This window comes from Rosa chinensis, chromosome 5 (genome assembly GCF_002994745.2).
Source record: "Rosa chinensis cultivar Old Blush chromosome 5, RchiOBHm-V2, whole genome shotgun sequence".
In the NCBI taxonomy this organism is placed as follows: domain Eukaryota; kingdom Viridiplantae; phylum Streptophyta; class Magnoliopsida; order Rosales; family Rosaceae; genus Rosa; species Rosa chinensis.
Genome location: NC_037092.1, coordinates 57,660,021 through 57,732,109, shown reverse-complemented (window position 1 = coordinate 57,732,109; position 72,089 = coordinate 57,660,021). Strand labels below are relative to the sequence as shown.

At 38.5% G+C, this 72,089-nt stretch overlaps 3 protein-coding genes and 2 long non-coding RNA genes across 17 annotated transcripts in view; 3 read left to right on the top strand and 2 right to left on the bottom strand.

Moving 5' to 3' along the window:
• The window catches only part of LOC112163730, a 6,354-nt gene extending 5,923 nt beyond the window's left edge, over nucleotides 1-431 (bottom strand). Inside the window, exon 1 of the mRNA XM_024300005.2 lies at nucleotides 152-431. Coding sequence (XP_024155773.1) covers nucleotides 152-431 — 280 coding nt within the window. The remainder of the gene's footprint in view (nucleotides 1-151) is intronic.
• Nucleotides 432-9,115: 8,684 nt separating this feature from the next.
• LOC121049045 lies at nucleotides 9,116-11,050 on the top strand. The gene is made up of 2 exons (XR_005799210.1): nucleotides 9,116-9,607; nucleotides 10,169-11,050. It is a non-coding gene; the product is annotated as an uncharacterized LOC121049045 (long non-coding RNA).
• Nucleotides 11,051-24,700: 13,650 nt separating this feature from the next.
• Nucleotides 24,701-25,303, top strand: LOC112163729. Its single transcript, XM_024300004.1, has one exon. The coding sequence runs from the start codon at nucleotides 24,701-24,703 to the stop codon at nucleotides 25,301-25,303; it is 603 nt and encodes a 200-aa protein (XP_024155772.1).
• Nucleotides 25,304-43,203: 17,900 nt separating this feature from the next.
• On the top strand, nucleotides 43,204-50,823 carry LOC112164605. Of its 12 annotated transcripts, none has more exons than XR_005799949.1 (13): nucleotides 43,206-43,549; nucleotides 45,820-45,903; nucleotides 46,206-46,282; nucleotides 47,015-47,089; nucleotides 47,594-47,715; nucleotides 47,876-47,974; nucleotides 48,841-48,924; nucleotides 49,083-49,200; nucleotides 49,545-49,704; nucleotides 49,855-49,933; nucleotides 50,039-50,198; nucleotides 50,327-50,403; nucleotides 50,644-50,823. It is a non-coding gene; the product is annotated as an uncharacterized LOC112164605 (long non-coding RNA). The 12 variants fall into 12 exon arrangements; XR_005799948.1 differs by adding an exon at nucleotides 45,582-45,673 and having other exon boundaries at nucleotides 50,039-50,403; XR_005799950.1 differs by lacking the exon at nucleotides 50,644-50,823 and adding an exon at nucleotides 50,490-50,502.
• A 73-nt stretch (nucleotides 50,824-50,896) lies between these two features.
• LOC112164603 (wall-associated receptor kinase 2) lies at nucleotides 50,897-53,984 on the bottom strand. Of its 2 annotated transcripts, XM_040506593.1 has the most exons (4): nucleotides 53,814-53,984; nucleotides 53,019-53,663; nucleotides 52,746-52,913; nucleotides 50,897-52,409 (listed from the first exon to the last, which is right to left on the bottom strand). In XM_040506593.1, exons 1-4 carry the CDS (start codon nucleotides 53,929-53,931, stop codon nucleotides 51,187-51,189), a joined length of 2,154 nt encoding a protein of 717 aa, XP_040362527.1. In that variant the 5' UTR covers nucleotides 53,932-53,984; the 3' UTR covers nucleotides 50,897-51,186. The 2 variants fall into 2 exon arrangements, with proteins under 2 accessions (XP_040362527.1, XP_024156623.1); XM_024300855.2 differs by having other exon boundaries at nucleotides 53,019-53,984.
• Between the last annotated feature and the right edge of the window lie 18,105 nt (nucleotides 53,985-72,089).

Below are 72,089 nucleotides of genomic sequence, written 5' to 3'. Positions count from 1 at the left end.
AGCCACACCAAGCCCAGGACAGCCCACCATCGGACTAAGGTTAAGAGGGCCTAAACCTTAATCCCAACCGAATACGACTTAGGCATAGTCAGCTTAGCTACCACCATCGCATCTTCTAGACCGACAGGCTACTACCTCGTTCAGACCCTACCTGTAGTCAACCCACCATCTCCAACAATGATCCAGCAAATCGCCCCCTCGACGACCACAACCCCAAAACCACGAGAGTTTGATACAAGGAAGTACCATCTCTGGCATAGACCCTGTTTGAACCAAAAATGGTTTGGCCCAGCACCACGCCTCTCACCGACGTCGACTGCCACACGATCGGATCTGATCCACCCACTAGCCCACTCTCCAGATTGGATGCAAACACCGGCCACGCAACCGGTCACCTCCTTTAGCCACGAACCCTCTTTCTGTGCCTCCATCATTTTCAACTGGAACCCAAGCAAGAGCAAACCTCTCAACCCCAAACTCTGATTGTGAAACCAACCACCTACACCAACATCTCGTCCGACAGCACTCAACTCACCCCGATGAGGCTAGAGGCCTGCGCCCACGCCACCAAATAGCCGAATGAGAATCAGAAAAACAGAGACAGTTTTCTAGGGTTTACGTTCCCCTTCGCTCGATTTTATTCTCGGTATGTTATAATTTATAGATACTTAGAATTGTTGGTTGCATAATTTATATTTATGAAAAGGTAATTATATTTTAAATTGTACCTTTGTTATGAGATTTATTATTTATGAAAATGTCTAGTAATAATGTTTTTGTTATTTATGAAACTATTTAGTATCACTCAGTAAATAAAATATTGTAGTCAGTAGATAATTTAACGAATGTAGAAAGTTAGAAACAATCAAAGATCTTAATCTTATTTAGTGCCTACCTATATTCCATACATTCAAAGGCAGTGGGCAAGCTTAGAGTGGATGAAATCTTGGTTCATTTTTTAATCATTTTGACTACATCGGTGTTCAGTGTACATTAGTACAAGATCTATTTAAAATATAAAAGTTCATTTCTAAATTGTCAATATGTGTTCTTTAATTAGTTTCAATAGGTAACTACAATATGAATACAAGTGTAAGATAATAATTTTAAACATAATGAGAACACTTTAATATAAATAATTTGTTTATAAATTTTAGTTTGTTTTTTGTAGTTGTCTAGTTTTCTACATAATGGCAAGTTCTTACCCTTATTTGGGGAGAAAAAAAGATCCAACTTGGAATTATGCGTTTCCATATCAAGGCCAAACAAAAGGTACAGTATGCAAGTTTTGTAATACGGTCATAAAGAGTGGTGGTATCACTCGATTTAAGTTTCACTTGACTGGATTAGATCCTGCCAAGAATACATGAGTTTGTGATAAGGTACCACCAGAAGTTCAAAATTAGTAAAAGAATGGATGAGGAGAAAATCTACTGCAAAACATCAAAAGGAATCAATAATATGTGATACTTGAGAAGAATTACGATTGGGGTTATCACAACAATTGAACTCCAAAGATGAAGATGAAGGTTTTGTAGGTCAGCAGGATGTAGATCCCCATGATTATAAAGCTACTATGAGAGCATCAAGACAATCAGAATGGAAAATGGAGTAAGGTATAAGTAGAGGTGTTTCAGGGCCTGGCGGGACAAGTCGAAGTCAACCAAAATTTGATAGATCACAAAGTGTGCGACAAGAGCATGGAGACCAACCTCAAGCTTCATTCCCACAGTCACTCTATAAATCCAATGCTGCAAAACAAAAGAGCATCATCGACTCCATGTCAATGGAAAATGTCAAGGAGAAGCTTGGTCGATTATGTGGGAAGTTTTTCATATATGCCAATGTCCCTGCGTACAAAGCAAGATCTCATGAGTACAAAAACATGATAACTAGAGCACAAGAGTGTCCAAATGTTCCTCCGCCAAGTTTGTTTCAGATAATGAACAAATATTTGGCCATGGAACATAAGGAAATCACTGAATATATAAATAGCCAAAGAAAAATGTAGAAAACATATGGCTGCACCATAATGGCTGATGGGTGGTCTGGTCCAACAAGAATGCAAGTTATTAACTTCATGGTTTACTGTAAGGGTAAGACTGTATTTTTGAAGTCTATCAATGCATCAAGTGATATAAGGGAGCACAAATACATTGCCAAGCTATTTAAAGTTGTCATTAATGAAGTGGGGAGGGAGAATGTGGTTCAAATATGTACCGATAATGGCTCAGCATTTGTGAAGGCTGGTAAAACATTATCGAAACGTTATAACTTCTATTGGACTCCATGTGCTGCACACTGCATCGACTTAATGCTTGAAGATATTGGTAAAAAGACAAAGATAAGTCATATAATTTCTATTGCTAGACTCGTGACTGTATATATCTACAATCATGGATGGGTGCTTGCTCTTATGAGAAAAATATGTGAAGGTGATTTGATTCGACCAGGACCAACATGGTTTGCCAGTAATTACGTTTCTCTTCAAAGCCTTTTTCAAAAGAATGCTGGACTTAAACAAATGTTTACTTGTGATGACTGGTTTTCTAGTAAATATAGTCGAAGCAAGGAGGGAGGATGTATAGAGCTAGGAATTCATTCTTGAAAACATGTTTTGGGACAATGTGCAAGTAGTGATTTCTATTTATGAGCCATTATACTGTGTTCTTTGAATAGTTGACACAGAGGTTAACTCGACAATGCTAATAATGTTGTATGATTTATTTAAGAAGGTGAGAACAAATCTGGAAGAAATTAGGAATATAGTTTGGGTCAGAAAAATCATGGACGATAGATGGTTTAAGCTATTGTATCATCAATTACATGCAGTAGCTCATTATTTGAATCCAATGTTCTAGCATGGTGAAGGAATTGGTGATGATCCAGAGCTACTAGATGCCCTTCACTTAGTTTTTACAAAGTTAGACCCAAACTCCGTAAGCATCACACAATTCGGAAATGAGGTAAATTTTCTATAGCTGATTAATTGTTATTTTCATTTATGAACATTTATAATTCTTTCTCATGCAAATTATAAGCTTTAGAGACTCATTATACGGATTTGGAAGACCAGCTGCCATTGTTGCGAGGAAATCAATGACTACATATGAGTGGTGGAACATGTATGGGGGTGATGCAGCTACACGTCGTAAATTGGCAATGAAGATCCTACCTCAAACCACATCATCTTTTTCTTGTGAGCAAAATTGAAGCACATTTGCTTTTATCCATATGAAGCAAAGAAATCGTCTGGCACATAACAAACTTGAGCAAATTGTGTATTGTTATTACAACATGAAGTTACAATTGCGGGATGCAAAAGCCGCAACAGATAGAGTTGCGGAGACCAGTTATTTGGACCTATTCAATATAGCTGCAGATATAGGTGGAAAGGAAACTGTTGATCCAATATACCATTGGGTTCGACCTTTACATTTAGATGATGCAGCAAGAAATCCATATCCAAATATAGCAACTCATGCTTGTTGAATGAGAATTGATGTGGATACTATAATGAAGAAAGAAGTAAGAGATCATTCTGATGAAGGTGATGGAAGTGGTTATAAATTATCAAGAGGCGCACTAGTAAAAAATCAATTGATAATGATGATGATGATGATGAAGGTGATGGAAGTGGTTATAAATTATCAAGAGGCGCACTAGTAAAAAATCAATTGATAATGATGATGATGATGATGATGGTGATGGCGATGGTAGTAATACTGGTGGTGGTAGCAACCATCGCGACAATGGTGGTAGTAGACGTGATAACTCGTATGACAATTGTAGTTATGACTACACTAATCGTGATGTGAATTATGAAAATGACAGGGGAAGTGGCAAATCATGGTACTACAAACAATATAGTAGTGATGATCATACTACTTATCCTAGCGCAAATCGTGAATACAATTATGGGGCTAGGGATACACAAGGAATACACGATAACCATTTATCTCTAAATAAGTTTGAATCACTTTCTTCAAGTCTTGGCTCAATGGACATAGGAATTCAATATAATGATAACCCTAACTCATTCCATTCTCATTATCCTCATCATGAAATGAGTTCAACCTCAGAAAGTTCTTACGGAATTGGATCAAGCTCATAAGGTGGAAGCACATATGGCCTTTTTGATCATTGTTCATCCCAAATGTCGTCTGCTTCATACAATGAAATACCATATTGGATAATTCCACAATATCCGATATTTGGATTGCATATGGGAAGAGATCAACACACATGCAATACACATGTGACGAAGTACCAAAACCATTTCCAAAATTCATGTACTTAGGAGCAGTATTGTATGATACTAAATGGAAGCAGTTCAACCTTATGGGTCGACCCATATCGTAGTACCTCTTATTATTAATACTTTATATTGCTTTTGTTGTACTTGTTCATTTTCATTCATGGGGTTTTGGTATTACATCCCCCATTGTATTTTTCTAATTATTAGTGAAAAAGACGTGATGGCCAAGCCTCCCACTGGGTTCCAGCCATTAAAAAAAAAAAAAGTAAATCATATTCACATTATCAATATATATTTATAATTATCGTAGATACCTCTACTAGCAAGCTAGTTTTGCTATCTCACTAAGCATAAGTAACACCCTCTTTGTGGGCCCACAAGCCATGGTGGGACCCAACCATGATATGTATCCAGTAACCCAACGTTCAAGCTACACCGTGATAGTCGGAAGCGGCCAAGACCTCGTCAAGAAGCCACCTTCCCGGCCTTGCCAAGTTGCCTCCATAATAGGCCTTTCTACACTAGAATAGTGGGTGTGCATCCCACATTGAAGAACATGTAAATGAGAGGGGTTCCCTTACCTATAAAAGGAACTCTCCTCCCACTTAGAAATTCATTTCCATATGATCTCATTACATCTCATGTAATTCCCTTGGGCTGCAAGGCCCAACACACATAGTTAAGCTTTCAAGTGGACGTAGTCTCCCGCTAAGGCGGGAGACGAACCACTATACTTTTTGTGTCTTCTCTCTCTCACTCTCTCATTCTTTATGTTAATTAGACCTCTCGGTCACATACATTAACAATTACATATAGATAAAAACACTAGTTTAGCAACCTACTACAGTACTAGTTAATTACTCATCCATATTAAATATCACAATTCTATTATTTATGTATAATTTTGGAGAGGCACATTGTAAATAGGTTTATTATAGGTTAGTTTAGTCTATATAAAAGTTTAATTAATTAAAAAAAATCATTTTATTAATGCAATTAATGTGACTTTTTTTTTTTAACCAAAATTTTCTCCTAAATTTCCTTAAATTTGAAGTACTGAAATCGAAACTAAAACCGAAATTTGAAACCTGGTGACGTTAAATATATGGCCATCAAACCAGAGCCGCACCACTTGCTTGATTAACTTGTAGGGGGATATGTTCTTCAGATTAGCTTCACAATCCACATTCCTCCTTCACTCATATTTTTCCTTCACGATGCAGGACCAGCTCCAACTTAGTTAGTTAATTTATTTGTTTTCTTGTGCTCTGATGTCTTTGTTTGAAATCTGGGTTTTTGCTTTGTTTTTCTTTTCTTGGTTTGTTGTTCTTCAGTCTGATAGAGCAGGTTTATTTATTTATTTCTTTGGGTGTTTTGCTGTTGAATAAGTCTAGCTGAACCACCATTTTGGGTACTGCTTGCATCCCACGTACCATCCACGGCAACTGATGTGGCACAGGCACGTCATTCAATGAAATTCTATGATAGGTTGGTCATTCTGCTACATCAGCCGTCATGTAAAGTGAGATGTAGGTGATACCCAAAAAGTGGTTCACTTACCATTACTCTTTCATGTTCTTCAGTTTGTATGTTTCTTTTCTATTTCAATGAAAGTTCAATATTTGTCAAAAAATAAAACCTCAGAGCCGCACCACCTGAATTTTTAGTGACAAAACCAAATTTGAGTGATGTTTCAGAGGCTAGCTGCTTTATCTTGTCCTTGGACGAAACCATCAAAATCTAGCTCAACTGAAGAAGGCTAGGAATATTTACGATGTTTTCATTTAGTGCAATCAAAAGTGGCTCTAGAGTTCTACACAACTGTAGTAGCGCTGATCCAAAAGTTAGAACCAACGTACTAAGGCAACAACAAGAAACTTTTTAGCATAATGAGGCTTAACTTGGGGAAAAATCCATCTTTTCTACTTTCTTGTATTTGCCAAAAAATACAACTTTTCTAGTTTCTTGTTTTTACCAACAAAGTAACCATACTTCAAAGTTATCAAGAAATTTCTAAGTAGAGTAGGCAATTCTTTTAGTGAAAATTAGTCGGACCAAACCGAGCAATGCCTGGTGGGGGTGGTGTTTGTTTTCCTGAGGCCTAAGTTAGTGATGAGATATGAGTTTGGTAGAATAATGGTAGTTGGTTATTAAATCATCAACATAAAGGAAGAAAGAAGGTTGCCTTTATATGAGAATGTTTAGTTGTTCTCTTTTTTTTGGAGTGATGAATTGTATTTTTGAAGTGCATAGTTATTATCTTACTTATCTTAAATCATTTTGGTGATTGGAGACCCTGATCTCTTGTGAGTTTAATTAATTTTCTTTTAATTCAGCGTCTTAAAATACAAAAATAAATCGTATAAAGCCAAATTCAGACGTTGAAGACATGATCTTTGGGTACCCAAAAAGCACCCAAGCTGTGAGTCGAGCAAACTAGGATTAGAATGTTGTTCTTCCTATTAGAAATAGTAAAAAAAAAATTTAAGTAAATGGTATTGAAATTCAAAATGACTAACACATTAGGTCAATTCCAACCATAGTTTCAAGTGTCCAAATGAGACTGTTGTGGTTAAAACCACCGATCCAAACACAACAAATGAGGGTCTCATAATAAAAACTAGTGCTAAAAGAGGTCTCAAATGCCTAGTCCTCCAAAATGTCTCGAATTGAAACCCGGGTCACACATGAGTTTCGATTTAAGAAATTAAACAGATTATCTTGAATCTGACGGTTCAAGAAATTTATAATATTAAATTCAACAGCTGATATTAAAGTGTACAATCTTCTTACTAAACAAAAAAGTTGAAAAAATATATATAAAAAAAATTCAGAAATTTGTTAAAAATAAATTATATATAATAATATAATTAAATTTGTCAAAAAACTAATAATAAGAGAACTTGAGCTAGATAAGATAAAATTTGTAGCATGTCAGATTGATAGAAGAAGAAGAAGAGGGCATTGTGTTTGTTTGCATTATTTGGAATGGTAGAGTTGTTAGGTAATTATTCTCTAAGCAAATTCACGTTTGGTTCGATCACAAAGGCAAGAACTAAGAATGTTCATATACATGATTTACAATTGGTTTTTGTCCATTTACCCCATTTTTAGGGATTTTTTTCCCACTAACCCCATTAAGTTTTTTAATTCCCTCTTACCCAATACACTCTAAGGGAGTCTTCCCTAATAACCCATTATATTTTTTTTTTGGTTTTTAATTTTTTTTTAATACCATTTTACCCCTCACCCCTTTGTTACTTAGAGAGAGAGAGAGAGAGAGAGAGAGAATGGAAGAGAGAGAAACCATAAGAGATTTCGCCGGAGCCCGTCACCGGCCGCCGGATTTCGGTCGCCGGCCGCCGCTCAATATGCATCTATTGCCTCCCAATAGAGGGGCAATAGGGGTCTATTGCCTCCTAATAGGCATCTATTGCCCCCCCCCCAATAAAACTTTCGATAACCGGAATATGACCTAATCTTCCTAAAATTAAACAAATAAAACTTTGATTTGAGAAAAAAAAAACGAAGAAATTATATCAATTTTAAAACGTCTATTGCCCCCCAATAAAACTTTTTTATTTCATCTTTTTTCTTTCCTTCTCGGCCTTCTGCCCCCATTTTAGCAAAAAGAAAGAAAAAACAAGACCAAATAGATGATGGAATTCTTTTCAAATCTGTGCATGTTTAAAACAAGACCAAATTGTACAACACCATTTTTTCCCCCTTTTTCTTTCATTCTTGGAGAAACAGTTTACTGGAAAAAAAAATTTGATTTAGCCACCCAGAAAATACTCTGGGTACCAAACCGGAGCAAACCTCCGCCAAAAAAAAAGGGGAGCAAACCACCACAGGTGCAGCTGAGGGATCCAAGCTCGACCTCAATTGTTGTAATTCATCTTCTCGTAAAATAGCAAAAGCACCAATTCCAAAGCAGCAGCACCTTAGGATTCGAAAGACGACTTGGAGACTCAGCTTCTCGCCGGTGCTTCGAAGCTTTGACTCCTCATCGCTTACCAGCAGCGATCGGTTCTCGTCGCCTACCAGCTCTGACCTCGTCGCCTACCAGTTTCGATTCCTCTTGGCCTACCAGCTCTGACTCCGAGATCGCTTGCCAGCGGCGACCGGTCCTCGTCGCCTACCAGGTCCGACTCCTTGTCTCCTACCAGCTCTAACTCCTAGATCGCCTACCACCGGCGACTGGTCATCTTATGCCTCGTTTCGCCATCGGCCATCTAGACCAGAGACCAGAGCTAGAGAGAGAGAGTCGATCGAAGAATGGAGGATGAGAGATAGAGACTGCAGCAGATCAAGGAGAGAGGAGAGAGATAAAGAGAGGGCCACATGTAATTAATTAATTAAGTCAAGGGCAAAACTGTCATTTTACTTTAAATAGGGTAAGTGAGAATAAAAATTTGTTGCTGGGGTAAGTGGGATAATTTTTGCTTATTTTGGTGCTTTGGGTCAATGACCCTTCACAATTTTAGTTTTTAAGAAAAAAGAAAAAAAAAAAAAAGCAAATTGACAGCACGTAAATAATTAAGTGACATGTTAACATCATAAATCGATGAAACTGCTAGAGCCAGATACATGATTCTGGCCTTTATTTTACAATAGAAATAGATCAATATACTGAGAAAAGATCCGTAATTAATTACCTCTTACAAACAACTCCACGACCGTCCATCCCACTAGCACAATTCATAGTACTATCATACTTGGACTTTTCACTAAAATCACCGCTGAACCTAGTTTGATCAGTGAGCATCCGGTGGCCCAATGCCCACATTTGAATCGGTATGTTTGGTTACAAATATTACCCCCAAATTACATGTCTTGTTCAACAAAAGCATGGTTCATCTGTTTAATTTTGGTCAGACGGAAAGAATGGGTAAATCGCAGTAAAACCAAAATTTCTTCCAAAACTAATTAGTTTGTTTATTGCATTCGAAACCCACCCAATACCGATCCATAGCACGCAGTCTTGACACTGTCGATCACTTTACCAAAATATAACACCTAGCTCGCTCTCTCAAAACGAGATTGAAGACTGAATCTTCTCAGAGACATCATCCATGTTTGGCCTCTGTAACCTCGCTCACCATGGCTCCAGGGTGGACTGCTCTACGAACCACCATTTGTTGCTGCGATCATGGTTGGAGGACTGAAGATAGATTCTTTTAAGGATGAAAATGATGCGAGCATTTTCAAGGAAGAATAATGATCTGAGAATTTTCAGAGGTTTAATTTGGGACACCAACTGGATTCGATCTACGAAAACCCTCTGCTTTTCATAACTCACAGTTGCTAGAGTTAGCCGGATGCGCAACACGAGCCTCCAAATTTCTGGTAAATAAGCTATTTCATCCTCTATCGCTCTATAAGAAAGATGTCCTCGTATCTAAGATTTTACTGTAAGTTCCAATTTTTCGTTTATCAAACCTAATTAATTAAATTCTGCTTGTAATTTATCAATAAACCCTTGATTTAGGTGGATTAGTAGATATGAAACCAATTGGTCTTTGAAATCAGGTTAAACTTGTTATTCATAGGTGCTGATTGAAGTAAGTAAAAAAAAGACATTTTTTATGGTTTGATTTGACTTGGTTGTGCATTTGGGCACTAAATCAAGTGAGTCTGGTAGGCAGTGGGATCTATTCAGTAAAGGGGCAGGGAAGAGAAAGCCATGCTTGACAAATGTGAAGCATTTCTAGTTTCAGCAGCAGCTATGCATGTATAATAATGTGGCCAAATATTTGAACAAACTTTCAAAATACTATACTTTCTTTAGTAACTCACTCTTTGATTAGATTTCGAATTCTAGCTTGTATATTCATTAATCGTAAGTTCGTAACTATGAATGACTAATGGGATCAATAGTAACATGTTTGTTTCCATGGGGTGGAGCAGGGCTGATCCTATTTTCTTAGCAGTCATGGATTTGATCAAGGTTTTTGTGATATAGACCAAAATCAAGTGCATCCAAGGAGACCGTGATATTTTGAAGTCCACTAGGGATGGAAGTTTGGGCACACCCCAAAGCCGTCACAAGGTCATAGTAAACCCGGCTGCTTAGAAGTTACTTTCTTCATCTGGGTCTGGGAACATAAGTAGACCTTCATAAGTTGCTGCACTATTACAGCCAACGAGAAAGAACTTGTTTTTTGCCAAGATGGTATAAGAAGGCGGCAGCTCCAGTGTGCTTGTGCTGTTGGCTATCTTTACACTCTTGTTGTCGTAACAATCTCGGGCTACGGCTTGCATGACTTGCAACTCAGCCTAGAAAAGGAAAAGTTAGCTCTGACTATGGGAAAAGTATAGGTACTATTTGCAAAGTTTGTTGACATGGGTGTAGTAGATCCATCACAAGTGATGTTGAATTCTGGACGCAGGTAGCAGCCATCGCCTATCCCAAATGGATATGGGATTGTTATATCAGCACACTTTTCTGCACAACCAAGTAAGGCTTGAGCCGCTGCTCTTGTTGTTACAGCTGCCAATAATATCGCCAAAGAGAGGGTTCATCATTTGCATCCTCCAGTGTAAAAAGGCCATGACAAGTACTTTAACTAGTATTCGATTCCTTTTACACCTGAAGCCAATAATGGTAACAGATGGAATAATAGTTTACAAATTGTACTGCTTAATAAAGTTCCTTTTTTTTTTTTTTTGAAATAACAGGGTTTGGAACTTAGTCAAGCTGGGAGGCTTATCCCACACCTATATTATTATTTAGGATTAAATTCAGTTTAGTCCCTCAAATTTTAGGCCAAACATCAATTTGGTCCCTCATCTTGTTTTTTTAATCAAACTCATCCTTGATCTCTCAAATTGCATCAACCTCGTCCAAAATTTGAATCTGGTGCCAAATGTGACGTCATCCACTGAGTTATCGTCGACAAGGAGGTCACACATTTCTGATTTTGAACCCACAAGAAGGGCAAAATGGACATTTCATATTTAATCTAATTTTTTTTCTCTAATTTTCTTTCTCTTCTCTCTCTTGCTCTCTCTCTCACTCTCTTCACTCTATCCACTTCCGATGAAACCAGATTCGCGCAACCCAAAACCCACCCCGAAATGCTGAGAATCATCCGTTCCCAACGTTACAGCGTGTACATCTGCACCGTGATCTCCTCCCTCCTCCTCTCCGTCTCTCTCCTCTACACCCGCCTCTCCCATTCCCAATCCCACTACTTCAGCTACTGCCACCAAATCCCCATCTCCCAAAACGACGACATTTCTTTCTCCAACCCCCTCATCTCCGATGACTCCACCACCGCAGCCACCACCATCCCCGCTGATTTTTCTTCGATCATGTCAGCGGGGTTAAGATGTTCAAGTCCAACTTGGGGGAGTTCTTCTATCATCACAACCCACTAATCCAATACCTAACCAAAATGCAATGCAGACTTGAAGAAACCCACAACACAGAACCAAGCAATCAACAACTTACATTCAACAACCAACAAATTACATAAAAAAAAAAAAGACAGAAATGAACCTCCTCCTTATGTGAACCAAGCTCCGAGTTTAGCATAAGAAGAAAGCTTGACGTCAAGATCTCCCTCGATCTTGTAGGCCTCTCTCCTCAGCTCCTCCCACCCCGATTCTTGTAGCTCCAGATTCGAATCTATCATTTGGATCTCTCTCCAGTTTGGATCCCGGATCGACCCGTTTTGCCTTGTCTGGATACTTTCCACCTCTTCCAATCCCTCATATCTCTTTCCTTAGTCGCCGCCACCTCCCTCACCTTAGCCCCGCCATCCCTCACCGTTGAGATCGAGAAGGTGACACTTTTTGACTTTGACCTAACCATGCCAATCCAGGTCATCTAGTTCCTCTTCCTCATGGTGGCCCTCAACAAGATGTACTACTCGTCGTTGGGTAAATTCATGGACGAGCGCAACGCCGACATCAAGGAGAAGCTAGGAGTATCACTGTTGCTCCGATTTTGAGAGGGTGGTGGGTAGTGGGAGCTTGTGAGCAGAGATTCATGGTGGCTGGGAATATGTGTGTGTGTGTGTGTGTGTGTGAGAGAGAGAGAGAGAGAGAGAGAGAGAGAGAAGTTTCAGATGTGACTGAGAGAGAGCAAGAGAGAGAAGAGAAAGAAAATAGAAATTAGATTAAATATGAAATGTCAATTTTGCCCTTCTCATGGATTCAAAATCAGAAATGTGGGACCTCCTTGTCGATGACAGCTCAGCGGATGATGTCACATTTGGCACCAGATTCAAATTTGGAAGAGGTTGATGCAATTTGTGAGCTTAGGGATGAGTTGGATTAAAAAAAAAAAGATGAGGGACCAAATTGATGTTTGCCCTAAAGTTTGAGGGACTAAATTGAATTTAATCCTATTATTTATTATAAGTTGTTGCATCGGGGGAGGGGGGGGGACGTAATACCTGAACCCTAAGCGATTACATAAGCATTACAATTGTCCTCGTAGAGAACATCCTGCAGGAAAGCAGGAGTCTCCTCTAAATAAAGATCAATAGGATGACCTAAACTAGCAAAGTGGGCCAATCTATTGGCCACACCGTTTGCTTCATGATAAATGTGATTTTTCTAAAATAAACAAATATTGCTTGCATGTAATCCTTACAGTCATCAAGAATCCGACTAACCTCTGAGTTATTGTCACCTGATTGGTTTAGAGCAGCCACCAATATAAAAGAATCACTCTCCATGTCCACCTCCATCCAACCCTGATGAATGGCCAAGAGTAACCCGGCTCTGCAAGCCTCAGCCTCGGCATGAAGGGCAAAGCCCAAATTGGGAATATACTTGGACCATGCAGCCTTTACAGCACCCACCTCATTTCTCACAATAACGCCAATGCCACCTTTACCATTGCTAAACTGAAATGCACCATCTCTATTTATCTTTAGTTTTCCAACATGTGGGAACTCCCATTTTGCTATTGTGCGCTGTCTGCAAGTTCTACGCGGTTTGGTGGGGAGAAAACGCTGAAATTCATTCGGCCAATATAAAGACCAAGTCACTGCGTTATGGGGGTTAAAAGTAGCACCATTCCACACCACTTGATTTCTCTCTGACCATATTGACCAAAGGCTCATGAAGAAAATATTAATCTGGTGCAAATTCAAATTGCAAACAATGTCCAAAATCCAGGACTGAATGTCAGTAGCAATCTGATTTCTTGCACGTAAGCCAAGAGGGCTGTAGAGCCAATAACAAGCTGTGACGCTGCAATTCTTAAAAAGATGCAAGCTAGACTCAATGTCACCATGGCAAAACACACATAATTGATCCACTAAATTAACCTTTTTAATGAGAGCCTCTTTAGTTGGTAGGATGCCTTTAATTAACCTCCACACAAAACTCCTGACTTTAGAGCAAGTCCACCAGTTGAAGTTGGCTAGTCAAGACTATTCACTACTTTTTGCCTTTCATTTCCACCATTGTTCTTGACCAGTCAGATACTGTTCACAAAAAGTCACCAAATGTCAGTTGGCAGGTCAAGAAATTGACCTAGAAAGTGACTTTTTGTGAACAATATCTGACTGGTAAAGAGAAAAGGTGGAAATAAAAGGCAAAAAGCAGTGAATAGTCTTGACCAACCAACGGGTGGACCCCAGCCTTCCAAATCATTTTCCACATTGCTTTCATTTCATCATTACCATGATAAGAAGAAGTGTGAGTTGGTAACGCAGCAACACACCTTGCAAGATGGTACCCACTCTTCACATTATAGATTCCATGCTTATCAAAGTGCCACACTAATCTATCCATTGGGTATCTCAAATTGAGATGAATTTTACTAATCACGCTGATCTTATCTGTTGTAAAAAGTTCCTCCAGAAAGTCAAACATCCATTCCTTAGTAACCAGATCAATTAAGTAAGCACCCTTCAAATCTTCCAACCCCTCCATAACCGGAGAATAAGGCCTGAAAGTATGAGGCCGGGGTACCCATGGATTGAACCAGACTGAAATATCATTCCCAGTGAAAACCTGATAACGTATCCCTTTTTCAAGAAGCTCTTTCCCTTTCATTAAACTTTGCCAGGTCTAAGAATCCCCAGGGTTCACAGAAGCATGTAGAAAATCCGAATAAGGATAATATTTAGCTTGTAAAGTTCTGGCAAGAAGTGAATTTGGGAAACGAATAAGTCTCTACCCTTGTTTGGCCAGAAGAGCTTGATTGAAAGCCACCATATTTCTAAAGCCTAAACCTCCTTCTTCTTTTGGGATACACATTTTGTCCCAGGCAAGCCAGAGAATTTTCCTTCCTTGATCAGAGTCACCCCACCATAATTCAGCCATGCAGCGGTGCATTTCCTGGCAAAGATGCTTTGGTAATTCAAAGCAACTCATTACATAAGTGGGAACGGATTGCACAACTGATTTAATCATCACCTCCTTGCCAGCCACACTAAGTGTTTTGTCTTTCCAGTTCTTCATTTTATTCCTAGTCTTCTCCATAATAAACCCTAATTAACTCACCTAAGTAGGAAGACCCAAATATTTATCATGCTTGTCAACGCGCAAGACTCCAAGGATTGCTGCTAAGTCTTCTTGAGTACCCAAACCAACATTTTTGGAGAATGAGATACAGCTTTTCTGGAAGTTTACTAGTTGACCCGAAGCATTTTCATAGAGCTGCAGTATATTCTTCAAAATCTCACACTCCTCCCTATCCGCCCTCATGAAGATGAAAGAGTCATCAGCAAAGAAGAGATGACTAATAGATAGGGCACCAGAAGCTATGTACACACCATGTAATCGTTTCAACCCCTCCGTCTCAGATAGCATACGTGACAATCCTTCGGCGCATAATAAAATAAGATAAGGAGAAATTGAGTCACCCTATCGCAACCCTCTCAAAGGAATTATATGACCTCGTGGCTCCCCATTCAGAATGAAAGAGTAAGAGACAGTATTCACACAGCGCATGATCTAATCAACCCAAGTTTGACTAAACCCCAAACTTCTCATCACAGCTTCAAGGAATGGCCATTCGACTCTGTCATACGCCTTGCTCATGTCTAGTTTCAAAGCACCATAACCCTGTGATCCTCTACTCCGTCTCTTAAGAAAGTGTGAAATCTCGAAAGCTAGGAGGGAGTTATTCGAAATCTGCCTACCTGGTACAAATGCTCCCTGGTTTGGAGCAATAATATCTTGAAGCAGAGGTTTCAAGCGGTTAGCAAGCACCTTGGAACCCAACTTGTAAATAACATTGCAAAGGCTGATAGGCCGCATTTGTTGAATATGCTCCACCTGTTTTGAAGGAGTTGTGTCCTAAAACAATCATTTTGATGTAATTATTAGTGTAATGATTATTAATCAAAAGGGCAAGTTTATTGTTTATTGATTATATTTGATATTTGAATGAACAAGGTCCAAGGAATATGAGTTAAAAGAGAAAGTAATCTAAAGAGTTAGATGTGTGAGACCTTTACTCTTTTACACTCTTATCCTAAAAGGTTCCTAGTCATAGGATTATCATTTGGACATTGATAATCCGGAAAGACTAGCACATACTATGTATGCTCAATATGGAGGATGATATGTCTCTTATCATTCGTGTGGAGACACTAATACAAGTATGTGGGTGCTCTTATTGAAAAGAGTACACTGAACGCGATTGTTAGAGTTCTTGTATGGAGTTTTACTTACATGTCAAACTTGAACTCTAAATTGCAATAATACAAATTAGTCCTTTGACCTGAGACACCATGGTTGTCTTATGAGTGAGTGGATTAACACTTGATGATGCAATAATATTATGTCCCTTAACGGATATGATTGATGCATTCATTGGTGTAATCAATTCGGTCATAGAGACATATGAGTGTACAATAAAGAATCTCTAACCTTAAGTAAATATGGTGGATGTTCAAAGATGTGATTCAATGAGTCTTTGGTCAAAGCATTGAATGAGATTAGAAAGGAGTTTCTAATCACATTCTACGAATCACATAACAAAGGAAATCACATTAGGGGTTGACATATCAATTCCATACCCTAATGATGTGATTTAAAACATCGTGTTAGAGAAGGACCGTATTGTATTGTAATTCCAATTGAATAGGTTATTCTACATTAATTAGGGTAGTCATGATATGTTGCAAGACGTCACTCATGACTTGTGAAGTCCCCGAGGATTGATAATCATTTATGATCCTAATAACAAGGGAGAATCAAAAAGGAGTATTCATAATTGAAATAGAATGGTTCTATAAACTTCACTGCCTTGTTAATTAGAACCTAAGAGATCGCACACCATATAAGTGGATCTTTGAGATAGTATATTAAGAAGATTAAGCAAGAGTTGGTTATGACCAAATGATTAATTAGATTTATTATTTGGACATAATTAGGTCTTTCGGGTAAAACCGAATCTATTGAGCATAAACGATTGTCGAATTTTGGTGTGGACTTGAGGCTCACTAAGTGAGACTTGAATGAAAGCCCAAGACGCATTTTTAGTGCCCAATAGCATATATAGACCAGCCAACATATTGGCTTTGTGAAAGTCAATATTTCACTTTTAGTGGTTGGAGTTATTTCCAATTATAAAAGGGGAAAGCATGGGCAAAGAGAAAAGGTGGTAAGCTTGAGTGTGTCTTCACACAATCTTCTTTTAGTTGAAAAGAGAGAGTTCTCCCTTTGTCCAAGCACAAGTTGGTGTTATCACAAGGAAGGAAGAACACTTGCATATCTTCTTCCTTTCTTTCATCTTCTTCATCTCTTGATTCAATTGGTGAAGATCCTTAGAGGTCACATTCTTTTGTGGCTCGAGTTGCAACATCAAGGAGGAGACTACAAGCACGAGAAGGAGTTCTCAATCCAAGGTGCTTCAAGGTGGAGGAGACACACATAAGGAGAGATCAAAGAGAGGAACTTTGGTGGTTCACTTGGATCGGATTGAGATCACGCTCCAAGGGTGAGTAGAGCATAAACTCCCTCTTTGTTCTTCCTTACTAAGCATGCTTTATTTATATACATATCATAATAAGCCAAGATCATGGGTTAAAGGTATGAGTTTTATGTTTAGTTAGTAGTTTAATGGTTAAACTAATTCCACACTAATTAAAAAGTTTTGAAATCCATCCCTTCCTTCATGTTTCACCTTTGGAACTAGTGTGACAAAAGTCCCATTCACCTATTTCATAAGTCCGTTAGATTTCATGAAGCACCGAACTGCATTGCAGACATCCCGTCCTACAACTGACCAGAAACGTTGATAAAAAATTGGGGAAAAGCCACCAGGTCCAGGTGCCTTCAAAGGATGCATCTGTTTAAGAGCCTTTAGAATTTCACTATCCTCAAACTCCTTTGTCAATAAGTCATTCATTTCAGTTGTAACAACTGGAGGGAACAGGTTAATAAAAACATCCAAATTTGAAGGATTACTAGCGGTAAATAAATTACCAAAATAACCCAACACTATTTTCTCCAAATCATTATCTTCTGTACACCACGTCCCTTCATTGTTGAATAGCCCCTTGATTTCATTCTTCCGCTTCCTGTTGCTAGCTTGGTGATGGAAAAACTTTGTATTCAAATCACCATCCTTAAGCCACATCACCAGTGATCTTTGCTTCCAGTAAGAATGTTCCTGCCATAATAATTCATTAAGCTTTGTTTCCAGTGCTAGGCACTCAGCTACAGGAGGTACAGTAGGAGATGCGTCATAAAAAACAGATAGTTGTGCTCTTGTCTTCTCAATTTCAGCCTTTAAACTCCCAAATTTTATTTTGCTCCACTCACACAACCTCCTCCTAGAATGAGCAATTTTGGAGCAGACCATGTGAAACGGATTACCACCTGTCCCCCCCCCCCCCCCTAACACTGCGACACCACAACCCCACATTCCTCATCTTGTAACCACAGAGCTTCAAAACGAAACCTCTTTTTTTTTCTTTTCTTTTTTGGCCTTGTACTACGCACCTCCAACAGCACAGGAAGATGATCCGACTTTGATGGGTTCAAGTATACAACCTTCGACGCAGGAAACAAGTCTAGCCATCCACTTGTTGCAAAGAAACGATCAAGCCTGACTTTGATATCTTCACCAGCACACCTACCTTTCCAAGTAAACGCAGGACCGACAAAGTTCAAGTCTACAAGTCCACACTCATCAATACGCCTACTAAATTCTTCCATTTGTCTTGGGCACCTAGGAGGACCTCCCTCCTTCTCTAAAGCTTGTAAGATTTCGTTAAAATTCCCACCAATCAACCACGGCCTTCCATTGTTAAAACCCAATTTTCGAAGTAACTCCCAAGTCTGTGAATGAAGCTCCGCTCTAGGGTGACTGTAAAAGCCCGTGAATCTCCATCTATTTGAGTCCCCAATATTCCCCATTAAAACATCAATATGGTGTTTTGAATAAGTACTGAGATCAACCTCAACTTCTTCTCTCCAAAGCAAACACAGTCCTCCCGCTCTGACCAATTTCCCATGCTTATTTCTAAAAATTTTACAAGAAATTGCAAAAGCATTCTGAAAACCAAGCTGGATTCTAACTCGTGTCATCTCTTGTGTTATCCTTCTCGTTTCACTAAGAAAGATTAAGTCAGGAAACTTGAGGGCAACTAGCCATTTCAGCACATTCACTGTTGAAGGGTTCCCGATCCCCTGACAGTTCCAACACAAAACATTCATGGCTCGTGATGGGTCGAAACAGGACCCATCACGGAGGAGCGTTAGGGAGTACGCCCTTTACTCATTGTAGGGGAAGCAACAGCAACAGTAACCTTACACATGACAAAACCAGTTTTGGCAATCTTATCATGCCTTTTTTAGGGTGAAATCTGATGTTTGTGAGGTCCATCCAAGGCTTCGTCCAACTTCTCAACAGTCGTACCTTGCTTTGGCTCATTGTTACCTTGCAGACTTGCAAGGCCAAGAGAAGAAGTAGGCATTCCCGAAACAGTAGGCTAGACCCTTCTCTAATAGACATTTAAATTTTCTTTGTTACTTCTAGGAGAGGGAAAAAACAGTTGCGCTGGAGTAAGAGTTGCAGATGACTTCGACTCAGAAATGTATTTGGACTCCTTTCCAAAACAAACGTCAACATTTGAAACACTCTTCAAAGATGTTGACAAGGATGGGTTGACCAATACCGGGTCTTCCCTCAGACATAACTGGGTGTTAAGCCCCTCCCCAGTACCAGTTGAAAGCTCAGAAAACTCACTCAAAACCCGTCTTCTTTTCGCCAATTGACCTCCTACTATAGCCTCCACTTCACCCCCCAAATCCAATGCCATGGACTCCCCTTCTCCAATGCAATCAACAGCATCCTCATCACGCTCATCTCTAGTCCTGGTGAAGCCCACCACAGGGAATTCAGGGGCCTGCATGATCCACCCATTCTTCTTTTTTATAGCATAGCCCCTCCTGCAGCCATGATTTTCAGACTCAGTTTGAGAAAGAGACTTTCGCAAATTGGCCAAAAGCCACTCCTCTTTCCTATTTGCATTGAGCCGAGAATCATACAGGTACAATTAATTCACCGGATTCCCGTCTTGGACAGTTCTTCCCAGTATGTGTCAAGAGCCCACAGTAAAAACAGAAATGTGGCAGACGCTCATATTCCAGATCAAACACCATATTATCCAACCAACCTGTAGGCCTGAAATTCACACACTTCTTCAGAGAAGCCTTGACATTGATCCCTACCAATGTTTTAAAAGGCTGAGGCGTAGCCGGGAGAGTCTCAGCAAGGCGTTCGCCTTGAGGCGTAAGGCGTAAGCCTTACGTATAAATTAGCTGTATTTATGTATAGAACTAGTCTTATATATAGAACATGTATTGTAACAAAAAAAAACATTATAAATTGTCATCCATTGATAATAAACAAGTACTAAAACCATATGATTCAACACAATTCCACAACAACATAAACACAATTCCACAAAAACTATAAAACCACACTCGTCCTCTGTAACTTGCTAACATTTATCCAATTAAATAGAGATGGGCAACAGCGGCAAACAATTACAAGGTATCCAAAGAAAATTCCAACTACCAATCAGATCACATCCACAGCCGTACACGCAATGCACTATCAGAACAAAATCTAGGATATGTAAATCAAATCAACACACACAATTCATACGAACAAACAACTCACCTACAGTATGAACAATCAAGCAAAAACACTAAAGCTAATTCAGTAATTAAATTAAAGAACAATACGAACTCTTAAAAGAACAAAGTGCCTTCAATCGCACAGACGTAGTAGTCGCCGATCCGAATTCGATACTAAACTCGCCGATCGGATTCTATAACCGGAGCTCCAATTCGCCTCTCTCGATCGATCTGTGCATGTGTGAGAATCAGAGACTGACAAAAAAAAGAAGGAAAGCGATATGAATGGGAGAGAATGAGACTGAATTCGAATGGGAGCCAAATAAACACGAAACATCCAAAGAAAGCAAGGAAAGTTGAGAGAAAAGCAAGATCATACCTCCTTCTTGCTCCAATTCTTCAAAAAACGTATGGGCTCTTCATGATTTTATCAACTTTTCCAGTAAGGGATTGGGTGCTCTTGAGAGTGAAGAGTCGGGGAGGAGGCTGTTGAGTGATTTGGGGCTTGGCTCGGGTGTAATACACGACCTAAATGAGTGAAAACCCTCTCAAAACACCAAAATGACGTCGTTTTGGTGTGTTAAAAAAAAATAAAAAAATCCAGGCGTACGCTCAGCACTCCTTAAGGCGCGATTTCGCCGCCTTCAACGCCTCCATCTCCGCCTCATCTGCAAAACAGACGCAATTTTCTTCACATCTCACGTCTTTTAAGCTTGAAGGCGTGCCTGACGCGTGCTTTTTAAAACATTGATCCCTACTCTGATACGCAAGAAATCCCCCAAACAACTAACTCCACAGTCCTTTTCTGCCTTCACAAAAAGACCAATTGCCTGGCCAATACACCGGCATGTATTAACCACCATTTCATCGTCCATATAGAGTGGAGGTAAACCCCGGATGCGAATCCAGGAATATTGAGTGTCTAATGTAACCGTGCGAGGATCTTCAGTACCATTTGTAACCGCTATAGCAACCAAAGCCTTCTCAAAGGACCATGGACTGCCCCTCAAGATCCAACCAAGATCTGACTCCTGCTTGAATGAGAAGAGCAGTCTATTACTTCCACCCAGATTACACACCGAGATCCTCGACCTATCATGAGTTTCGGATTTTGGACTCCAAACTCTCCGTAAAGTACTGATAAGAGACTCCACTTTGTAATCCTTCTTGGTCAGTAATTCACATATCAGGAAAGCACGCCTTGGGATACCCAGTAATACCGACTGCGGCATGACTACCTTGACTTTCGTCTCCGATAAAGCCAATTTCCTGGAAAAACTACCGACAACTTCCTCCATGCATCAAGCAAAGTAAGTGAGAGAGAATCAACCAAACTTCGATAAAGAAGCATAAACAACCCAACATCGAACTGTAGAATCCCCGTCACTAAGTACACCTCCGTATCACAAACGAATCCGGCACCCAAACTCCCAAATTGTGTGAGATCGAGAAGGGACAGTTGTGTTCATTAACCATCGCAGAGCGAACTTTGTCAGTAACCAGTCCTTTTATAGGAGAAGGAAGAGTGACATGCGTGCGGTGGCTAGCTCTTGTTTGAACAATGGGTTAACTACGTGATCCAACGACGAAGATGAATTCGATTGTCCCCATTACTTCCTAGAGGTAAAGCTTCCCACTTGGCATGGGAAGATTGACAGCCAACTTAGCTTGTAATTGACATGCATGTATAGCTTCTTAGAAATACTCGATCTAATAGTCAAATTAATGCGGTCAAATATTGTCCAACTTAAGATTAGTTCACATGGAAATTAAAATACCAAGCAAGATCGCCATGAGTGAGTACATAGCAGCATTTTATTTCGCCAATATATGTATGAGTGTATAATCAGCGTCAGTGTCAGCTAGCGTTGCTCTATTGCTTGAAGTGCAAGAAGTTAGACCTATCAACGTCAATAAGAAAAATTAAGAACAATTAACCAAAAGCATCTAGGACAAGGCAATGAGATGATATATTCCTTTCGTATCTGGAGTTTGGGAACTAGGAAGGGTTTTCGACTTTTCAATTACTCTTTTTGTATTTTCTGTGAGAAAAATTTAAAAAAAAATACTCATGTGTACATATCCATATAAATTAGAAATATATTTAATTACCATGAAATGATTTGTCATGACAATGTCTATTGTTATTTAAAGTTCAAAACCACTGATCAATGTGAAATTTATGATTTTTTTTATAAAAGGCCTTGATCCAAAGCACTAAAATGGACTAAAATTAACCCATTTATCCTAACAATAGGTTTTTATTCTCACCAACCCAATTTAAAGTAAAATGAAAATTTTTCCCTCAGCCTAATTAATAAACTACATCCATGCCCTCTTCTCTCTCTGCCCACGACGCCGGCTCTCTCTCTCTCTCTCTCTCTCTCTCTCTCTCTCTCTCTCTCTCTCTCTCTCTCTCTCTCTCTCTCTCTCTCTCTCTCTCTCACTCTCTCTCAATTCTGAACCAAGATATCCGATTCAACCTTCAGCAATAGATCCGAACCCGTCCAACTTCCCCATTCTCTCTTACATCATGGGCCGCCTTCCCACCATTGGATCCAAGTCCACCATCAATGACATCTCCGACCTCGAGTCAACATAAATCGACGATGGCCAATCGTCGTTGATCAATCTCTCCAAGAAGTTCGAGGAGCTCATCCTATGTATATCGTTTGAGCTTGGTCACCTAGAAGAGCCGGAGCACATCAGAGCGGGACTGGCTAAACTTGGCCTGACGCTGGGTTTTGAGGACGGCGACGCAGGAGAGAGCAAGACTGAGGAGTGGTTTCAACTTTGAGGTTTTTGGCTCTTTCTAAAGCAAGGTGTTGAGCTTTCTTCCCATATTGTTTTTTGTGTGCTGCTCTTATACAAATCACAGCACAACAAAGGAGCTCTAGGTTGATTACTCTTTTATGAAATGATGATGATAAGATATGGATCGATGTACGACCTTTTAAGAGCAAGTTCACCCGTTGGGTCACCAGGGCAGGAAACTATTCACTGCCACTGGATCTTTGCTTCCACCCGTTGGGTCAGGGTCACGAGTCAGTTACTGTTCATCGAATATTTTATTAATTTTTTTTTGGAAAATGAGAAATGTATGACAATTTGAAAATGCAACCATTGAAAATTTTATTGGTAGACAAATTAAATGTCCACCGACACTTTTTTTTTCTTTCTTTTTTTAACTCCACCGACACTTTTATCACATGTACACCACCGACAAAGTTTTTGAAAAGTGTGAAATTTTTTTTAACTCCACCGACACTTTTATCACATGCACACCACCGACAAATTTTTTGAAAAGTGTGAAAAAATTTAAAACTCCACCGACACTTTTATCACATGCACACCACCGACTAATTTTTTTAAAAGTGTGAAAAAATTTAAAACTCCACCGACACTTTTATCACATGCACACCACCGACAAATTTTTTGAAAAGTGTGAAAAAATTTAAAACTCCATCGACACTTTTATCACATGCACACCATCGACAATTTTTTTGAAATGAGTAAGTGATAACCCACCGACACTTTTATGTGTGAAAAATTTCAATAAATAGACATGATGTTTTCACTACATACACACACCATCCGAGCTTAACAAACCTTCACCCTTTTCATATCTCTAGCATTACATATTTCCTAAATTTTCCTCGTTTCAATGAACAATTTGTGGGATCAAATTCGACGGTCTCAGGATGAAGATGATGAAGAGATGATGGCCAGCAACGCCATTGTCATTGCTGCAGTCGCAGAAGAATCTGGAAACCAACACCGAGGGTGCGGTTTCGTGCACCAAATGAGGAACGACTTAGAGAAGAAAGGGGCAAAAGTATGTTGGCCGACTACTTTGTCGACCGGCCAGTGTTCAAAGATTGTGAGTTCCGAACACGTTACAGGATGAGTCTCAATCTCTTCAAGCGTATATCTACTGACCTTTGCCAATATGATCGTTACTTTGTTCAAAGGTCAGATGCTACTGGCAAAGTTTGACTGCTTCCAGAGCAGAAGATGACAGCTACCTTGCAAATACTTGCTTACGGTGCAGGGGCAGATCAATGTGCTGAGTATTGTCGGATGGCGAAACCCACCTCCGTCGCAACCCTTCAGCGATTTGCACGAGGAATTGTTGATCTTTACTCAGCAGAATACTTCCGCGCTCCTACTGCTGTCGACCTCAGACGACTTCTTGTCAAAGGTGAGAGGAGATGTTTTCCAGGAATGATCGGGAGCATCGATTGTATGCATTGGCAATGGAAGAATTGTCCGACAGGCTGGGCTGGAGAATATAGTGGTAGGAAACAGATCCCCACTATCATCCTGGAAGCAGTCGCATCTTACGACACCTAGATTTGGCACACATTCTTTGGAATGCCCGGGGCATGCAACGACCTGAACATCTTGGCAAAGTCTCCGTTGTTTGATGAGCTTACCATCGGTAGAGCACGTCTGATCCAATTCCAAGTTAACAATAGAGCTCACAGTTTAGGGTACTATCTTGCCGACGGTATTTATCCTCGATGGGCTACTTTCTTGAAAATTGTTCGAAATCCTACACGCCCCAAGGAAATCGAGTTTGCAAAGGCTCAAGAGGGGTATAAGAAGGATGTAGAAAGATGTTTTGGTATATTACAGTCACGGTTTGGTATTGTTAGAGGAACTGCTCGTGGGTGGCATAAAGAGGACCTTCGATACATCATGTTGACGTGTATTATATTACATAACATGATTGTCGAAAATGAACGACCTGAGTTGGAGTCCGATGATGAGGAGGATAACAATATGAGGCCCAAGATTGCTGAGGTATGGGAGGGACCAACCGGTAGAGACTTTGATCCTGTTGGTAAAGATACTCATCATATGAACGGATTCATGGACCGTTACCAACAAATTAGATCTGTGCACAGTCACTCCAACCTTCAGGAAAACATCATTCAACACTTTTGGGAATTTCAAGGCAATAGGAGTATCTAGATCTGCTATTTGTGTGTGTTTTCATTTAGTTTTTATGTTTTTAATTATGTTTGTGTAGTTTCTACTTTAGTTTTTATGTTTTTAATTATATTTTGTGGTTTCATTTAGCTTTTCATTTGTAAAGGTATTATTCAAATAAATCTTCATTTCATCAATCTAATATTACATAAGTGAAAAACCAATCATTGGAATCATAACAATACAATTATTTAAAATATATAACTCCCTAATTTTCCTAATCCTCATCTTCATTAGGAATCCAATTTGTGTTTGTGGGGTCATCCATATGGTTGGGGTTGGTGGATTCACCCGAAGAGAAAGGTGGGGAAGGGACTCCACCGGTGAATGGTGGTTGTGGATAGCCACCGGTGAATGGTGTTTGTGGGAAGCCACCGGTGAATGTTGGTTGTGGAAAACCACCGGGGAAATGAGATTGTGGATAATACCCACCGGGGAATGGTGGTTGTGGATAGCCACCGGGGAAAGGAGGTTGTGGATAATATCCACCGGTGAATGGTGGTTGTGGGATGTTAGATCCACGGGTTGCATCTTCAGCTTCTTTCTCCTCAAATTTTTTTTTTGTTTTCTTTGCCAATAATTCTTTTTGGTTGGCGTCATCTTACTTGTGTCCATCTCCATAATACGGTCTTCACTCTCTTGAATTTTGAATTCCCTCTCTTGAATATCCAATTGCAAGCGTATATAATCTCGTTGTTGTTGGTCACGGAGATGTCGAGCATATTCCTCATCACGTTTCTCCTTGGCAGACAGCATTGATGTTTGGTTGGTTGCTATAGTCTCCACAGCGGCTGTCAGAAGACTGGAATCATTAGATGCTTTCTTTCCTTTCCGAAGAGCTTCTTTGGCAGCCTTCTCTCCTTGAGGCCTCACCGAAGGATTGGGAGTTGCATCAGCGTTTACCTCATTTGCATCTATGTCCAACTGGATATGAGAATCAGGAACGGATTGTTGTGTGTGCATCTGTTCAGTTCCTCCCCTGGAGGTTCCTCCAGCCGAAGAGGAATGGTTTGGAATGTCATCAAATTGTTGAAACCCCTTAACAATCTCATAACATTCTAAACTAATGAAATCACCTTTTTTTGGTTTTCCTTTCGATTTGGTTATCACAGCTCTCCACAAATCTTGTGCTTGACGTCGCTATTTAATTTAAACAAAAAAGTATAAATCTATTAGTACAAATATAAACGAGGTACAATGTATCAACTATTTAAGTATAAGGTGAGTATAATGTATAATTTAAATAAAATGAAGTCTAAAGTATGATTATGAAGGACTAATTTGAAGTATAATTATCAACTAATAATTTAAAGTATAATTATCAACAAAATATTTCAACTAATAATTTAAAGTAAGATGTATCAACTAATTAAATTTTAATATACACTAAAAGAACCATAAAAATTAATATTCGTGTTACACTACAAATTCATACCTCATCAATCAAATTCGCACCACTCTTGTACCAACTTTTCGCTTGCCTTAACGCACAATGCCAAGCATAAAGTTTGACTTTCAAGGTTTTCCACCTCCCTTGAAAAGCTTGCAATGATCAGACATATCTATCCCAATGTTTGGCATAGTGTTGACATACATCTATCCATAGATCATCTTTTCTTCGTTCCGTAACCTTTGACGGATCTTGGCTAACAGCCCTCCAAGACTTGCATAATTGAATGTCTTCAATAGTCTGCCAACGTGTCCCGTCAATACTTGGATCTCCTACGGGTTGGACAATCGTATTGCCTCGTACACTCATATTGGAATCAAAAAATTGTAGAGTATGAAAGCTATGAGGAGAAGGAACAACAAATTTTGAGGAAGAAAGATGATTTTTTTGGTGTGAGAAGTAAAATAGGAGGTGAGCTATTTATAGGAAATTTTGGTTATAATTTTATTGTTAACGTTGTAAATGTAACCGTTAATATATATATTTTTTTTTAAATCACCGCAGCAAATAAATATCTCCTTAATTATATACCATAGGATCCCTCATATAATTAGAACTAACGGTCCAGATCTGTGGACCATTGCATTTAAATTGCAAGCCCCAACGGCTAATTGCCACGTCACATCTCCAGCCGATAGCTTTTGGGCTTCCACGCGCTGCTCGCCTCCTTTCTGCTACACGACAAGAAACTGCAGCTCACCTCTATTGCCAGGCGCGTCTATCCTCAGTCACCACAGTGGAGGCCTGGGTCATCAACTTAGTCACCATACTGCCCGAGCTCTTGACTTGGGTCAGCCACTGCTCTCTTGCCCCAACCCCGGTGGAAGGAACAACAGTGGAAATTTGGTGACTTGGGTCACTGTTTGACTTGGTGCCCAAGCACCAATTGCTCCGCTGAACTTGCTCTAAGAGAGAAATATAGGCATCTGTTTGGATGCGGTTTTTTTGGTTTGTTTGTTTTTTTGTTTTTAGGTCAAGAAAAAGATTTGTTTGTTAATTGGTTTCTTTCAGTAGTGTTTGCATTTGTGGTGTATTAGTGTGAGCTATCAACTGCCAGCAATTTGATGCTCTATCTAGCTAGGACACCACCACCTACAATGATTTGAATCTTGAAATATAGACAAAAGATAATATTGCAGTTTTGATTATATATATTATATATCATGTTTATTATACTGACAAAAGATAATTGAGTAGTAGTACACCACAAAAGAGTAATTGAGTAGTAGTTTTCCTGCTTTTATTGAGGGTAATAAATTTTTTATTGATTTATTGCCTCCAATAAACTTTTATTGCCCCTCAATAAAAGGTCTCGAATTGATATAATCTCCTCATCTTCTTCCTCAATCAAAGTTTTATTTGTCTAATTTTAAGAAGATTAGAAACTTTTATTGCCCTTAAATAAAAAAGTTTATATTGGGGGGCAATAAAAGTCCTTGGCGACCTATGAGATCTCCGACGACCTCTTTGGGGACCTCCGGCAATGTTTCTGGCAGAGTTCGGCAACCAGATTCAGGATTCCGAGGACCTCGACAGGAGTCCGCCTACCTTTGGCGAAGTCTCCTATGGCTTCTATCTCTTTCATTTTCTCTCTATGTGACAAACGAGTGAGGGCAAAATAGTCTCAAAAATAAATAAATATATAACTTAATTGGATAATAGGGAACAACTTATAAGAGTTATTATGGGTAAGTGAGAAAAAAAATAAGTGAGTGGTGTAAGGGAGTAAAAAATTCCTTAAATTAGTGTAAAGGGACAAAATCCTTTTTTATTTAAGGGTCCTTGACCCAAAGCACCAAAATTAGCCAAAATTATCTCATTTACCCTAACAACATATTTTTATTCCCATTAACACAAATTAATAGCTAAATGACTATTTTGGGCTCCAAAAAAATAAAAATTACATGTTGCCACTCTGGCACTCTCTCTCTCTCTCTCTGCAAGGACGCCGTCGACGACGACGACTAGAATTTTGATTATAAATGTTGAGTTCGACCAACCCAACCCCGACGATCACTCCGAGTCTGATCCCGACCTTCTTCCCTGCACTCATCCCTTCGTTGGACGACACCGTTTTAGCTCCTCGAGCGATGCAGAGAGCTCCTTCACAATGCGTGAGGCCATCTCCCGAATCACAGCCGTCTCCTTCTTCAACCCGAACCTGAGCCTTGTGAAATCACGGAAATATATCTGCAGCACCGATTCCGGTACGCAAGGAATATAAATTCTCTCTCTCCATTTGACTCTGAATTGGTCTCTGAGTTGGGTTTTGTGGAAATTCAAAAACTTCACTAATTCCGTGCATAATTGAAAAAACATGGAGTAATCGTTGGTGACAGCGAAGAATCTCCACCAGATCACCAACAGCATCACCCTCGCCGCCATCATGTTCCAAGGATTAGAGGATGGTTTCGGTGACCGAAGCCTCATCAAAAATTTGGGAATAGATCGCGGAGCCTCAACTGGTTCTCTCGCCTGAAATCAATTTTTGTGGGTGCTCAGAGCATTTTCTGGGTGTCCAAATCTAGTTTAACAATATATATATTGGGGCAGAAGGCCCGGAAGAAAAGAAAAAAGGAAAGAAAAAAAAAGTTTTATTGAGGCAATAGACATATGTTAAAGCGTCTACTGGGGCAATAGACGTTTTGAATTAATGTAATCTTCTCGTTTTTTTTTTCTTTAATCAGAGTTTTATTTGTCTAAATTTAGGGAGATTAGTTCCCATTTCAGAGACGCTTCAAAGGTGCATATTTACTACAAAGAGGTATCAGAGCCAGGTTCAAGGTTTTTCTAAGATGGCAGATGACAAGCCGGATGCAGGCAGCAATGTGATGCCCATTATGTTGAATGGGAAGGATAACTTCACATTATGGTAGAGGAAGATGAAAAGTGTCATGATTCTACAAGGTCTATACGAGACTATTCTCAGGTAGAGCAATTAGCACTACGAACCTACGACTCAGTTCGTTAGTCACTTGGGCAGGAGTTTCAGAGGAGCATAGCATTGGACAAGTATGCTTTAAGTTTGAGTCCAGGAGATCCAACCACGTATCAGGAAGCTATAGCAAATGATGTACGGGAAACTTGGAGAGGAGCTATGTTAGAACAGTTGAAGAAGTCCATATAGAAGGACTTGGTTCAGGAGTCGGTTCCTAAGCCTAAAGAAAGAAATCAGGTTGGCTGTAAGTGGGTTTATAGGAAAAAGGAAGGAATGCATGATGAGGAAGCCATGAGATTCAAAGCTCGGGTATTGGCCAAGAAGTATTTGCAAAAAGTAAAGGTTGATTATGACCAAATCTCACCAGCGGATAGCTGCGTTTATTATCATGTGTTCAAGGATAGTATGGTTTTACTATTGCTACTTTATTTAGGTGACGTGTTAACTACATGTCAGGATATGTCTAGAATTCCAAAGTTTAAGACACAACTAGGGAAGGAGTTCGACATAAAGGATCTCGAAGCTGCACAACAGATCCTAGGAGTGAAGATAAGGAGGGACAAAGAAGCGGGAAAAATATGGCTGTTATATGAATCCGTGTCTACTCCACAAGTAGCACACTTCCAGTTGAGTGTGCAGAGATCATCTACGGAGGAGTTAGATGAGATGATGAATGTGTCTTATGCAAGAGTAGTGGGATGTCTTATGTACGCTAGAATCTTCACAAGACCAGGTTTAGCTCAAGCATTGAGCATTGTGTCAAAGTATATGGCAAATCCGGGTAGATGACACTGGCAAGCAGTGAAGTGGATTCTGTATTACTTAAGAGACACCAAGGAGCATGGATTTGTGTTTGAAAGACAACAAGAACAAGCATGCAATGCTGATCATGAGGGTTTAGATTTGGCAGGAGACTTAGACAAGAGAAGACCTGCAACAAGTTATGTCGTTACTTGTGGTGAAGGTTTAGTGAGTTGTAGAGCAACTAAAGAATCAGCTACGACATTGTCTACCACTGAAGTAGATTGCATGGCACTAACAGAAGCTTCCGCAGAAGCATTATGGCGTAATGGATTAATGAGTGAGTTTGAAATTCAACAAGAAGTTGTGGTGAAGAATAGGGTCATCAATTTGACAATGAATCAAGTGTTTCAAGTAGAGTCGAAACATGATGATGTTCGTGGTTTTCGCAGCGAAGGTTGGGTCAAACTGAGAAAGTTCATTCAAGGGAGAATGTCTCAGATTGTTTGACCAGGACCATTGCCATGAAGGAGTTCAAGTGTTACTTGAACCTGCTCAATCTTATAGCTTGTTGAGATTGATGTGCGTTGAGGCAAATAGACTTTTGCCAAGGTGAAGGTTCTTGAAGGTTTCAGGATTACTTCAAGAAGTACAAGATATCCTGGAGGTTGCAGCAATCACTTTGGTATCAACTCACCAAAGGTGGAGATTGATGTGAATTTGGCTCGTTGATATGCCTAAAGTTGATTAGAATTCAAGGCAAAACCAGATAGGTAAATGAAGATTAGTGCGCACAGGAATTCTTCTAGTATCCTAATGGGTTTTGGAATAGGAAGAGTTATTCCTATTGATTTAGACCTGGAAAGTAAGTTCTATTTTAGTTAGAAATAGGAAAGCTAGCTCTCTTTCCTTGTTCTAATAGTTTTAGGAATCCTAATGTGACATGTTTGTAACCAGCACCTATAATCTGTAAATAGGGCTACAAGGAGGTCACATAATGTGTCCTCAGATCAGAGAAGAGATCAAAAGAGAGATCTCAGAGAGTTCTCAGTTAACATACAAACATAGGGGCAGGGAGAGCCAAGGGTGATAAAGAGATCTAGCAAAGGGGTTGGAGATTAGCATAGGGATTTCAATAAGTACTTGTAATCAAGTTGTTATTCTCCATAGTGCTAGTGATTCTCAAGGGAGATCACACAGAGGACATAGGCAAAGTTTTTGTCGAACCTGTATAAAATTCTGTGTTCGTGTGCTGTGGTTTTTTCTTGCTGTGATATTTTGCATCATCATCCTATTACTATTTGCAGTCATAAGTCTATAAAGAGAAACAAGGTTCTGGATAAAAGGTGCATATTTACTACAACCTTCCCCAACTTGGGGAGGCTGGTTGTCCTCACCGGTCAAATTGCTATTGTTAGCAAAGGTCTCCTCAACAAAACAATCAGAGGCCTGAGAGATAGATGGTTCAGTTCTAGCTTCCAACATACTCCCCTCAGGAGGGCAGTGACCAAATATTGCAGAAATTCCATTCCCAAACACATTCTCAAAGGAAAGCTTTTTGAGAACGTTAGGCTGGTATTTGGCAACAGAAGAAACAATATCCTTAGATTTTCTTTGATATTGCATAGTAGATTTGGATCCACAGCTGCTCTCAACATTAGATACATCTTTCATTGGGACTCGAGGACCAGTCTTCAGGCTTTCAGATGCAGAAGTACTAATACCAGTAACATTAGAAATAGTAGATGAGCCAGGTTTGGCAGGGGTGGCCTTATTCAGGTTCTTCTTCTTCTTCTCTTGGAAGCTGGTATAGAGTTTCACAATGGGTATAGTTGATGTTTTTACAGAAGTGTCAGGGAGTCTCAGGTTCAACATCATCAGTAGCAGCCTCATCTTGCAGCATTGTGAACCTAGAGCCCTTGTTGGCATTCTTCTTAGGACCATTAGCCTCAATACTTTTCTTCTTATTCCTGTAGTTCATTAGCATCCAGGGACCCATATCTTCCTTGAACACAGAAGCCTGATCATCATGGCCATCAGAGTCATGCCTTAAACCCTCCTTTTCAGCAGAATCCATGATGTGATCATTAGTGTTGTTAACAGGGTTTAGAGCACTAGGGTCAATAGCAATAGAAGGGCACTTATCTTTGGCATGACCATAACAACCACATTCAAAGCTTATCAGAGAGATTCCCTCATATATAACATTGTAAGCCACAGATTCCACTTCAACAAAAGGCCTAAGAGGTTTGTTAAGATCAATTTCAATACATACTCTGGCAAATTTCCCTCTGGCTTGGCCTATAGTGACCTGATCTACCTTAACAACATCACCAAGCACTTTCCCAATTTTAGCAACAGTGTAATCCTTGAAGTATTTCACAGGTAGACCACAGATTCTAACCCATAAAGCCATTTTACCAATTACCTCGCTCATAGGGTCAAAATCAGGCCTCCATTTCCTAACAATTAAGGTCTGCCCAACCAAAATCCAAGGTCCACCACAGAGAACATAGTTCATATGTTCCTCTAAATTGAACTTAACAATGAAGAAATCGTTAGGCAGATCAATTAATTGCCAGCCCCCTTTGACTTGCCACTTCCTTCTTAAGCCCTTAAGCATGAAATCAAAAGTGTTTGTAGAGTTTGGTTTACCCATGAGCTTAACCACCACAGCACAACGCCAATCATAATCAAGTTTGTTGTGTACCTTCTTTGAGAACAAGACATTTTGGCCGTGCTTGCCTTGGGTGTAGGTACAGTCCTCATCGGTGAACTCGAAATCCTCCATCATCGTCTTACTGTAGCGATCGACTGGGTTTTTGAGCTTGCTAGCATAGCTCGCATCAGAGAAGTGAGGGAGAGCAGCCTTGACAGTAGAATCAAGGTCCTCCATGCGAAGGGCTTCAAGATCCGTAGAGATATCTCCACCCTTCTTAGTTCGTTTTCTTTGTAACATTTGGGAATCACTAGCTCTGCCGCTTCCCGGTGGAAGGGCGGAGAACACGAAAGCCAACGTCGCCACCAGTACCTTGATAGAGCCGGAGAAGGTAAGGTCAGCGGCCAATCGGAGTTCAGATCGATGTAGTAACGGCTGAGGGGTTTGGGGAATGCGCGTGTAGCGCATACCAGAGAGCAGATGTTAACCAGATCTTCTATTTTATTTCTTCAATTCGTAATGTTCAATCTTCTTCTGTCATGATAGATATATGGAGTGGAACCTGTTGAAAGTAATAATATACTAAATGGTGGTAAACCAGGTAGACCAATGCTTGACTTCATATTTTTTTACTGGTTTTACCTTATTTCAAATTCTTTCTTTCCTAAATACTTTGTAGAGTCAGTATGAGGGTTGTAGAGTTTTTGAGGTAAAGGTCTATTGTCCTGTTTGACTTATTATTGCAATGGTAATAGGTCCTCATTCGATTACAGGCAATGGGGTTGGATTCAAACCCAATATATTGGACATGGACATAATGGAAAGAGTTCTTTAGGTGAGTACCAAATATATATATATATATATATATATATATATATATAGCGTATATATGCCTTTTATATGGCTTGCTAAAGAGTCCATTTTTATTGATTTTGTTTCTTGAGACAAGCTAGTGTACTGGTGGGTATGGGATACCCTCATTTACAACTATTTGAACAAAAATTTACAAGTATTTGAACCAAAATTACAACACTGAGAACAAAAGTTACCATATTCATTTACACTATTTACATATAGTTAAACAAAAATTACTACATTGACAACGAATTTGTTCAAAAGCTTGTAAAAATGTCGTAAGAGGTGTAATTACCATTATTAGAATTCAGATTACAACATTGACAAAAAATTTGTTCAAAAACTTGTAAAATGTCGTAAGAGGTGTAATTACCATTATTAGAACTAAGATTACACAAAGTAGGACTCAAATTACAACTTTGACAACAAAATTTGTTCTCACTTTTGTAAATGTGGGTATGAGATACCCACCACTACACTAGAATTTCCCAACAAAGGTAGTCTGTCTGATAACATGGTATTAATTAAGTTAAACGTTTTTCAATTTGGCTGACTTTTTGTAAAATTCATTGTGTATATGTAACTAGAGAATGAACGGTTCAAATTATTAAACTACGTGCTAAACATATGAGGGTCCTACAATTTCAAGTATGAGGAGGTCCTCTTTAGAACATCCCTATAAAAATGCTAAAGGTATATATATTCTTTTATACATGATGGGTTATCCACCATTACATGGTGCATATTGGTTGAAGTATATATATAAATTAATAATTATGTCACTTTGAGTTCAAATTATGACAACTCTGACACTGTAATGCATGCTGATTTTTCACATGGGCAACATGCCACCAAGCATCACTAGATTGTTCTTTTGCATAATATTGTGTACTCGACTACTAGATAACAAAGCACATTCCATAATGAGCTACAGCCCCATGCCCATGTGCTACTAGGCCACAATGCTTTACTATACAAATCATAATGAGAAAACATCTTGTGTGAGGCATGATCACCTGTGCACTATTTTCATGCAAAACAAATCTACTAGTCGACACGTACACTATGATTCTCACATTTCTCCATGTTAAAGCATGCAATTTTGTCAGAGCTGATTACATTACTCTTTGAGAAATTGAAAGAGTTGTTTGATTCATGCTGTTGTCTCCACAATAGTAATGCTAGACATTCACCTACATATCTGCATGCAAAATATACAAACAGATCATGTCCAATTAGCCAATCAGATTGTCTAAACAAAGCGCTAATTGCTTATCCCTTTTTTAGAAGGTACCATCGCCCTTATGAGGCTACTTTGTATACAATGCCAAATCAGTCACCGACGCACATGAAGTCCTACGCACAAACAACTCTATTATTGCAAGTATTGAAGAAATGCACGCAAAGGATTTTTGGTGCCTGTTTGTCCAGCTAAACCATAATAGTTTGACTCGTGCATCACAGCAGTACAAGAAATGCCCAAGTTCCCTTCTCGAAATCGACATCTGTAACTTACCACTCCAACACGGTCTCGGTAATGGTACCAAACTCAGTCTAGACAAAGAAAAAAAAACACAAAGCATTAGTGAAGCTATATTCAAGCAATACTCAATCAAGCATCAAGCAATACTCAATCAAGTTAAAACCATTAGAACAAGCAATCAATCAAGCCAAAACCATTCGAGCAAGCAATCAATACTCAATCAAGCCAATTTCAAGCAAGAGGCAGTCTTCATCATCACTCTCCAAAAGCAACCAGTATCTTAAATGATATGCTATGACACTTGGGGGCTAAGTGATGATGGTCTTGTTTAGGGTTCTTGTAAAATGCATTCATGTGATCATCCTATTCTGTAGCTCAACCATATATCTTTCAAAATGCCCCTCTTTTACGTGTCGACAAGCCAACATCTCTCTCTCAAGATTTTAGCTAGAATTATGGACAGACCATGGTCAAGTATTTTCCACTATGGCCATGCATGTGATCCTAATGTCAATATGATGTTCATTCCAAGCATTTCTTCACGCCAAATAACCGATGCTAGCCTTAATATTATGATTTATGGGATTATTCTTTCTCCCCGCAGCTCCCAGTCATGTCTCACACCATAATAGAAAGCTCTTTGCCATGGCCAAAACTCCTACTGCAGTACTCATCTTACCTCTTGGAGCTCAACCCATCCCCCAATCTATCAGCCTTGGTATTGAATTAGAGAAGCACATATTCCACATAGCATTTCCCAATCTTAAACCACTGATTTGGTGATAAAAGGGGGAATTTGGCCTTACCTCATCATTTACCCTGCAACAACATGAGAAAAGAACATATCCTTATTAAAAAGCTCAGGCCAAGCATATTTACCTGTTAGCCTCATCTCTTTAAATGAATAAGATAGTCCATAAACAAAGGCCCATGCCCTCTCTCTTGATTGTTCAAAATATTTAAGAGAACTCTTATCATTCATTTTTCTTTTCATGCATATCACCAATTCATATGCTAAGTCGTATATGCAACAAGCTAATCCATATTCAAGCCCACGCCAAGCTAAACACAATGCCAAGCGGATTCATGACCAAAAGAGGCATGCCGAGCCTTACACAAGCTCATGCCAAGCCCCTCTTTTTCAAGGTCATGCATATATCCGAAACCATATGGGAGTCATGCCAAGCATAAGCATATACATTTCAAATTCCTCGCACTCTCCCTTGGTTTGTCAAATGATTAAGGCAACTTCAAGCCGAAACCATCAATGCACATGCCTAAACACATGCCTAAGCATAGTTGCCACAAGCTCAAGAAAATTTAAGTAAAGCATAAAAACAAACTCTCATTCTACACATGCCAAGCACATAATCAAGCATGCATAAGCCAACCAAAGAAAATATATCTTTTTACACATCGTGCAGCGCAAACCATCAAGCATATCTATAAGCCAAATTCAAATGCCTATTCTATCTTTTAAATACTTTATATGCTCGCTATTTTCATTTTGCACGCTCTACTTTACTCTTGCCATGTATCATATTTCACACATATACTTACCTATTTTGTTTTAACTTTCTTTTCATTTGTCAATTATTTTGCAAATGTTTTTATTGTTATGCTCTTTGTTATCAACTTTGAAGTCAAAAATCATTTCTACTCTTCTTTAGCTTATTATTCTCACTCGCCAAAATTACTCGGTCATCTAATACTCATGTTTCTCATTTTCGAAAGAACAATTGTTTTCTAAATCTCGTGATTATCCTCACTTGCTCATTGCTTACTTATTTTCCACAAGCTATACTAGACCATTCACACATTTTTCATTATATTTAAAGATTTGATCATCTTCTTGTGTTCACAATTATTCTACTAGTTTTTACCATATTATTCTCACTCTTCATTCAATATCGCACATGCTTTACTTTCAAACTCACTCTTATTTTACTCTAATTCATTATTAATTTTACTTTTACTTAACTCATTCTCATTATCGTATGCTTACTTATTTTCTTCATGATCCTCGTAAACACATGCGCTCTTCCTTAAAACAAATCATGCGAACACTTCAAGCTCTCATGCAACTAACTCTTTCAAATTTCATGCTTCTATACACGTGGTTTTCATGCTTACCTTGGGTTACCTTCTTATTGATTATGTAGCCTATTTCATAGTCATTGCATAGCCTACATAATCAAGGGGGCTAATGTTGATGCCCAAAAATCCAGCTATCAGGCCCAATTCATTTCTCGAGCCTAATAAACAAATTATAACGACAATCATCATGCCACGCATGTGGACCCCAGCCACATTCACGCATTTGGGGCTTGCAAGAGCAGGTGTCGTGTGGAAGGTAACGGAAATGCATGAGACCCATTATTAGTTTTAGGCTTGTTGGTAATTTCGGGCTTGGGGACTGAAATTCAAGCCCAACAGCCCAATTCTGATTATGGGTGAGTGAAGAAGAAAGAACCCAAAAATCCCTAATCACAGCAACACTTCTTTTACCCAACACCAAACCATTTTACTTAATAACCATACATCTCAAATACCATACTACATTCTTTTACACAATTACCAAAACTATACCTTTGAACCGAGACAAAACAATGACCTCTCTTATCCCAGCAGCAAAACCTTGGAATCACAACAGCAGCAGGATCACAGCAGTAGGAATCCTGGGATCACAACAGCAGGATTCTTGGAATTAGCAATGAGAACTTGAGGACACCAGAATCCTGGAAACACAGCAGTAGGATTCCTGGGAATAGCAGCAGACCTAAGCCACCACTACTCTATAAATCGATGGTGATAGCTGTTGTGAAAAAGGGGATGGCAACACAAGCTAACCACTAAACAGCCCAAACAATTCCCTCATTCTCCCAAAAACCATTCCCAAACCTAGAAACTCCTTTACCTTCATGTAGATTCAAACTTATCATGCTTTATTGTATAAAGATCTCCTCTGCCATGCTTCTTCTCTCCCAAATCCATCCTTAGCCCTCTACCATTCCCAACTTATATCCCTTATACCAAATACCTCAACTAATCCACCAATCACTGCGGGAATTTCTTCTTCCGAAACTCGTGCTTTTCTAGCTCCCACGCCATGCACATCTTGCCAAGCCTTTACTAAAATTGCACTCTAATTCACTGCCGTGAACATGGAGAGGAGCTGTTGGGAAGAAATCAACAGCATTCTTCCTAGGATTTATTATCCTTTGAGGTTTGCTGAGCCTAGTTGCTGCTTACTCAGACGAAGAGGCAAAGTCTTGGGTCCTTACCCATGAATTTTCACTGCCATACAACTCCGATCAAAATGCCCCCCACAATACCTCACATACCGTCAATGGTGAAGCGACGAAGCCAGAAAAGCTACCGGTGATGGTACTTGTGTCAGACCCCGAAACCAACTAAAACCCAGTTAATCAAAACTTGATCGAATTCAAAAACCAATGATACCCATCATGTAGAGCGTGAAGAGGAGAGTGATTTCTATACCTCATGCATCCCAATCAGTCACCGGAATTCGTCGAAGAACAACCTGAATTCATCTAAAACACAAAGCTTTCCAGCTTCAATTCATTTTCCTGAGTTGCCGGCTGGAAAATCTGACCCCAGAAAGACGTCGGCGATGAGGAGAGGAAGCTATTTGTTCAAAATAGCAAGAAAAGCCTTCTTCTTCCTCCTCTTCCACCTCAAATTTGTCATATGTTTCTGGCAAAGGACTGCGAATTGCAATGGGAGATTGAGCATTAAGAGTTGAAAAGAGAGACGATGAAATTGGGGAATGAAGGTGAAGCAATGGGTAGTACCTGGCTCAACCACAGACCCAAACTCGTCCAATTTCAGAGCCGAACTCCTTCTATGGCTGCAAAGTACGAACCTCTTTCTTTCTCTCTCAGCCTTGTTTAGGGTGAAGTTTGAGCTAGGGTTATGGCGACGGCAACGGAGAATGGTGGATTATGCGGCGAGATTTGATTGGCATGGTGTGGGTGGCTGGATTGGAAATCTAAGCTTGAGGAAGAAGAAGAGATTGAGAGAAATAAGGAGAGTTGGGAGGAAGAAGAAGACGAAGAAAGCAAGAGGAAGAAGAAGAGATTGAGTGAAGGGACGAGAATACCCCTCAAAGTTTGCCACATGGCTAACGCTGTAACGGCCAACAGTGTTTTAGGTACTAATATTGGGTCGGGGTCCGAACTTCAGGTACCAAAGTGATATTTTTTTTTTGTCAGGTACTAAAGTTACTAGTGGGCCAAAGGTCGGGTACTGTTTGCATTTTTTTCCCTTTAAACACAGTATCTACCTTTTGCAGAGACGAATAAAAATTTTACTTGAAGAGGCACATGACTGGAAGCTTTCCAGTCCATGCAGGTAAAACTCATCTACACAAATCTTATCCTTCTCTATCAATTGTCTAGAAAAATTGCTAAACCTGCATGATAGTCAAATGTCACTATTCATCTTAGTTTATTTTGTACTGTTATTTAATAAGTACTCCTTTCCTGATTTATAACTGTCATCAACACCAAGAAAGGGTTGACGGTAGAAAATGTTGCATATGCATTGCATTTCAGTTCTGCAAGCAAATAAGGTTCTAAGTGCTGATGTGAAGTCTAAATTTTATAGCTTTGATTTCCTCAGTTTTGCATCGTGATTATATGTGTGTTCATGTGATACGGTTGCGTGCAAAGTATATGTTCTATTCAATACATTTAAGATAATCTTGCCTGTAGGAAAAATGAGCAAAGATAATCTTGCCTGAAAGGGCAGCAATGTAAACCTAAATGACAGTGTTATGTAGATTATGCCATTCAAAGTGCACATATAAAATAGAAGTGCAGTACTGAATTTAACTTATGCAGATATGAAAGCAATAAGTGATGTATTTGAACTTTGAACATCAAACTTGAAGTTATTTTGACTGAGACAAGAACTTGATCAACATAGTTCACGAAGAAAAAAAAATAGCAATTAGACAATCTAGAGTGTAGAAACTTATCAAAAAAAAAAAATTAGATGTAAAAATATGGAGGTCGATGATATTAGGTGAAAATGCAATTGAAATTGCCTCAAGCTTTACCTTGGATGGTAAATGGTGGCAAGTTTTCATATATGCGTTGTCAATAAGAAATTCATCTCCATATATAGGGCCAGAAGCATTTTCCTTATGTGTACAGATATGAAATTATTAATTATTTTTTTGGAGGAAGTTATTAATTGTTTTTTTTTTTGGCATGCACTGCATTTTCCTAATGTGGACAGATATGAAATTATTAATTATTTTTTTGGAGGAAATATTCCATGAAGCTCATGAATGGAAATTAATACTCCCAGCCACTGCCTTATATTGATGGGAAAAAAATATAAACAGTACTCCAACTATGGTCCATTCTAAATTTTCATACCCAACTTTCCGAAACAATCACATTGGTACCCCAAATAGCCAGTCAGACCCAACATACGTACCCGCCGTCCATAACGGCGTTAACTTGCTCCTCTCGTGGCCTCTTTAAATCATGCCAGCTGTCAGAAGAGTTAACCTCGTCATGGACGGCGTGTACGAAAATTGGGTTGGATTGGGTACTCCAGGTACTAAAATGATAGTTTCCAAAAATTAGGTACAAAAATTTAGAATGGGTCTTACCTCAGGTACTGTTTATATCTTTTTCCCTATATTGATTCACTTAGAATACAGTTTGCACTGAAATCTTAAGTCCGGAAAATGTATTCTCCCGTAGTCCCATATATAAATGAATCATGATCTAAACTTGGTAATTCCATTTTCCTTATTGTCTACACATCTTTTTCTGGTTGTCTTTCTGTGTCTTCACATTTCTTTGGTCAATGCAGAGTTCTCTTCGGCCGGCCAGCACGTAATGGACCTCACAAACTAAGCCCATCTGAGATGCTCAGTTTCACGAATCTATCAAATCAAAGTTGTCAGCTGCTTCAGCCAGGTAGAAATGTTTCTGTCAGGCTCCTCATTAATCTGTTATATAAATTTGCACACATTCATAATCAATGTTCAAATTAACTAGCTCCATATGATAAGAAAGATTGGTATGTGTGTGTGTGTGTCTATATATATATATATGTATGTACTTATGTAGTACTTCACATATCTATCTATTTGGGTGGAAGAAAAAAAAAACACTAAGAACACCTAGGATGAAAAATTGCAAAAAAATAATATTAACATTAAGTATTTCCTATTTCTGATCTGAATTTCTGAAGATTTTGGGTATGGTTGTTAAGTATATGAGTCCAAACTGTAACTTAAATAAAATTGTGCATAGACCTTTTGATTTGGGTTTTGCCCGATTATGAAGCTCACAATGAGTAATGTTTGACTCACTCTGTATCCTGAGATATGCCTATTGAAACAAACAAGAGAGTTGGCCAGGGTATACTATACTATGAGCATTTAGTATTTATGTTTCAGGAAAAGGCATATATTTAGGTAGATCAAGTATGAGCGTTAGAGGTCATGGTTTTGGCATCAAAGGAGGTTTAATGCTATCAGAGGCTTCATTATGAAAATTATCTGAGATGTATAAGAATGATATGAATTTTGGTTTTGGTGTAATTGTGAAGTATCAGGACTTAAGTACTTCCAATTTTTTTTACCCTTATTATCATCTATGAAGCTTTTGGTTTCTGAATGATTGACACTATTACCTAAATTCAGGTGTTGGAAAGAGTTGCCTGCTTTTACGATTCTCTGATGGCTCCTTAACAACCAGCTTCATACCACTATTGGGTTTGTATATTTAGAAACTTTGGACATTTTGTATTCAGAAACTCTTTAGCAGATAAATGTTGATTTATCACATTAAGTCAACTGAATGATGATCTAGGCTTATAGAGTATAGAAATATGGCATTATAAAGTGAATTTTTTTTTTGTTTTAATGTATTAGAGTCATTACATGTATCTGATAATGCAAGCAGGCTTTTAATTTATCGGTAGGCTCATATTAGCTTAATGAAAAGTGTAAGGGCTGCAATGAGTGTATATTATAATGCAAGCAATCAAAATTCAAAAAGCTAGGTATTTAGTACCAAATTTGTAATTTCTGACTATTTTGAAATTTGTAAATGCACAAGTCTGGTTAGAATACTATTTTTTGTAATCTGTAAAATAATAATAGCTTCAGTTACATTACATATTTAGCATGAAATTAAACCGATATTTCGTGAATTATATTTGCTACTTTAGTATGCATTGAATTTAAACTCGCAGCAAAGCGCGAACAACTTTTCTAGTACATACATCTAAAAGCAACTGCCACGGTAAGCTATAATTGGCCTGCTATATCACCTTATATGGCTTACCATCAAGGAATATTCCTTGGAACCTTTAAATAGCATAGCAAAAGTTTCCCACGGTAAGCCAAAAGCCACAAGGCATAATTGAAAAAAGTGGTATAATTTATTATTTTGTATTAAGATAATTTAGTCCAAATATATTCAATATTAGACTCAAATAAAAGATCTCGTTGTGATCTTCATAATGGTATAAATTTTATTACTAATAAATTTATAAGCATAAAATTTTAGAAGAAAAAGGAAGTGTAATTAAAATTAATAAAGGATACACATAGAATAAAAATAAGGTGAGTTCAATATAGAGGGACAAAACAGTAACAAAATAAGAAATAATAAAAAATTGAAGTGCTATACCTTATCAAGTTGAATGCCATATGGCCATTATTGCCAAACGGGAAATTTTTTTCTGGAAAAACGTGAGATGCCTTACGGTGGGAGGTGATGATACCCCAGATATGGACTTATGCTCTACGATGGCAGATGGTCTAAAGCCGAATGACTGTTCATTTAACAGTGAAATGGCGGCTTTGCCCTTCTATTGAAATCGATTGCTGCTTCTGAGATCTTCTATTTGTTTTGGTGTAGAGAGAGAGAGAGAGAGAGAGTGATCGATCTGGATTTGTTTGAGAAAAGGCATAGAGATAGAGAGTGACTGTGAAAGGAGAGGTATTGGTGGATTAGAGAGAAGAAGAAGAGGGATCTGAGTTTGGGTTGCTCGGTGGAATTTGAAGTTTAGTGATCCTGTTGGAAGGGGGTGTGCAAGGAGAAGAGGTAATTGTTTATAGTGATTGATTGCTATACATACAATTCTTCTTCTTTCTTAATCTTCTGTTTGAGTCTGACTTAAAGTGATTAAATTTATCTTTGTGAGTTGGAATGAATTTGTTTTCTAGTATTTAATCATTTTGAAGAACAAGTTTTTTCTTTTGTTTGCTTCTGGTATGTTTGAATGAATATTTTAAGTTCCATCTCTGATTATTTGAAAAAGGTAAGAGGAAAAGAATAGAACAAGGTCGGAATGTTGTGGACTGCAGTTTAAATTTTTTTTCCTATTATTTTTACATGCTCTTCTTAGATTTGGATTCTACTTCCAGATAGAGGTGAGCATATAGACTCTTGGTTAGTCTTGAAGATGACAGCTAGATGAAATAATTTGAATGACTAGTTGTTGAAAATATGAATGCAATCATTAAACTAATCAAAAACTAATGTTCATACTGACAAGGGATACCGGACATGCATATCATGAGGTTGATTGTAATATTTTAGTGGTAGGATTTAAGTGTGCCACATATATTAGAAACATGAAATGACGTCAGAGATCCTACAAACTAGACTACTAGAGCCATGCCACTGATTTTAGAATTTCCAAGCCAGGTTTTGTTACCTATTTTTCATTTGTGGTATTCTTTTTCTCGGTTTGAAGTAGTAAAGTTCCTTTGTTCTTGAAAACCAAAGAAAATAGTAGCAGAAGCTGTGGATAGCATTTGAACTTTAGTGATGGTAACTTAAATTTTTTTATCAATTTTTGTTTTGTTATACCCTGTTTGCTCTTCTATGTTGACTGTGAAAATGATATTGGCTTAATTCTTTTTTGTGAGTGTTTCCGAAGAGTTAAACATGAGCAACAGAGAGAGAGAAGAGAGAGAGAGACAGAGAGAGAGAGAAGATGCACGGTTTTTTTTTTCAATAGAAAAGGCTAGAGTGAAGATTAAATTTTTACAGAGATTAGGGGAGGTGTATCTGGGAAGTAGCAGTACTCCAGAGCTTTTGCCTCTTAATTTTCCCTCTTTGGAAAAGATCTGAGCTTCATGTATTCATCTAAAAGTTTGTACATTGTAGATTTTTGCACAAATATGAAATGGGATTATATACTTCTCTTTTCTAGCTACTTAAAATTGGAAACCCATAACCAATTAACCAGCTTCAAAGAGAATCAGATTTCAATACTAGCTGTTAGAGTATTGGGTGTAGTTTACCAGTTTTTGCTGAGTATTGGGTGTAGTCCATTCTGAGTTTTAATTTAACAATCAATGGGTTTACTATAATTTTACCTATATGGTCCTGAAATCCTGATTGTGAAAAATAAGTGGGAGTGGCACCAAACCACCTGATTGGTTCAGATCTTGGAGAAAATTGTGAGGTTAGAGCCATATGTATATGTTGGCTAAATTTGGAGATACAAACATTGTGATGTACATGTTACAGTTCATGGTGTGTGGGTCTATTTCATTGACGAAGAAGCCTTCCTTTTTTTTTTTTTTTGAATAGGTGCTACAGAAGTTTTTTAGTGTAATCGAAAATATATGCAAACACTAAAGGCAAAACCGTTCTATGTGGATTTCTCATATATCACACCAAGATTTGTACCTCTATATATTAGTGAATTATTATATGAAGAACAAACATCAATCAAATTCTAATCCCACTGCTTAGATATGAATTTATGTCTCTTTAACACAATCAAACATAATTGAATATCTGTATGTACTGTCTATAGATCATGGGAAGATGTACATGAATCTCAGTAGTCATTTATTTAGAATTTAGATAGATTTAGTGAATGCTGGTACTACATGGTTTTGCCCTTCACAATTATGGCATAGAAATATCGAATTGTTTCGTTTTCATGATTGATATGGTTATTTTTTAATGTGTTTTTGGGTGGTTTGTTTGAGAATGATCACATTTGAGGTTTTGATTTTGGGTAATTTCAGAACTTTGGCTTTCAGTTTTGTGTGTTTTTTTTTTCTTTTGGTGCTCCAGTGGTCATAGTTTTTTTTTTTTTTTTTTGATTTTGTAGGTTCTATGCAGAAGAATCTGCTATGTAAAATGGTTTTCACATTTGAACAGACTTAGTTTTGCAAAGCCTTCCTTTCTCCTTATTGTTTTGAGGTCTGTGTGTTTGTTTTATTTTTCTCAGATGTTGTGGGACTTTTATCTCTTCATTGATTATTGTGTTGTCAGTGTTTACTTTTCTTTATCTGTCTGTAGGTATTGAAAATCTGATCGTTTGTTTTCTGTGTGGTTGGTTCTTGGAGGTTGCATGTATTCAAGAAGCTGGGAAGGCCAGATTTTTTGGTACTCTTAGAGGCAGAGGTTTGGACTGGAATCAAAGAAAGAAGGTTTGGTTTTGAATTTCTTTCACCTTTGGTGTCAGAGTCTGTTTTATGGAATTGGAATTCGACATAGTTATACAGATAATCCGTTTTAGTACAGAAGTCGACTAGACATAAATACATCACCTAACGAGAAACAGTTTGTTTCCAAAACATCTTTTTGGCAAAAAACATTGGTGTTTGATTATTAAAACATAGTTGGCAACGATTCAAGAATCACAAAAGCTAAAATGGGGTTATTTCATACTCTTATCCCATTTCTTTTTTGGCATGACTATTCTTAAACCTTTCACTTCATATCATTTCAGCTCTAGAGTTCTGCTACCGTTCTGTTCGGTGTGAAGAGATTGCTAATGAGAAATTCAATCATTTGACATCTAATGAGGTATTTATCCATTTCTCTCCATTGAGATGCTTCTATTTATGGTATGGTTGTGAAAAATTTATTGGTCAAAACTTGAATGAGCATGATGTAGGATTGGTTGGCATTGGAAGTTGGTGTGCTATAGTCCCCGATAAACTCAGTTTTGTTCATAATTAGGAATTGAAAAAACCATTCTTAGCTTGATGAAAGCATATTATAACCACTTAAGAATATAACTTGGTTGAAACAATTCAGAACCTTCTCTGGAGCTAGGTTCCAAGTATTGGGTTATCATGCATGTACTACACTTTGTCGGCATACAAAGAGCATTTTCAGTTCTGCATACAATATATTGTCCTGACTAACTGGAACAATATTCTCCATCCAATAATTTTACTGTTTAATGATGAGTGTTCCTCGCAGGGAACTCATCAGTTTCGATTATATCAAATCTTGGGTGTCATCATTATTGTTCTTACTTCTGGATATATCATTTTTACTTTTTAATCTAAATAAATGTTATTCGCCAAAAACATACCTTTTTTTTTCTTCTTCTTCTTTACACCCCGAAGACTCAGAAATTTTTAGGTAGAAACCCTAAAGTAGTGCTAGAGAATCAATCAGACACCTATTTCTCTGAGTAATATGTGGTTAATTGTTTTTTTTTTTCCCTGTGCATTAGCAACTCTTATTGTCAGTGGTTTATGGATTTCTATTGTCTCCATTTTTGACTTTATTTTATGTACATCACAGATATGCATGGAGGCCATCTGCTTTGATGAAGGTGTAAGGAACTCAAGACGACACCAATTGAAAACAAGAGCATTGGTAGGTTCTCAATACCTAATTCTTAATTGATTTACAACTTACCAACCGGATCAACTTTTAAACCATAGGATCCAACTTGAAACTAATCATCAACCGTCTGTGATATCATCTTTTAGTTAGAATATTTGACTCAAAACTAATTGATTTATATTACACTTAGCAAGATGAAAATGAAGTTTAGGGCATTCTACCAGACTCAAAATTTCCAACCTCAAATTCTATGTTATGTCGAGTATTTTATTACGTTGAAAATATTGTTCATTGTGAGGTAAAACCTCATCAGGGAAGGCCACAAGTAGTTCTGCACCTGTTTCCTATTTTTTATCGATGTGGGTGAGGATCACCATTAAACCTCTTCAAGTTGAGTTGGTTTGGGTGGCAGAACAAATAATTTAAAATTTTTAGGAACATGGACACATCTGGAACTGTCTCAATTTCATAATCACACTCCAATCTGCTAATTAAATAAAGAAATAATGATTTTGAAATGACCAATGTTTGCAGGATGAGCTATGTAATGACAGTGACATTGATAAGTGCACAGCTAGTAGCATGAGTAGAAAGCAATTCTATGGAGAAGGATGGCTTGATGGTGAATGCTGCTGGGTTAAATACTTCAAATACAGGTAGTTTTCTCTCTAGCTTGGTATGTTATGTTCCTGTTATGTAGACCAGTTGTTATATATTGTTCAATAGTTCAAATTTAATCCAGCCTTACCTGTTGTTCAATAACAGTTGTTATCTTTGAATTTCTTATTATTTTTTTTTATAACAATCTGTATTCAGTATTTACAGTATGACTTGCATTGGGTGAGGTTTTTCGAGTAGACCAACCTGATGCATTGACACTACTGGGATCTGAAAGATCATTCAAATCTCTCAAAGGTAAGGTTCTTACACAGTCATTTAATTCATGACTCTAAAAAGTTAATGCTGATGTTGTGAAAACAAGTAAAAGAAAGAAGTACTACATATAAAAAAGACTACATACTCTGATTAAGGAATTGAATATGTGGAGCAAACAAATGCATCTGTCTACATTGTAAGCAACGGAATTACAAGAAACACTTTCGAGTGTGCATAAAATCTTCACAGTGCTCGTAAGATGTGGATGCATCACAGGGATATTACATGTTATAGTTGACACTGCGAAGCTCAAATCATTTATGCCTTCAGTGTAACAAACACAATACAATTAAACTTACCTTCATTCTCACCTTTTTGTATTGTGTTTGTTGCACTGAATTTAGCGATCTAAATTAGAAATGAAACTCTTGCTGCCCTTTGGGGTTCTGGTTTGATTTATTGTGAAAGCTACTGTAACCTGCACTGATTTTATTTGATCAAAAGCTACTGTAACCTGCCCTTTTCGAAGGGGAAAAAAATCCTACTTTTTTCAAAATTCTGTTTGGTTCTTAACTGTACAATTCCAAACTTTTTAGAATCTCATTGCTTGACAGGCTCTATATTCTTGGTTTGAATTCAATTCATAGCTGGGTTTAATCACAAATAAAGTGGAAATCTGGTATTAAGGAAAAATTGTCGTTGGAGTGGTGTATATACAAGGACCTTGCTTCTCAAACGATTTATGGGATAGCCAGATCAGCTAGAATCCACCACCATACATTAATTATGATGATTCTGTAAAAGTGGGGAATTAAGAATAACCTTCAAATTTTAGTTGCATAAACTGTGCACTCCCTGTTTCTTCAAATTCTGCATTTAGCATAAACTGGGCTCCACTTTTTCAGGTTTGTTCGCATTTGCTTCTTCAACAGACATGACGACTGCAACTCGACCCACCTGGGCTCCTGCAAAAGATGGTAATGAACAAGGTGGTACTTGGATTTTTGATTACTGGTTAATACCCATTGCTTACTGGTTACAAAGGGTTCACTTCAGTTATGAGTTTTCTTTATTCCATAAGGTGTCTTGATTGCTAATTGAGAATTTAATCCATTTTTATGCTTCAATAATTCGATCTTAATTTCAGGCTAAAAATCATTGATGTTGAACATCATCACAAGAGCAATAATGACAGCTTTTTCGATATTGAGGTGCTCCTACAGATTAGGACCACATGCAGGGAGATGTGTTTTCTGCTTTTCAAGGTAAAAGAAACAGCTTTTTCGATATTGAGGTGCTCCTACAGATTAGGACCACATGCAGAGAGATGTGGTTTCTGCTTTTCAATGTAACAGAAACAATACATTGGTTATGTTGTGCATCAAAATTATGAATATGAACTGCAATACAGTAGGAATTGACTGTGAATTATATCCAACGAAGCAGCTTGAGACGGTAATAGTTGCAAATTTGCTAATACACTCCCTTTTTGTTGTGTTAGTTGATGTATTCATTTGTTTCGTTCTAAACAAACAAAAAGCTACTTGAGTTTTGTACCATTCCACAAGATTTTGATTTGATAATGTCTTTTTCGCACTATTTATTTCAGTTGCTATTGAAATCGATGCTTTGAACTGTGATTTTGTGGGGAGCAAGACGGAAGAGGGTCAGTTTGTTTGTGCTCAAAAGAAGGAACTTTTTTGTTGTTCAAGGGAATTAGGATTTTGGGTGAGTTGCTATTTGATAGTGAGCTTCCAGAGTTTGGAGAGGTATGCTTTTCAATTAGCTGAAATGCTGAGTATTTAGAGATGTGTTGATTGTTCATGGCTTTCTCAAGTGTGCTTATTCAGCTTTGTTTATCTGTGTTCTGATTAATTTGGCAACTGTTCAGTTGAATGTATCGTTTGGTGGCTCTACAGGGTGACATGGTATAGAAGCTGATATATTAGATATACAAGAACCCTCATCCAAATATTGTTGTTTTAACAGTTGGAGCAGGTATTTCTTAGTTCTCTCATTAATCTCATCTTATCATGTTCCATATACAAAGGGACAATTCTGAAATAAAAGTTAAAAGAGTCATTGATGATTTGAATTACTCAGGTGATATAACAATTGTAGGCTCAAAGCTGTCCAAACTGGAGATAGAAAATATGGTAACCCCATCAGTGACCAAGTCTTTGCATGACGTAGATTTGGTTTGATGGAGATGTCAACCAGAACAAAGAAGGCAGTTTTGGAAGTAGTTTGGGGGAAACAAAAGGTTCATCTTGACTGCAAAACATTGCCATCTAATGAGAATATATTGTCAAGCTTCTATACAGAAAGATAAAATTTATAACAGATGGACTTCAGGTCATTGATTCCCGCCACAAAAACTTTTGTGCACAGATGAGGAAAGACGATGACTAAAGTTGAAATCACTGGGTAGAAAGTTACAAGTTCATTTGGTTGCAAATGCATGTGAGGTAAATATCTTGTGTAGATATATTGTCTTTAGATTACTGTGAATTCTTATTACAAAACTATTAAACTTTGTATTAAACTTCCATAGATTAACAGGTATAGAAAGCCATATTCATCCAATGGTAGAACAAAGATCAGCATTATCGTTTTTTGGTTAATCTCTTTAAGCAAAAATATGGAACTTTTTATTTGTAATTCAAATCAGTTGCTAACACATTATATTGTACAATCTTAATCTGCAGTTGGGTTATGGAATGGGAGGTGGAAGACGGTCAAGATCAGATTGAAGGTACAAGAGATACATTTCTCAATTTGTATTAGATCTTTTGTAATGTCAAGAAACTGCCATCCTTTATTAATTGAATTGTATAAGATTAAAAGATCCTATCTTTGGGTTAATAATATTTTCTTCATCTTCTAAACTTCTTCATTTCAAACAATTCCAATTGTTTTTAAGAGTGAGTAAATCAAATTGTTATTTATCTGTATGAGCACATTACTCATCACACCTCACAATGTAAATACAACAGTACAACCTGGCTAGAGTACATTACTACAAATAGATCAATTGATAATAAAACCTGCGGCAACGCGCGGACGCTTTTTCTAGTTGCATACCACACTTCAAATCATGGCATATATACGACTGGGCACACTGACGTATGCCAAACCAACTTATTGCTAATCACTCTTAGAATACAACTAGTCTAATGCATTAGTCTAATGCATTAATTTAACATAAGATAATTCCAACAACGACTCAGTACTACTAAAACTCTGATCAATCATCGCCCGTCATCGTAGGGCATTAACATTTGTATTTGCATGCTGTCATACCCAGTATTTGTAACGCTCGAACCACCGGCACCTCCATCTCCAATATTCATCACATAAGCCGCTGAATTAGGTGACCCGAGCAAGTACCCAGTCTCCTCAAAGCCGGAATTGCCATTTTTCCATGGATGCGTTGTCATAATTCTCATCCCTTCTAACTCCATGGCAACTTCTTTCATCGTAGGCCTTTCCTCACTTTTTATCATCAAACATCTTTTTGCCAGAATCGCCACTTGCTCTACCGTCTCGATGCTCTCCTCATTCACTATATCAGCATCAAGAATTTGAATCAAGCATTCGTTTTCTATTGAAGAAACAAAGAAGCTTGCTAGGCATCTCTCCTTGTCAGGCCTGGCAAAAGAAAGTGCAACTCTACTTGTTAGTAGCTCCGCTAGGACAACTCCAAAACTATAGACGTCACTCTTTTCAGTTAGTTGGTTTGAATGAAAGTATTCAGGATCCAAGTATCCAAGCGTCCCTTGAACCAGTGTTGCAAGTTGAGTTTGATCTAGAGGAATGAAACGCGAAGCTCCAAAATCAGACACTTTGGCCGTGTAATTGTCATCCAATAATATATTCGTTGTTTTCACGTCTCTATGTATGATTGGAGTGGAAGTAGATGAGTGTAAGTATGCTAGTGCGCCTGCAGTTTCTGATGCTATCTTCAATCGTAATTCCCATGAAAGCGAGGATCCTTTTCCCTTATTGAATAAATGCTCGAAAAGAGTGCCATGAGTAATGTACTCATATACCAGTAAAGGCACTTCGGTCTCGAAACAACAACCTAATAGTTTTACTACATTTCTGTGGTTTATCTGAGAAAGAACGATAACCTCATTAACGAACTGATCACTTTGAGTTGGAGCGCCAATCTTTGGCTTCTTTATGGCAACAACACTCTTATCATGTAGTTTTCCTTTGTAAACTGCTGCATAGCCTCCTTCACCAAGGATTTCATCTACATGGTAATTGTTTGTGGCTTTCTGAAGTTCCTCTGCAGTAAAGATTTTTGCTGTCTCAACAGATCCTCCATGACTAGCGAGATGTTGCTGTAATGTTGAGCCGCCATTTTCTTGGAAGTACTTTTCTTGGAGTCTTACTAGTCTTCGTTTGTTCATTCCCCAATAAGTCCACCAAATTAAAACCACTAAAATGAAGAAGCCTATACTGAGACCTGTACATAGTTGAAATATCAGAAGTAATTCAATTACTTTGAGTTTCAATTTGTTAGACATTTATGTTCATCAATTTATACAACAAATATGCAAACAAAGATAAAAGGTCAGCCTTTTATAATAATTGTGAGATGACGTACTGAAACGGGATTAAGCAGATAACTTCAATCAATTCATTTTAGTTCTTTAATTCAAGAAATTGATTGAAGTAGTTAAATAAATTTGAGTGCATAACTGTTCCAAAATAAAACTTTGAACTTGAGAGTTTTTAGATCATATATGCATGGTTAGCTGCTTAGCGTAAGTAGATAAGTAATAAGGTAGCTTATACATACCCAACAAAATTTTCAGGGGCATGTTCTTTGGCACGGGAGTGTTTTCTATGCAATTCTTTGAGTCCTGGTTTTTGAAACCTTTGTTACATAAACAGCTGTAACCTCCAGGTGAATTTTGGCATATTCCATTGTTGCAGGGACTTGATGGAGCCATGCACTCGTCAATATCTGATCACAGTTAAAGCAGGTTATCCCAAATTTTGAACTTTAATTTCCAACTATATCGATAATTGACATGCATACATATAAAAGAGATAATTAAAGATGACGCACCTCGGCAACCATCTGGAAGATATGGGTTCCCTTCGAAGCCTGGCAAGCACTGGCAATAATAACCAGTTGGTTCAGTCTGGTAATCGACGGTCCGATTGACACAGCTGCTATTTGCTTTGCAAGCATAACCATCGCTGTTTTGAGCTAGAGCACATGACCCTTCATTAATATCCCAGTTAATAATCATGGGAAGTTTTTCAGTGTTGTTGAGTTCTTCAAAACTTGTTTTAGGGTTGAATGTGAAATATTCTTCTTCCACAATGAAGGCGTAGCTGCATGGGTTGAATTTCCATACGTCCTTATGTTGAGAGTCGCTATTCAAACTCACTGTGAGATTTTTGAGTCCACTAGGGATGGAAGTTTGGCAACACCCAATGCCGGAGCACGAACCGTTAACTGCATTGTCAAGATTGTCACATACAGAAATGCATCCGGTGATGTACCTGTCTTTGTCATGAGGGTAAGGGCGGTACCCTCTGAAAATTGAAATAGTGTCGCAGCCAACGGCAATCAACTTGTTTCTGGTCCCGGAGATGGTGAAAGGAGGAGGCAACCGGAGAGAAGCGGCCGTGTACATTTCTTTTGTTTGATTACCCTGCTGATCATAACAATCACGGGCTCTGTAAATCATAACCTTCAATTCACCTTCAGCAAGCGATATGTTAGTAACCGTTAAACTACCATCGCCCCAGAGTGTTGTTGGGGGTTCGGTGGATTCGTTACAAGTGAGGTTGAACCATCCTCGCTGGGAACAACCCTGCCCGATGCCGAAAGGATATGGGATTTTGAGATTACCACAGTGGTCGGAGCAGTTAGGTCGCGCTTGAGGAGGTGGGGTTCGATCAGCTGCTGCTGCTGCTATGGCCACCGCTATGATCAGTTGCATAACTAGCATCCTCCCGTGCACAGCCATGAGACCGTTTATAGTAGCAGGAATCAATAGTAGTACAACAATGTATTCTTGTAATGAGTTAATCAAGTGTGATTAAGTGCTAGAAATCCCACTCCTTTTTAAGGGGATTTGGATTTTGGAAGGAAGTCCCAGTCTTCCAATCCGCGTGACGGCTCATAAGCTTTGACTGGTCAGACATGAGGATGCTTCAAATTACGCGGTATTATTTATGGGTCTTCTAAATATATCCGATAAATATATAAATATACTCAGCATTCTAAATATTATTATATATTTCCCGCTTTACCCTTGTTTAAATAAACCCAGCAACCTTGTTTAAATAAACCTAGCAAACATAGTAGGAAGCTCAGCATCTCCAAGGCTCTTTAGGCTGCCCAGAATGTATGGACCCAAATAAAATGATAGCTAAACTATTTACCACAAGTAAAAGTTATTCAGAGAACAAGAAAATTGGAAATACACAAATAAACAACTGAACTATGAATCGAATCCTTTGGTTTAAATATACCTAGCATTCTAAATATTATTCTATATTTATTAAATTGTAAATTGATGAACTTTTTAACTTAAAAAAAAAATCTGGAGTTAAACAATAATTTGATTGGGGTGGTCTTTATTTTTTATTTTCGATTATTATTATTATTATTTATTAAGAAATTTGATGGGTTCAAATAGAAACACCCTTATTTATCAATCAATCAAGTTGTTATCATAAAAAATAATAATAATAATCAAAATAAAAAATAAAGACCACCCCAATCAAATTATTGTTTAACTCCAGATTTTTTTTTTAAAGTTAAAAAGTTCATCAATTTGCAATTTAACAAACATTATAATAAATAACAAACTCATAGGAGTCGTCAGAAAGAGTCGTTATACAGAGTACACTATACAGCACACTTGATTACACGCATTTCTATGCGCGTAATTGCATCTTAAACACTAGAAATATGTTAATCTTAAACACTAGAGTCTGTGGTCAAATATATATAAAGACTGAATCTCTAAATGCGAATTGTCAAAGCAATTATTGGAAGCATTGCTTACATTAAATTAGTTGAAGATGCCATGGTTTAGATTTTGTATGGAAAATGTTAAGGTCTTACTACTTCCATTTCGTGTGGCTTGTTCTCTTTCGAAACTATTTTCAACCAATTCTTCAGTTCAGTGTCTGCTTTCATACTTCTCTTTTCTAAATTGTAAGATGGTTTGGGAAGACTCACTATGTTTTGGAGGCTTTCATAAACTTCAGTCAAGTCTTTGTTTCTTATCTTTAGACATTGAAAGAGATAGAATTTATAGCTAATCTAGTGACCACTGACCAGCTTCAGACCTTCAGTCGTAATGCACTAAAGGACTAGACCAACTTCAACTTTTCAAGGGGTTTAATGGGGTCTCCTTAAGTGTAAATGAGTAGAGCCCACCACGTTATGCTATCACCTAACCATGATAACATTAAAAGATTAGATGACATTATTTTTTATTTCATTCCAGTTTCAAATGTTTGTGTAAAGTTGTATTTGAATAGTACTTGTCTGGATGTGCAAAAGAGTACTTCATTTAGTTTTGTTTTTGGGAATTATAAGGTCCCTAAATGTGGTCCATTTCTTTTTTTTTTTCCTGGTAAACTAATTAAACTCCCTTTCAAGTTGCTATATGCTAAGTTCTGATTTGTCAATATTGTAATTTCCATTGGATTAGATGATAGAGAACACATAGGTCAATTTACAGAGGATTAGTAGCTTAACGGGTGCTTAATTTCTTAAAATATAGAATACAAGTCAAGCTCTTAAAGCCCCCTGCAACCATATACAAAAGTAAAACTATATGAGTGTGTTCCATTTCTCTCTGATTTTTCTTTTCTTCTCCGCCAATTTTCTCAAAGAATTTCGAGGAAAATTTATGGGCTCTTATTTAACATCATAATCGATTCATCACTTCAAATATATTTTGACTTGGTAAAGAGTGAGAACTTAATTTCAAGTTGGGTTCATGTTTACCTATAGCAAATTGCGAGCCTAGCTTGTGTTCCCTTTCTCTTCTATCGTTTCTCTTAATTTCTTATATGTTGGATAATGTTTTTGATTATGGGTAGTGAGTAGTTCAATTTTGAGAGTTAGGATTGTGAAGCCCTAACTCATATGGTAAAAATATTGATGTTTTAATTGAAATTGATTCATTTGTGTATGCTTTAAATTCGAATGTATTGGTCCTTAAAAACATGTTTCCATACTTTATCACCATTTGAAATTATGTTGTGGACAATGGTGAGGAATAAATTGATAAATTGACAACTTATTAGCCTTGTGGTATCTATGATTTAAGTGTGGTAATCATTAGCTAGCTTAATTGTAGCTAAGTGATTACACACATTTTCATATGCATAATTACATTCTAATCACATAAATTAAGCTAATCCCTAGCTAATTATTATAAATGATCCACTTTAATTTTATTTGTAGGAAATAAACGGAGTTACAAAGATCGAGATAATTTGTTTGCAAAAATTAAGTAAATGAGAGTTTTCGACAAGGGTGGTTCTAGTTGGACCTCCAAATTTACTATTTGGACCTTCTATACTTAGTACACCTCTAATTTACTTTTTAGAATACTTGAAAAGTTAAGTAGACCTCCTTATTTTTACTAAAACACCCTTGAACATGAGATACAATAATCTTTTAATTTACTTTTTATCTCTATCTTCAATCATGAGAATAAGAATGAATCAAAATCACATGATATTGCTCTCTTATGAGTATGTCTCTCCTCCACCAAAATTAATCAGAGGGTTGGTTCTTAATCTTGATATGTTGCTAGAATCCCTTTGAATTTGCTAAAAGAAGGATTTCAAAGGTTTTGGGTTGGAAGATTGAGTAGTAATAACTATATCATAATATTCAATTAATTTAGTTTAAGAAAATTTCAAATAAGATTGTTTTGAATTTACTTTTGTACTAAATGATGGGCTATGTATAGAAATTATTATTTTTACTTAGTTGTTTTAGGTAAATTATAAAACTATATAGTAATATAAGGAAATTCCAGAAAAAGAAAAAACCAATTTAATTGAATGTTATATTTGGGAAGGTAAGAAAAGTAAATTTTTTTTTTTTTAATTTTCACACTTTGTCTTTGTTTGTCTTTTCATATGACTTGACAAAGTCTATTAATAACTTAAAAAAGTTGGAGGTCCAAATATCAAATTTGGAGGTCTAACGAGAACCGCAGAGAAAAAAAAAAAAGGAGAACAAGAAAATGGGAGCAGCTTTAGTTAAATTAATTTAATTGGATAATGATGGCAGCTTAACAATTAATTAAAGGGTTCTTGACCCATAGCACTAAAATTAGTCTACTTACACCACCAAGAGAAGTTTGTTCACACTAACCCAAAAGCAAATGTCTCTAGCCATAGAAAATTAAAATATTACAGCCTGCAACTACATTAAATTCACTACGCGGTATGGTTTCCCATTTCAGTTTTCAAAAATTCTCTCTCTCTCAATTCTTAGATTCTCACTCTCGTTCTCTCACTCTGGCAAAAACAAGAAACTTCACCATTGCCGGCGGTTCAGAGTAAGATATCGGTTGAGTTTTACATTTCTCCGGCCTTGATCGGGATTCGCAAAAGTATGTAAAAATTCAATCTCCAATTTCAGTTTTTAGATTCTGCAGTTTATGTGAAATTGAATATACGTTTTAAATTTGTTGATGTAACGCCCCAAACTGCACCTCACTAGATTGAGCACCTCACAGTGCTGCGAGTCCCTAAAAAATAAACCGAAAACTCGATCTACATTCTAGAGAACCGTAAGACATTTTATTTGAATTTTTTTTTTGTAAAAACACAGCGAAAGCTTATAAATATTGTTGAGGTGAAAATCTTTGAATTAATAAACTCAATTATTTCGTCCAGAACTTGACATGAATTATCACACAAGCAAATAACTAACTTCAAGGAATAAGAATTTAGCAAAGTTTGATACAAGACTCACATCCAACAAGTTCTGGAAAACAAAGTTCAAGAAATAGAATTTGAAATAAAACTCGGAACCTGAGTTTTGAAAAAGGGTTCCCAGCTCCGTCCGTTACTATCCCATCACCAGTGCACACATCCACACTGTTGTAGGGGTGAGCTCTGTCCTTGCTGCTCATAGGGACTTTACTCCAACTAGATTTGAAAGCCGACAAGTAAAAAAACTTTTCGACTGGCCAATATGAGAACATGCTTAAACCAAATATTTCAAAGAACGACAGACTTTTTAAAATATCATCAGACTCGAAAACCGATGCATGGAACTCAAATAAGTAAGGCGCCAAATATTACATGATGGCCGGTCCCGTGGACCCACTACTCGACCTTATCTCACATAACTTTTGAAACTAGGTAAGCGCAGCGAGAGCATCTGCTACCTAGCTACACACACAGAATCGGGTCGTCATTAAGATCGTGCACCGTCCGACAGGTATAGCTAACCCTCCGGAGGTTAAAATGATCGAATCCAAGGAAGTCAGTGCCACCCTTCGCTCTCAAGCCATCAACACGTACCTCTCGAGGTTTGGTTAGTATGCAGCGCATTTTAACGTAACCAAGCCATAACATGCATTTTAACGTAACCAAGCCTACCTGGATTCCGATACTTTTCCTCACGTACTCCGAGAGTCACGAACATTTTGTTCCTTGGTAACTGGAGTCCTAAGTTCCAATATATCGATTGTCAATAGTTTATTGAACAAACATTTGAAATCTCAACGAGTAATAAATCGTCCAATCAACTTTTCCTGATTTGACCATGAATTGACCGTCTTGACCAACTTTGACTAAATCACGACAAGTTCCACTTTCCAGACTTATCATTTGAATTTGAAACATTAATGATTAATTTCAGTTTACCTCCCTGAGATTTAGGCCTAACATTATGTTAGTCCCTAATCTAATCAACAACACCCCCTATACTCTCAATTTTGATCAGCCGTGTCCAATTTTTATTGCTCAGTCCAAATTGGACGTTTTGGTCACTCTCCCAAACTTAGGAGCTAATTACGGTTGTACCCGCAACTATCTCCGACAACTATCCCCACGCTCTGACAAACCCCACGACAAAAAAAAAAAAAAAAAAAAATAATAATAATAATTATTCTTCTCTTCCTCTGATCCTCCTCTCCCCGCGTTATCTCCGGCACCCAAAAAATCCAGATGAAGGTGAACGGGATGTTGAGGTGCCTCCGCCAGCTTCCGACTTCGAGTTTCCATACAAGGAACCCAACCCCCTGAATTCAATTCCTCGCTCACCACCACGAGCAGTGATCACATTACACCTGATCCGATTATCTCTTGCATCACAAAAATTTAAGCCCTAACATCGATACATATCCCAATTCACCTGCAAATTAACCAAAAACCCCCAATCTGAAACTGTAGATTCTTCCACTCTAAACAATTTCAAACCCTACAAACCTCAATTGAACGCAGACCTAGCCCTATAAAGCTTTCGCACTCAAAATTGAACTGATTATACAGTAAAATGCGATTAAAGATCCAGTTCTGTTTCGATTCGAGAGTTCAAGCGAGAGAGAAGAGCTGTAGAAGCAACTTTCAATCTTAGCGTCACTGCGAAATCGCCGCCGGAGCAATCTTAGGTATGTATTCCGTCCACCTCAATCTCCATCATCTCTTGCATTTTTCTGGCAGCTAAATTCGACTAATCAGTGCTAGTGTGATTTGTTAATGAAGGATATTTGAGATGGGAAAAGAAAACCAGAACCAGACGATGTCGTCTATGGAGATCGACAATCCCAAGCCAAAAACCTCCGATCCGATCAGTTTGGTCGTTCTCCGATCCATTCCTTTGGGGAGAGACCGAAACGGAAAAACGAAATCGAAAAGTCCCAGAAGACGAACACAAAGAGGTTGTGAAGCATCCAAAACTCTGTCAATGAAGCGGATGGCTTGAGTTCTCTCATCTCAATTACGACGGTGACGAATCCCAAAGAGGAAGAGAAAGGGCGTCGCCTGAGGGAGACGGAGTAGGAGGAGATGACGCGTCTTGCAATTCCAAGATCGAGATTCTCTCCTTCTTTCTTTCACTATTACTGAATTGACAAATTTAGCCCCTCAGGTGGGCCTGATTATAGGAGTCTGAATGTCCACGTCAACAGTTAACGTCCAATTTGGACTGAGCAATAAAAATTGGACACGGCTGATCAAAATTAAGAGTATAGAGGTATTGTTGATTAAATTGAAACCGCAGGGACTAACATAATGTTAGGCCTAAACCTCAGAGAGTAAATTAATCCAAACATTATTCGATTCTCATTCTCTTTTGTAAATTCCTCGCATAGTAATTTCGTCAAATTACTATGAACACCAATGGTACTACTTAGACCATTTTCCTCAATGTGATTCCAAATTTCACACTTTATACTTAAGGGAAAATGATCATTTACCCAATTTCAACAACAAAATTGCTCACTTGCTCCATTAACAGTTTTTTAACCCCATTTACTCAAAACACTCTAAGGGATTATTTCCCTACTACCCAATTAATTAATTTTTTATTCTTTTTATTTATTTTTGGAACTTTTTTGCCCTCTCCATCTTTCTCACTTAGAGAGAAAAGTCATCCTCCACCTTGCTGTGCTCCAGTGACCAGTGGCCAGCCGCGGACTCCGGCGACCGGTGACAAGACTCCAGCGACCGGTGACCGGAATCAGGCAACCGTTCACCTGAATCCGGCTACAGGACTGGTGACCGGATTCCGGCGTCTAAATTTATTGCCTCATAATAATACTCAGTAACCATATTATTGCCCCCCAGTAATCATATTATATCCCCCCAGTAATCATATTATTGTCTCCCATAATCATATTATTGCCCTCCAGTGAATTGCATAAACTCCCAAAACCAAAATGAATACACTACATGCACAATTGATCAATTTATATGCATATTATTGCCCCCCAATACTCATATTATTGCCCCGCAATAGACATGTATAACTACTCAATAAAACTTTTTTTTTCATTCTTCTTTCTTCTTTCCTTATAAGCCTTCTGCCAAATTTACTAAAAAAAAAAATAATAGTTGCCGCAATGGATAGAAAGAGAGCCATGAAAATAATACTTGCATAGTTGCTATGACTACTATGACTACTCCTCTGACCGCCACGTCAACATTCTCCTTCTTCTTCATCATCGTCTCCATCAACATCTTTGTATCCATCTCTCTCTCTTCCATTTTCAAACCCTACCAGAATCCCCCAACCCTAGAGCCCAACACAACCCTAGATCCTCGTCCCCAAAACTATGCCGTCCGATTCGTCGAGTACAAGAAGTGGGAGGATCTGAAATCGAGTGTGTCGGCGGAGGGATCAGATTGGATCGATAGGAACAATCTGGCCAAGGATTACCCGATGGATTTCGGACTGGTCCGGATTGACAGCGCCTGTGAGACGCCTGGAGGTGGCCGGACGACCTGGAGGAGGCTTTTCTGAGAAAGGAGAGAGAGAGAGAGTCTGGCAGTCGGCCGGAGGTAGAGAGAGAGAGAGAGAGAAACTGGAGGTGGAGATCGGGGGGAGAGAGAGAGTCTGAGAGATGAGTTTCAATTTAATTAATAGGGGCAAAACTGTCAGCAGATATTAGAGTGGGTAAATGGGGTTAAAAACTCTTAGTGGAGTAAGTGGGCAATTTTTAAGCTGAAATTGGGTAAGTGGTCACGGCCCCCTTAAATGACCAAGAGTGAAATATACAAAAGCATTTCACTCGTCTTGTTCTAAGTTTCGCTTATTCAACCAAGGTAACAAACAAAATCAATATCATTCTTGGCAACAACCAGATTTTAATCAAGCAATCAATTCCAGTCCATGATTTCAATACCACAACAGTTTAATCAATTCTTCCCAAATTCCTTCTTAACTCAACATAACTCTAACCACCACAATCATACCAACTTGATAAATTGAACATATAATAGGGAAGATTTCAGTTTCAACACCTTAATCACAAACAAACCCAATTCCAGAAGCTAACCACAAAAAACAATGTAGGACTTCAAACTGAACCCAACTAACCTTCGAATCAAAGAAAGCCAGACAAAACGTCTGAGCCGGCAAGATACTTTTCTGATGAAGAATACAGCAACCAGGAGTTTCCATCGTTTTTCAACTATTTCCAGACTCTACAAATTCTGTGTTTACGAGCATAACCATGTATCAATAGACAACTCACAATACAATTCAAAACTAAGAAGTTACCAAGGAATATCGAAACTGCCACCACGATAGCAGCACCACTACTGTAAACTTACCCAAGATCATTAACTCAGCCCAGCACTGTAGATTTAGCTCCACAAAGAACCAATTCGTATTTAAGGGTGCTGAAGCAGAATCAGGGAACCCAAAAACAATTGCTGACGGCAACAGCTTGTTAGAACCTATTGGAAGTTGGAAGATGATCCCACATTGGAGACAAGGCTCTGGTTTGGTCTATTTATATATGTTTACAGAAAGAACATATTAAATGGACAAGCTTAAAGGGAAGGCTCATTGGATGAGAGGCAAGGCCTTTTCTATTGGATATATTGTAAATATATATATTAATAATATCAAAAATAGGGCCTTGGGTCGAAATTAAAATTTCAATAATTTTTTTCTTCTTTTTATAAATTCGGATAAAGACAATTTTGGGTTAAAACTGATCCAAAACGGTTGTAACTGTTCAAATCAAATTCAAATTGAACGAACAGTTGCGTCTCCTTGTCCGTTCTCTATAAAAATGGCGTGAAGGTTCATTGCAAAATGACATCAATCAATTTCGACATCTCTTCTTTTGAAAAACACTTCAGAGAAACACAAGTGAAGTTTGCCAGGTTTCAAGGCATTCGTGCAAAGGCCTTGGAATGAGAGTTGTATCCTGCAGGGCAGATGTCCATAATCAACCACAGCACCGGTGTGGGGACGAATTTCTGTCTTAGGACATTGAGCTACATATGCAAGCGTCTTTCATAAGATCAAGTCAGTGAATTCTAATCTTCTTATTTGTATTTATTTACATATTGCTTTATATATATATATATATATATATTTGTCCATATATATTTGTATATATTTGTTGTAGTCTTCTGTTGATTGTAAAATTTCTAGCGACTAGGATTGATCAGGGTTATCAATCCCCACATGAATTAACAATCTAAGACATAAGTTCTTTGATTCTATAATCAGATGGATCAATCGGCAACAGTCGCTAAAACCGCTCATATTAAGAAACCAGAGAAGTTCGAAGGGATCGACTTCAAGAGATGGCAACATAAAATGTTGTTTTATCTCACAACCTTGAATTTGGCACAAGTAATCTCGCAAGAGAAGCCTGTGGTAGAAGAAGGAGCATCAAAGGAGACAATGAATGCCATTGATGCATGGATCCATAGTGAATTCCTATGCAGGAAATACATCCTCAACTAATTGGACGACACACTCTATGATGTGTACTTCACCTGCAAGACTGCAAAAGAGTTATGGGAATCTCTGGAGAAAAAGTACATGTCACAAGTAGAAAGTGGCGGCAAGTTCATCATCGGTAAGTTTATGCATTATCGGATGGTGGATCACAAGTCAGTTCTTAACCAAGTTGAAGAATTGCAGATCATAATCCACGAATTGCACACTGAAGGCATGGAGTTAGATGAGAAATTCCAAGTGATTACGAAAATTGAAAAGCTTCCTCCATCCTCGAAGGACTTCAAACAACAATTGAAGCATATGACTGAAGAAATGTCGATGGAGAAACTGGTTTTAAAGCTTCGAGTGGAAGAGAGCAACCAAGTGAATGAGAAGAATGATGTCTCATCTATGGAGGCCAAGGCTAACATTATTGAAGGAGACAACTCAAAGTCCAATCCTTTGTTTCAAAATAAAAACAAGGGCAAAGGCAAGGCAACATCCATGGCTCCAAAGGGGAAACGTTTCAAACCTCAAGAAGGCTGCTGGGTGTGCGGAAAACCAGGTCACAAGGCACAAGTGTGTCGCCACAAGAAAGTGCACAATGCTGCTAGAAACCAAGGTAATAATAACCAAGCAAATATTGTTGTTGATACTGAATTTGTTGGTATGGTTTCAGAAATTAACTTGGTTGGTGATACAAACGATTGGTGGGTGGAATTGGTGCAACAAGGCACATATGTGTAGATAGGAGTCTGTTTATTACTTACCAAGAGATAATGGTGAAAATCTGTATATGGGGAATGCCTCTACATCTGTTGTAAAGTGGAAGGGCAAAGTGATACTCACACTTACTTCTAGAAAGCAATTGGCCCTCCTTGATGTGCTCCATGTACCTGATATTCGCAAAAACCTTGTGTCTAGTCATGTTCTCGTTTCTAAGGGATTTAAGCTTGTCTTTGAGTCTGATAAAGTTGTAATAATAAGGGTGGACAATTTGTAGGGAATGGATACCTAGCTGATGATCTCTTCAAACTGAACGTTAAGCCTATTGATGCTTGTACTACTAGTACTACTACTACTATGAATAAAATAAATAATGCTTCTACCTACTTGCTTGAGTCTATTGATCTATGGCATGCTAGATTAGAGCATTTGAATTATCGCTCTTTAACCAAAATGGTAAACTCAGGATTCATACCAAAGTGCAATCCTAATAAGACTGTTGCACACAAATGTGAAATTTGCACAGAATCTAAATTTAAAAGACAACCTTTCAAATCTATGGAAAGGTCAAATGAAGTATTAGGATTAATACATACTGACCTTTGTGATTTCAATGCAACACCATCTCGTGGAGAAAAAAACTATTACATTTCCTTTATAGATGATTGTAGCAAATACTGCTATGTATATTTAATATATAGCAAAGATGAAACCTTGGATATGTTTAAAAACTACAAGGCAGATGTTTCTGGTAGATTTCTCCGGGTATACGTCATGCAGAATGCTATACCGTTGGGTACTGATCTAACTCCGGATCCCTATACGAACAGCACACAACATTAGAGGAATAAACTGTACCGGAAGGTGTATACCTCTCCGATGCTTAAGTGAGATTCTTTATATATTGACAGAGTAACAGTAAGGGAAAGAAGTTATTACCTCCACTGTTGGTGGTTGGGTTGATACTTTATACTTGGGCATGGGAAGGAGTTTCCCATTTCTTCGATGTGGGACACAACTTGTCCCTTTGTAGCTATTTTGGTTTCTGGTATGTGTTTGGATGGGTTGTGCTGGTTGAGTCTCAGGCCCTTAGCACCCAAGGTGGCGGTCCTGATGAGCATCATCATGGTAGGTTGTGAACCCGGCCCATGGTACGACATTTGGGCCCTTTTACGGGCCTCATCTGATAGTGCCAAAACCTTCTGCAAGTGAAATATCTATCAGTATGTACAAGTCCCCCAAGTTCCCGTTCAAGATATTTCTTGGGTGGGGACTTAATGAATTTAGGCACAAGGTTTGGTACTATTGTGCCCGTAGGGAGTCCTCCAAGTTCGCATTCAAGAGATGTCTTGATCGGGTTGGCTCTGTAGGTAGCTAATCTATAGTGCACCTGGCGTAACCAATGTGGTTAAATGATGTGGAATGGAGCATCATGTACCTAGTGAGGTTGAATGAGGAATAAAGCCTTGTGTACCCATTGGGGTTCAATTAGGAATGGAGCCTCGTGTACCTAGTAAGGTTGAATGAGGAAAGCCTTATGTATCTGGTGGGGTTCTTGAATGAGGAATGGAGCCTCATGTACCCAGTGGGGTTGAATGAGGAATGGAGCCTCGTATACTCGGTAGGGTTGAATGAGGAATGGAGCCTCGTGTACCTGGTGGGGTTGAATAAGGAATGGAACCTCGTATACTTGGTGGGGTTGAATGAGGAATGGAGCCTCGTGTACCCGGTGGGGTTGAATGAGAAAAGGAGCCTCATGTACCCAGTGGGGTTGAATGAGGAATGGAGCCTTGTGTAGCTAGTGGGGTTGAATGAGGAAAGGAGCCTCATGTACCCGGTGGGGTTGTTGTCCTTGGTACCCAGCCCCAGGTGCGTTGATTTCGGAGAGGTAATAAATGCGCCTCCCTTTGTTTCTGAAGGTTTGTGTGTTCAAGAAGTTTTTGGGAGGGTAGTGGGACACATGGCAAGATCTAACGGTTTGGCATAATTAGACTTGGACAATCGAGATTTCCCCCAGGCTTGAATTTAAAAGGGAAAGTCGCTTGGACTATTCACATTTCGCCATTCTTGCTTTCAAAACTCGCTCTGTAATTTTGGGAATTCGCTGAATCTGTCTACAATTGTGACGTCCCGAACCCGAATTTACCAGTTTACAAGTCTTTCGATGGGTAAACGACATTTACATTGACTTTTTGGCTCTGCTTCGACATTTTAGGGGGCCCTAAAAGTTGACTTTTTGTTCGGGTCAAAATTTGAGAAAATTTCCTTCATGAAAGTTGTAGTGGATGTTAAACCGAGCGCGTGCATATGTGGTACGTAAAAATCGGAGCTCATATGCGAAAGTTATACGCGAAAATGTGAAAGTTACTGTTCACAGTAAGTAGTATATATTTGAAATTTTTACTGTTGGGCCAGGTAACTTTCTTTTCTCCTTCTCTCTCCCGCACGCTCTCTCTTTCTCCTCTGCGCATTTTCTCTCTCTCCTCTGCAACTCCGGTTGCTTTCTCTTTCCGACCACCAAAAAGCCTCAAATCGGTGGCTACGGACTCGTCTTGACCTCCTCTTGGCCCCTACGGTGGTGGCTCACGGCGGCTTGGCCGGAAAACGACGTATCGGGTCCTTGAAGTTTACTGTAGCAGGTGACCGTTGACCCGAATTCCGGCCACCTCCGGCGACAAAGACAGGCTTTTTAGAAGCGTCTTGAGGCGTACTTGAAGCTCCCCAAATATCTTGAAGCGATTTGTAGCGTGGAGGAAGAAAGCATAATTAGAAAATTTTACTCTACTTCGGTTTGCTTAATTGTTCGGCCACTTAGAGGTATTTTCTGACTTGGCCACAGTTATGAAAGATTCTTAGAATATTGAGTTGTTGATGCTGGTAAAATTTGGTAGCCAGATATGGTGGTTGATCGGCGGCGCGTGGGCCAGGCACAGCTGCCTGTGGTGGCACGTGAGGGCGCGTCCGGCCGATCCTGGTGAGTTGTTTTGGTCTATTGACTAGTACATATTGTTATGAATTTATGAATATGTGTTTGGTGGAAATTGGAGGAGGTTTGGATATTAATCAGAATTTCCGAAGTTCAATAGTTTGGTTATTGGTTTATGAGAAATTCCACTATCGGATATCTCTCAGTTTTGCCCTAGAAACCTTCAATTAATGAATTGGTACTAATGGTGAAGTTTGGGTTAAATTGGAGAAGAAATGAAAATGTTGATTTATGAGGATTTGATGTGGGAATTGTATTTAATTTCCGGATTGTTATTCGCGAATTATAATTGTGTACAGGGCGACGTGCCGAGCTACTGCTCGACGTAGGAAACTGGTAGCGTGGTCGCCTAAATAGTACTGTGAGTGGACATTTGTTTTTAAATTAATTCCGCATGCAGTATTATTATTATTTTCTTCCAAATGAGATTTAATTATGTTTTGAATATTTGAGATTTAGTTTATCGAGATTTATTTATGGATTACGAGATTAGTATTGAAATTCCTTCCCGAGGGCTTTTAGTAGATTTTTGAGATAGTCATTCATGAGTCATTGAGTTGGGAAATGATTTTCGGGAAGTGACTGATTCGGAAAAATATTATGAGAATTATTGTTTTCGAATATCAGTTTTTATGAAGATATACGAGTGCGAGGGATTTAGCAAATATTTGAGCATGATTGATTTATCGAGATTTATTGGGTTTTGAATTCCGCACTTATCAGACTTGGGTTAGATGGAGCTTTCTTTCCGAAAGCAATTATTGAATTATAGAGTATGTGATTATGCTTTCGAGGATTTATTGAGATATCGAGGTTTGAGTTAGCGAGTTATTACTGAGTTATGCTTTCGGTGAATTATTATTGATTTATTGAGGTAATATCGAGTTTCTTTCCGAAAACAAGTGATTGAAAGAGGTTATTTTCAGTTTCTTGAGGAGGCTATTCAGTTTATTAAGGAGGCCAGTTTTGGCGCATGCGTATCTTACCTAGTTGGCAGTCCCTTCTAGGTAATAGTCTGGTTGGCAGTCCCTTCCAGACTACAGCTCGGTTGGCAGTCCCATCCGATGCGTCACCTGGTTGACAGTCCCTTCCAGATGACATGAGGTAGTTAGTCGGCAGTCCCGTCTACTACCTGTGGTTAGTCGGCAGTCCCGTCTACTACTAGTGGCTAGTTGGCAGTCCCATCTATCCACCGCCTCCTATTCCGGTTGGCAGTCCCTTCCGATGCGTCATCTGGGTGGCAGTCCCTCCTAGATGGCATGAGATGACTAGACAGCAGTCCTTTCTAGTCATCAAACGAGCCTCATGAAAAGGATGTTTTTATAAGGATTGAGGATGAGATTTTAAGAGGTTTCAAGATGTTCTTGTTACGTGTTTGTGATTTCAGTAAAGAGGATGATTAAGAGTGTTTTCAAGATTGTTACTGCATGCGAGATTTTAGAGAATAACTTGGGAAAACATTAAGTTTTACTTATACATTTGAAAGTACTTATTTTTCGTCCACTCACTCTAACGGATTTTAAATGTTTTCCCCTGGGCCCTTCGGTTTTAAATGCCCAGTTTGCAGGCCAGTTTAGCTTGAGGTCGAGCGTACTTGGGGTTGAGGCATAGCTGTCATAGCTTCCGCATTATAAAAGCATCGGTCATTTATCTTGCTTTATATTCTCTTGTTCGCTTGTACATTAGATTGCTCTGATAACCTATGAGATTAATATTCTTAAATTCAGAATGGTTTATGAAATGAGAGATGTGAGATGTTGTGATATAGGGAGCAGGGTGGCTCCAGGAGAATAAGGATGGATGATTTAGAAGTGTAATTGTTTTTCTACAGGTTTTGGGTTGTCCATTTTTAGGGGAAGTTCTGTCAAATTTTTGGTAGAATTTCTTCTAAGGTGGGCCCCGCAGGGCCTCTTCGGATTTCAGGGTGAAATCCGGGGCGGGTCCTGTCAACAATTGTCGACTTCAGGAAGAGGAGAAGGCTAGCGACCAGAGGTTGTTTTATGGAAGGTTTGTGACTGTAGCGAAAGAGGTAAGCTAACCTATGCTCTTCTGAAAAAGTTATACTGTTTGTGTTTAGGTTCTGTAGCTTTCCAGGTTTTTGGTTTGTTGTATGTGAAATTTGCTTTGCCTTGTGTTTTTGTAATGCCCCGTACCTTAAAGTCTTTATTAGTTACTTTTTACCGTGGTTGACCGAGGAGTGACTTTTTCTTTAGTCTGGTAAATTAGAAAATTTATTTGAGATTGTCGTAGAATACGAAAAATCGAGTTCGTGGACACGTAGTTTGTTTAAATTGGATTTATATCGGAAAAGTTATGACCAAAAATAGAAATTTCTATTTTTGGCATGGCTTTTTGTTTGTGAGCTTCTATTTGTGGAAGGAGGGCTTATTAAAACAGATGGAAGAGAGAGAAAAGGGAAAGAATCCAAAAAAAAAAACAGAGAGAGAGAGAGAGCACGGGTAGAACCCGAGTCACCCCCCTCCCCTTTTTTTCTTTTCTTTTCGCCGTCGCACTCCTCCGGCAAATTCGTCGCCGTCCGGCCACCCAAGACGCATCGTTGGGCACGGCGTGATCCTCTCTTCCTTCTCCTTCTAGCTATGTAAGTATTTCACCTTGGGTAGCTTTGGTTTTGGAGATATGAGGAGAATTGCAGAAATGGAAAAAAAATGGATTTTTGCTTTGATCTCAGTTTTCCGGCGATTTCCGGTCGAATTTCTTTGGGTTTTGGTTGTTGGGGAAGTACTGAATGTATTCCTAACCTTGTTGCAGCTCGTTTTGATCGGTGGAGGAAGATTTGAAGGTGTTTGAGACTGTGAACAGTACTGTGAACAGTAACTCTCGAATTCTTGGGTTCTTGTTTGATTTTTCTGGATATTCCTACTTGAATTTGGTTGTTGTTGCAGGTTTAGAGATAGTTGTGTGGGTTATGAAGTTGATTTTGGAATAAATGGGTTGATTGGAATTGAATTTAATCTTTAAGTTTGTGTTAAATTTGAAATTGTTGGATATTGAGGTTTTGTTGGTTTTGGATTGTTGAACATGGTTGTTGGATTTGTCATGTTGGTAGTGTTGGGTGAATTCTCTTGTTAAAGGACTATTGTGAATTATTTGTTAGGTAGTAGAGTGAATTTGAGAAGGTGGAGTTGGAATCGTGAATTAGAAAAAGGGAAAAATTAAGAATGATTGTGGAAATTTTTGGAAGGATTTATATTATCGATTGGTGGTAATTTGTGATGAAGGAGGTGAGATTAAATTGATTTAGTTATCGAAAGGTTCTTGTGAAGATTTAAATTAAGTGAAGTCCTTGATCGATTGAGAATCGAATTAAAAATCGGTTGAGTAGTTTGAGTTAGAGGGCATTGAGATTTTAAGGAATTATAGAATTAATCCCAAATTAAAGTGTGGGAGTTTTATAACAATTTGTGAATAACGGATGCTTATTCCGAGGGAAATGAGTTGTTCTTGAGAGTATTTCCTTATTATGGTTAATTATATCCATGCAATTGTGACAGGACGTACTGAGCCCTCGAGCGAGGAGGACACAGGCAGGCAGCAGGGTTAGCTGCGGGATTCACTTGTGAGTGGACCTTTATTTTTATTTAAATAATGCATGCAGCATGGAATTAAGTTTTGAAATGTGATTTTATGGAAAGAAAAGGATTAAAAAGGAAACAGTTGACAAGGAGGCCAGTTTGGCGCATGCGTATCTTACCTAGTTGGCAGACCCTTCTAGGTAATAGTCTGGTTGGCAGTCCATTCCAGACTACAGCTCGGTTGGCAGTCCCATCCGATGCGTCATCTGGTTGGCAGTCCCTTCCAGATGACTTGAGGTAGTTAGTTGGCAGTCCCGTCTACTACATGTGGCTAGTTGGCAGTCCCAACTAATCACCGCCTCCTACTCCGGTTGACAGTCCCTCCCGATGCGTCATCGGGTGGCAGTCCCTCCCCGATGGCATGAGATGCCTAGGAAGCAGTCCTTCCTAGCCATCAAATGAGTTTCATGGAAAAAGGATTGAGTTGGAACTTCATAGGATTCAGCTGCATGATGGTTTTGTTAAAAAGAGAAACGGGGAAGCATACCATAAATTGTTTTGATTCTAGTTTCGGTTTTGTCCACTCACTCTAATGGATTTTATATGTTTTCCCCTGGGCCCTTCGTTTTCAAATGCCCAGATTTCAGATTAGCAGAGATTGCGTCCAGGCTCAAGGACTTTGGGAATCAGCGCTTCCGTTTTTGTCCGTAGGTTATTACTTAACCTACCTTGTATGATATCGGCTTAGTTTTAGTGTTGCTCTGATAAGCCTTTTCTTTTGATTTTGATGGATGTTGTTGTTCGGATTGTGGTTGCTTACGGAGGTTATATTGGGATTTGAACTTTCCGGATGTAATATATGTGCTTGGATTGTAAATATGATATTGTAGGTTGAGTAGAAGTTAATGTTGTAATCATATCCAGGTTTGTGAAATTTTTGGGTAGCCCATATTTAGGGGAGGTTCTGCCGAATTTTCTGTAGGATTTCGCTTAATGTGGGCCCCGCAGGCTCGTATCCAGGTAATTGGGGTGATTCCTGGGTCGGGTCCTGTCAGTTGGTATCAGAGCACTAGGTTATTAGATTCTGTGGCCGATATCTTCTTATAGTTGTCTTACATGCTTGATAGTATTCAGTACCTCCCGAGTGATGGCCCGACTGCAGCGGTTCCCCATCATATACTCTTCGGTGCTGACGTACCAATCAAGTATGTAAGATAGTTGTTGTTGGTATAAATATCTTGGTGTAACTCAGTTATGTGAATTTCAGGTGCAATGAGACCCGGACGCAGATCTCGTGTTGGCAGGAACCATTCACCCGCTAGTAAGGGTGATGATGAGCATGTTCCTCGTGGGTTATTACGGACCGTGGAGCGGTTGTTTGAGCGTTTTGCAGCGGCTCTCCCCAATCCTAGGACTGATTATACTGTGGAGCGTGCCAGACGCCATGGGGCGTATACTTTCTCTAGTGCTCCTACGGAGTCC

Coding starts and splice junctions, on each gene's coding strand:
- LOC112163729 (XM_024300004.1), top strand. CDS start 24,701: ATGCCCGGGGCATGCAACGACCTGAACATCTTGGCAAAGTCTCCGTTG.
- LOC112164603 (XM_024300855.2), bottom strand. CDS start 53,931: ATGGCTGTGCACGGGAGGATGCTAGTTATGCAACTGATCATAGCGGTG. Junction 52,914..53,018: donor TCTTCCAGATGGTTGCCGAG/GTGCGTCATCTT, acceptor AACTGTGATCAG/ATATTGACGAGTGCATGGCT. Junction 52,410..52,745: donor GCCCCTGAAAATTTTGTTGG/GTATGTATAAGC, acceptor AACTATGTACAG/GTCTCAGTATAGGCTTCTTC.